The sequence below is a fragment of the Aegilops tauschii genome, chromosome 5, assembly GCF_002575655.3.
Source record: "Aegilops tauschii subsp. strangulata cultivar AL8/78 chromosome 5, Aet v6.0, whole genome shotgun sequence".
NCBI classification, from domain to species: Eukaryota; Viridiplantae; Streptophyta; class Magnoliopsida; order Poales; family Poaceae; genus Aegilops; species Aegilops tauschii.
Genome location: NC_053039.3, coordinates 300,121,173 through 300,193,261, shown reverse-complemented (window position 1 = coordinate 300,193,261; position 72,089 = coordinate 300,121,173). Strand labels below are relative to the sequence as shown.

General features: G+C 46.7%; 1 protein-coding gene and 1 pseudogene across 1 annotated transcript; one reads left to right on the top strand and one right to left on the bottom strand.

Moving 5' to 3' along the window:
* Positions 1-54,303: 54,303 nt before the first annotated feature.
* LOC109738135 (zinc finger CCCH domain-containing protein 54-like) lies at positions 54,304-57,993 on the top strand (annotated as a pseudogene).
* Positions 57,994-58,131: 138 nt separating this feature from the next.
* Positions 58,132-61,567, bottom strand: LOC141022787 (uncharacterized). Its single transcript, XM_073499049.1, has 5 exons — positions 61,091-61,567; positions 59,695-60,764; positions 59,023-59,373; positions 58,634-58,862; positions 58,132-58,546 (listed from the first exon to the last, which is right to left on the bottom strand). The coding sequence occupies exons 1-2, from the start codon at positions 61,565-61,567 to the stop codon at positions 59,937-59,939; spliced, it is 1,305 nt and encodes a 434-aa protein (XP_073355150.1). The 3' UTR covers positions 58,132-58,546; positions 58,634-58,862; positions 59,023-59,373; positions 59,695-59,936.
* Between the last annotated feature and the right edge of the window lie 10,522 nt (positions 61,568-72,089).

Here is a 72,089-nt window from a genome sequence, read left to right as displayed (position 1 = left end):
GAGCATCAAGCTCACCGTATATATGTGTCGTCTACTCATATATGTCTCTTCCTCGCCATTATATGCACCTTTATGACTTAAGTTTTTGCTAAGCTGGGTTGCCTGGCTCCTGTGCTTATGCCCTACGTTCTCGCTTGTTCAGCTAGGGCATAAAGGGAGCACCTCTGCGGTTGTTACAGCCGGGTTATCCGGACATGTACCTCAGACGGGTGAAGCCGAAAGCTAGCATTCTTAAGGGAATGATTGGTCGGTGAGCAAAATACGAACTGCCCTCGTTGCAATACAAAACCCCCAGACTATAACGCGTACTGTGATTTTTAGCATCACAACTTCGGTATGCACAAAAAAACCGCATACTGGCCCAGGGAGAGGAACCCTTAATGGAACTATTCTCTCTGGAAGATGTTTCTTACAATCAAATGTAATATAACATAACTCCCCGAATACAACTTGTCTGTTCAAGCAACTATGACTGGACTGCCAGGTTTCCGAACATACTTTGGTGTTTACCTACGGTATAGTATTCGGAAACACTCCAAACCTAGGGTTTTCGGAGGTCGAAGCAGAAAGTCTGCCATGACAATCATTTTACCAATTCGGCTGGAGACAAGTTTGTCGATAAAAGTACATTGCTACTTGGACTCAAAAACTTCTTCTTCCTCTAGACCCTCTAATAGGTTGTCTAGTTTACAATCTTGTCGGGAAAACTTGGCGGCCACCTTCACTTGGTCGTACACCAGGCTGACCGGAATTTCTTGTCCATCGGATCCTCAAGGTCCGACCCGCGCCATATGATTTGGATCAAGTCTGGTGTACCGTGTTTTTACCATGGCCCAGGCTTCTCGAGCACCTTCGAGGCATGCTGATATTTTCCACAGCCGAAAACGGCGCCGAGCTCCCTTGAATAAATTCACGAGTTCCTCCATACTTCCTGGAGGAGAATCGGCTGGCCATAAAGCCTTAGCGATGTTTCTCATTGCCTTCCGCGCCCGCTCATGCACCTTGGACAGCTCTTGTAGCAGGTCGCCTTGAAATCCGGACACCTCTTCTTCGGGCCGCCCAATCAACACACCTACAAATATAAACTTGTTAGGCGTCGCATCAGCGAACTATACGATAGCAAGTTAAAAGGCATACTAAATATGCTGCCTCTCAGATTTCTGTTCCCCTTCAAGGCGTCAGCTAGTTGGACTCGCACGTCTTTCAACTCTTCGCCTAGCTGGGTGTTGGCATCCTGCAGCTTGTTCTTCTCGTCCCAGGTCGGTGTCAGTACACGTTGACCAGCGGCCTCTTGCCTTTCGGCATGTTCTTTGTCCGCCTGCGCGGCCTTTAGTTTTTCCTCCAGCTGATCCGATGATCCTGCCATCGTAAATACAAGTTTATTTGCATAAATATTACGGGCACATGATTATATTTTCCGGACAGAAGGGGACATTACCAGTCGGTGCCTCCTTGGACTTCTTCAGTTTGGCGGTAGCAGCAGTCAGCTGGGTCCGACACTGTTCTAGCTCCCAAGATAGCATGTTGTTCTTCTCCGTGAGTACCTGATTATACATCGATCCTTAAAATCAGTTGCTTCAACTGTTTCAAGTCTCGGGGGCTACTGGTATATGACTATTAAATCTACACAAAATGATCTTACCCGCATATCCTTTGAAAGCTTGTAAGTGGCTCCAGCAAGCCCATCCCGAGCAGCTCGGATATATGCATCCGCCGAGCTGAAGGCATTGAATGCCTCTTCAACAAAGTTAGCATCACGCATAGCTGCCCTCCGGCGCCGATGGTTCATTGCACTCTCCACTTCGGAGTTGGTGACGGATAAATTATCCGAATTGTCAGAGAGAGGACAATCCGGCATTGCACCCGTATCAACTCTAGCCCTAGCGGCAGGGTCCGGGGTCGGATTGGTGGACATATGTCCGGCAAGGTCTCCAGATATAGTCCGGTGAATGCTCTTCCTAAAATATGGCACAGTAGAAAACGTCACAGTTCGGTATGTTTGCCGCAGGGCGTATTGAAAACCGTACATTTTTATGAAGGTAGGGGCTTGGAGGTATCGCCGTCCGCCTTTCTTTTTGAAGGCCCGCCTTGTTTCGGCGCCCCCTTCTTAAGGGACGATTGCGATGCAGCGTGGCGAGACGAGCGCCGCCCCTTTGAAACACGAGACAGTGTGGTGGGTGAGGCGCGATGGGAAAACTCTTTTGAAGGAGACACTCCATAGGCACTTACATAGGAAGAAGGAAGAAGGCCGGGCTAATGGGCTACAATGGCCACCTCTGTGTCATTGTAGCTCGCCTGATAGAAGACCCCCTCCTTGAGCTCCACGAATATATCCGGATCCTCCTCAAATCCGGGATCCAGGTCCCGAATATGGTCCTCCGGTTGCGGTGTGGGGCTATAGATCCCCGCGGTGGCTTTCCTCCATTCCTATTAAAAGTGGTCGGGTTAAGTTCAACTAGTTGCGACTCAGGAAGAGGATTGAGTGAGGTTCTGGATTGAAATCTTACCCAGCTAGGGGGGTTGTACATGGAAAAGCCCTCTCGGCACTTAAGGCGAGTGAATTCTTCTTTCTCCCCTTTATAAAGATCAGCCAACATGGCGGACAGGGCGGCGAAGTTGTCCGGACCCTTGCGCCCGTAGCGAGATGTGTCATCCTCCCCGTTGTAGTTCCACATGGGGAGTCCTCTGGATTGGAGTGGCTGAACACCTCGCGTTATGGAAATCGCCATGACCTCAATTATGGACAGTCTAGGTTGGGCGAGTATTTTTATCTTGTCCATTAACATCTTAACATCCGCACTATCTGCCTGCTCGAGGCTCCGGGAGCGCCGGCTGTGGCGCTTTTTTAACGGAGCATTGGAAAATTCAGGAAGGCCTCGTCGGATTGGGTCCGAGAGAACGACGTCTTTGATATAAAACCACTCCGAGGGCCACTATTCGGATGCCTTCTTCGGAGTGCCGAATAGGTATCCTATCTCGGCTATGCGCCATACTTCGGCACCGCCCACCTCGAATATGGATCCCTTTTGGGAACGAGGGATGAGGCAGAAAAGCTTCCTCCATAGCTCGAAATGGGCCTCGCGGCCTAGGAACAGCTCGCAAAGAGCGACGAAACCCACGATGTGCAGAATGGAGCCCGGCGTGAGATTGTGCAGTTGGAGGCCATAGTACTCCAGGAGACCTCGGAGGAAAGGATGGATTGGAAATCCAACGCCTCTTAAGAGAAAGGAAACGAAGCACACTCGCTCCCCTTATGAAGGATTCGAGAAATTTTCTGCCAGGGCTTCGCCAGTAGAAGAAGTTAATCCCGCCCGGACGGGGACTATATCCGCAGGGGGGAGATAGCCCTGCACCTGGAGCATGGTCAGCTAGCCATGGGATATAGAGCAGGTATCCCAATCGCCTTTCTGAGGGCCGTGGGAGCGGGAGGACGAACTAGGAGTGCTGGCCATGATTGTGCGGTTTCTTGAGGCAAGTTCGAAGGATTTTTGCCTGGTAAGGCATGGCATTTGAGATCTAATCTCCTTAAATAGACATCTTCCGTATGCTATCGAGGGGTTATCTGTAAAAGCGCTTGGACCCTTCATATTCGTTTGCCACGTGGAAGCTGAGGCGACGGAAGCACAGAAGCCGAAGGGTATGACATTTAATGTAAAACCGAGCTGTTCGAAGAATTCACCTTACCAAGACCGAGGATATAAGGGCCAAGTATGGCCATTTGGTTCAGATGTTTTGAAGTATCCGGTGGAGGAACCCACCTTGCAATGCCGAAGACAATTTGCGCGCCGGACACATCGTCATTGAAGACTAGTTCGGGGGCTACTGAGGGAGTCCTAGATTACGGGGTCCTCGGGCGTCCGGGCTATGTGATGTGGGCCGGACTGATGGGCCGTGAAGATACAAGACGGAACACTTTCCCCCGTGTCCGGATGGGACTCTCCTTGGCGTAGAAGGCAAGCTTGGCGTGTGGATATGAAGATTCCTTTCCCTGTAAACCGACTCTGTACAACCCTAGCCCCCTCCGGTGTCTATATAAACCGGAGGGTTTAGTCCATAGAGGCAATCATAATCAGACAAGCTAGACATCTATTGTTTAGCCATTACGATCTCGAGGTAGATCAACTCTTGTAACCCCTATACTCATCAAAGTCAATCAAGCAGGAAGTAGGGTATTACCTCCATCAAGAGGGCCCGAACATGGGTTTAGGGTTTAAGGATCTCAGATGCCATTGTACCAGGCGAAAATCCTTCCTCGAGAATGACGAGGGAGAAGCAGGGGCGGGGGCCTTCTGCCCGCGCCCCCCTGGTCCGGCCGCCAACGCCGAGCGCGCCAAAGGAGAGGCAGGAGCGAGGGCCTCCTGCTCGCACCCCCTCCCGGTCCAGCCGACGCCAAGCGCGCCAAAGGAGAGGCAGGAGCGGGGGCCTCCTGCCCACGCCCCCCACCCCGACCGGCCACCAAGGCCAAGTGCATCAAAGGAGAGGCAGGGGCGGAGGCCTCCTGCCCGCACCCCCCTCCCGGTCCGACCATACCGCCGGCCCGCGGCACGTCCACCTCCGCATCAGATCTCACCGGGCTCCTCGCCGGTGAAGGCTCCATCGAGGGTATCGCAGCAGCCTCATCATTCACAGATACCTCAGCAAAATCCAGGGGAGGCAGCGAGTGCTCTAGCAAATCATCACGCTCCACTCGATCGCTCCACAATCGAGGAGGAGCAGAGGCAGGCTCGAACGAACCAAAACGCAACGTGTTCATGGGTGCAGCCGTCGAGGGTGAAGTCTCCTTCCCGGATGCCGGCACATCAGAACCCGGGATGTTAGACGCCTCGTGCCCACGGTCATCCTCTCGCACCTCCTTATTACCCGAGCCATCATCCTTATCAAGCATGTCAACATCATTCGCAGCCAAAGCCTCAGAGAAGAGCTCGGTGTCCTCGAACTCGATCTCAAGGTTATAAATCAAGCCTCTATGAGTCCACTTAACCACATCTGGCACGTACTCAATATCGAGGATGCTGACAAGCAGTCTGGCCACTCTGTTAGCACGGGTAAAGGCCATATCTACGCTCTCGTTTTTCCCAACCAGCGTCGCCAAGCTAGCCGCCACTCGAACGTCATTCAGCGGCTCAGAAGGTGCCCCCGAGAAATGAAGCCAAACCTGAGTGAGCGGTTTACCCTTCGTCTCAAACTTCTTCCACTCATGAAACTCGAGGATACACTAAGTGCCGGGAACTCTGCACAACCACTATTGCAGAACCGGGCTTTAGAGCCGGTTCGTAAGGGCCTTTAGTGCCGGTTCTGCAACCGGCACTAAAGAGTGGAGACTAAAGCCCCCCCTTTTACTACCGGTTAGGCACGAACCGGCGCTAAAGTGCCACCATGTGGCATGAGCCAGGCCCAGGTGCTGGTAGACCATTAGTACCGGTTGGTAGCACAAACCGGTACTAAATGTTTGGGGGAGGTTGGGTTTTAATTTTTATTTTTCCATTAATTTTGTGTTTTCCATTTAATTCTTTTTTGTTTGCTGGTATTTTACGATACTACATATTGTACACGTTATGCATATATATATATATATAAATAGATTTTCTCGTAGAACCGATCATATATATATATAATCGAATGTCTCACAACCACCATTAATTATTCACACATACACATTTATATATATACAATTTCTCCTACATGTTGCCTTGGTGCCTTCGGAGCACGATGACAAGTGGTTCATGGGGGCGGTAGCGGGTAATAGTGTTCTCCTTTGGGATCTATGTAACACCCCGGATGTAACTTTCCATATTTGTAACTCCAACTCTTGCCATTTTTGGCTATGTGTTATGATATTCCCTCCGTGGTCGGGTTTTGTCTTTCGTTTTGCATTTTGTTCATGTCATGCATTTCATATCATGTCATCATGTGCATTGCATTTGCATACGTGTTCGTCTCTTGCATCCGAGCATTTTTCCCGTTGTCCGTTTTGCAATCCGGCGCTCCCATCTCCTCCGGTGCACCCCTCTTGTTTTCTTTCGTGAGCGGGTGTCAAACGTTCTCGGAATGGACCGAGGCTTGTCAAGTGGCCTTGGTATACCACCGGTCAAGTTTCGTTCCATTTGGAGGTCGTTTGGTACTCCAACGGTTAACCGGGCATCCGCAAAGTCCTTTTGTGTGTTGCAGCAAAACCCCCTCAAAAACCAGCCCAAAACCCACCAAACTCTCTTCTATGCTCTAGGTCGTTCGATCACGATCGTGTGGGCGAAAACCGCACCTCATTTGGACTCTCCTAGCTCCATCTACCTATAAATATGTGTCTCTCCCGAATTTTTCGCGCAGTCCAAACCCTAACCCACTCCTCTCCGCGGCCGGACGCGTCCAGCCGCCGCCGGACGAAGCCGCAGCGAACCAGCGCCCGCCACGTGGCAGCCGCGCCGCCGCCCGTACCCCGCGCCGCCGCGGCCCGACGCCGCCCGCGCCCCGCGAGCGCCCCGCTCCCGCGCCTCCTCCACTCGCCGCCGTCTTCGCCGCCCCGCCACTCGCCGGCGTCCGCCGCCTCCGCCGCCGCCTCGCCGCCCCACGACGCCGGTGCCGTCCGCCGCCGCGTGCCGAGCGCCTCTCCTCCACCGCGCCGACGTGCCCCCTCCGGCCCTCCTCGTCGTCCTCCCCGCCGGCCTCCTCTCCTTCCTCCGGGCCCCGACGCCTCCTCCTCCTCCGAGCCGAGCCACGGCGAGCTCCAACTCCGGCGAGATCTGATCGGGATCTCGATCCAGTCAAAGTTCGGGTTGACTTTCTCCCCTCTCTAAAAATCTCCAAGTCCCGTAACTTTCACATTATATACCCCTGTTCATCATGGCATAACTCTCTTCATATAGCTCCGTCTCGCGCGTGTAATATATCGATTTGTTCGTCTCGTGATGCTCTACATTTTGTTCAATTGCACCATGTTCATTAGAGTCCATCTTGATTCCCAAATCTCTGTTGCAAGAGTGCTAGTTGCTGTTGTCTGCTGTTACTTATCAGAACTTGGAGATTTGTTATTTTTATATCATTTAATCTGTGCATCTTATGGGCATGAGCTCTACATGTGTCTTGTTCTATGCCATGCCATCTTTCCAATGGTGTATTGCATGTATTTTTGTGATCTCTTTGGTGACTAGCACAAGCATGCAAACTAGGCCCCGTAATGTTTCTGATTTCAGGGACTTGGTGATTTCTCTAAGTCTTTGTCTGCTGTTATTTTGTTGCCATGTAAACTTGATGTTACAGAGAGATCCATGCATATTTTGGAGATGTTCAGTAAGGATATTTTGTAGATATTGTTGTAATTGATCCATTACTGCCCTTTTGTGAAATTATGGAGTGTCATAGCATGACTCAATATTGCTCTACTTTTGCTATAAAATATTTCTGGCAGATTGTTTACGTGTTATTCAATTTTGCCAAGCTTATTGTAGTTGTTTCATACATGCCATGCTTTTGTTCTTGCCATGGATAGCTTCATAAACATGCCGTATTGCTGTAGGTATGCTTGTTTTGTCATGCATTGCTTTGTGGTGAGTGCATCAAGCTCACCAAGATGCCTTCATATTATTGTTTCTGCCATGCTCTGTTTTCTGCCAAGTCTGAAACCTGTTAACGAAACTTGCTAGGTTTACATGCTTGCCATCATATCTTCTGGTTCTTTTTGTCTTATGGTCACTAAGGGACGTTTGTCATATGCATTTAGTAGAATACTGCCATGCCTTGTTTTGCTATGTTAAATTCCTGTAGCATGTTGATTTCGTGCTCTGAACATTGCTACCTGATGCTGTTTTCTGCCATGTCCAGTAATTTCACAAAGTCTGTGAACCTGATATGTTTTGCACTTTTGCCATGCTTGTTTGAGCTTGTTAAGTTGTGATCTAGCCGTAACTCAGTGTTCATCTTTTGTCAAGAATATCCTGTAGATTACTGCCATATGCTTTGTTGCTATGTTGGAGTGCTGTAGCATTGTTACTTGTTGCATTTTAAGTGCTATCATGCTGTTAATCGCAGATTCGTGTCATTCTTGTTTTGCTTGCCATTTGCAAACCGTGCATCCGTTTCCGGTGATCTTTATTTCTATTTCGACCGAAATCATCTCATCTTTCCAGTGGCATGCTTGGTTTGCCAAGTTACTGCCTTGTTCATCATTTTCCTTCCGGAGCACGCATATGCATCGCATATCATATCTCGCATATCATACATGTTTTGCATCATGTTGCTTGGGCATTTCTCGTGATTGATTGTGGTTCCATTGCTTGTGTTCTTGTCTTGGGTATCAAGCTTTCGACAACTCTGAGAACCTTGCAGGCAAGATGACCACCCCTCGAAATCACTTCTATCTTTGCTTTGCTAGTTGTTCGCTCTATTGCCATGCTGCGCTACCTACCACTTGCTATATCATGCCTCCCATATTGCCATGTCAGCCCCTAACCATCCTTTCCTAGCAAACCGTTGTTTGGCTAAGTTACCGCTTTTGCTCAGCCCTTCTTATAGCGTTGCTAGTTGCAGGTGAAGTTGAAGTTGGTTCCATGTTGGAACATGGATATGTTGGGATATCACAATATCTCTTATTTAATTAATGCATCTATATATTTGGTAAAGGGTGGAAGGCTCGGCCTTATGCCTGGTGTTTTGTTCCTCTCTTGCCGCCCTAGTTTCTGTCATACCGGTATTATGTTCCTTGAGTTTGCGTTCCTTACGCGGTTGGGTGATTTATGGGACCCCCTTGACAGTTCGCCTTGAATAAAACTCCTCCAGCAAGGCCCAACTTTGGTTTTACCATTTGCCACCTAAGCCTTTCCCCCGGGTTTTCGCGAGCCCGAGGGTCATCCTTATTTTAACCCCCGGACCAGTGCTCCTTCGAGTGCTGGCCCAAACCGAGCGATGTCCGGCGCCCCCTGGGCAACCAGGGTCTATGCCAACCCAACGTCTGGCTTATCCGTTGTGCCCTGAGAACGAGATATGTGCAGCTCCTATCGGGATTTGTCGGCACATTCGGGCGGCTTTGCTGGTCTTGTTTTACCATTGTCGAAATGTCTTGTAAACCGGGATTCTGAGACTGATCGGGTCTTTCCGGGAGAAGGTTTATCCTTCGTTGACCGTGAGAGCTTATGATGGGCTAAGTTGGGACACCCCTGCAGGGTATTATCTTTCGAAAGCCGTGCCCGCGGTTATGAGGCAGATGGGAATTTGTTAATGTCCGGTTGTAGAGAACTCGTCACTTGACCCAATTAAAATACATCAACTGTGTGTGTAGCCGTGATGGTCTCTTCTCGGCGGAGTCCGGGAAGTGAACACGGTTTGAGTTATGAATGACGTAAGTAGGAGTTCAGGATCACTTCTTGGTCATTGCTAGATGACGACCGTTCCGTTGCTTCTCTCCTCGCTCTCATTTGCGTTTGTTAGCCACCATATATGCTTATTGCCTGCTGCAGCTCCACCTCATTACACCATCCTTTCCTATAAGCTTAAATAGTCTTGATCTCGAGGGTGTGAGATTGCTGAGTCCTCGCGACTCATAGATTCTACCAATACAGTTGCAGGTGCCGACGATGCCAGTGCAGATGATGGGATCGACCTCAAGTGGGAGTTCGATGAGGAACGTGGTCGTTACTCTGTGTCTTTTCCTGATGATCAGTAGTGGAGCCCAGTTGGGACGATCGGGGATCTAGCATTTGGGGTTATCTTATTTTCATTTGGATTTTGACCGTAGCCGGTCTATGTGTGTATTTTGGATGATGTATGAATTATATTTATGTATTGTGTGAAGTGGCGATTGTAAGCCAACTCTTTATCCCATTCTTGTTCATTACATGGGATTGTGTGAAGATGACCCTTCTTGCGACAAAACCACAATGCGGTTATGCCTCTAAGTCGTGCCTCGACACGTGGGAGATATAGCCGCATCGTGGGCGTTACAATCTATGACCTGGTCGAGCAAAAATCCCGCTATTTCCTCTTGAAGTGCTCGTATGTGCTCTGTTGGTAGGAGCTGGTCCCGCACGTCTTTGAACTGTTAAGAAGGAGATCAATATGCATGTGTATTAGTTGTGTGACTAGATATCGACAATCATGTAAGATTTGTGAATAGTGTTCTGGCAAACGTACCCATTGCTGTCTATCAGATCTGCTCCTTTCGGATGCCATCATGCGAATGTTCTCGCAAACGTAGTATGCACACACTTCAGTCCCCGGCGCCTGCTTCAGGGCCTTTACGAGAATAGAATTTAATCAGATAATAATTAATCAAGCATGTTAATTAATTAATGGTATTGAAACAAGAATTAAAGAGATGGTAGCTAGCTAGCTAGTACTGAATTACTTACCTTGGGTCGATACCAAAATAGCTTTTGTCGCCATTTTCCTGGAGTCACCTTGATGTACTTTGCCCAAGCCCTGCCCGCCGGCAAAGAAAATTAATAAAGGGGTTATTAAAAGGGATAATTAGATTTATGCCCCTAGTTGTGTCCCACTTGTCTGTTTTACCCCTAATTCCCAAAAGTCACCGGTTCTGCCCAAGTCACTTTGCTCCTCTTATGCTTTTGCCCTTTGACCGTTTGACCGTCAGTTTGAAAACTTCATAACTAATTCATACTGAATCAGAAAAATGCAAATAAGATACCAAAATGTTCAGAAAAACATCACCTATATGTTAGTGTCATTTGCATTCATGAAAATAGTGTTGGAAAGTGCACATCCGAGTTTTAGCTCTTTTGATACCACCATGAATAGTGAACTCTAAAAAAATTCAAAAAAAATAAAAAAATATGGTGGCGAAGAACAACAAATGTTCTAAGTGCTTGCCAAGTTTCATTAGGGAACGACATTCGTGGAAGTTGTGGCAAAAAAATAATCTATTTTGGAGTGCTGATTGTTTTTTTTTGCCGCGGCACCCACGAATGTTATTCCCTGATGAAACTTGGCAGGCACTTAAAACATTTGACATTCTTTGCCACCAAATTTTTTTATTTTTTTTGAACTTTTTTTGATTTTACTATTCATGGTGGTAGCATAAGAGCTAAAACTCGGATAGGCACTTTCCAACACTTTTTCATGAATGCAAATGACACTGACATATAGGTGATGCTGAACATTTTGGTATCTTATTTGCATTTTTCTGATTTAGTATGAATTAGTTATGAAGTTTTCAAACTGATGGTCAAACGGTCAAAGGGCAAAAGCATAATAGGAGCAAAGTGACTTGGACAGAACTAGTGACTTTTGGGAATTAGGGGTAAAACAGACGAGTGGGACACAACTAGGGGCATAAATCTAATTATCCCTTATTAAAAATAGTTCATATCAGGAAATGACGAACTAAATAGGCCGAGATATAGTTAATAATGATTGAAATTACCTGTTGACTATCCCCTTCACGATGCTGTAGTCACTATCTTTTTTAAGTAGTGAGTCCAGTACTTCAACTTTTCCTTCGTCAACTTTAATGTCTAACAAGATCCAGTGGAACCTGCATGCGCATACGTTTGCATGTATAAATTAAGCGGGCATGTGCATAACACTAATCAACTATAACCCTAAACCCTATACACTTATTAACATCTAGCTAGTAAGCAAAAACAGAATTTGTAGTACAAGACAGTGTGACTCACTCGAAGTTGTAAGGAAGTAGTATATCTTCATTGCTATTGAGGCGCTTCAAGAACTCTAGCATGTTTTTCTCTACATCTTGTCTACACCATTCCAATTTCCATGTGTATTCATTAACGGTATTTGGGTCAATGAACCCAATGCCATAGCGTCCAGCTTTTTTCATTTCATACATCTTCATCCTGCATAATACCACAGAAAAGAATATATAGTGAGGATATATAATTACAGGTAATTAATGATCAATCAATGAGCACTAGAGCTAGCTTGAGACTTAAATTACAGAAAGAAATCACTTACAGGCAATAGCAACTGACGATAGATTTGTCGAGTGCATCTTGATTGAATAACTGAAATAGTTCTGAATACTCAACGGATAGAGCTTTCTTATTGAAGTAATGATCTTCCTCGACTTGCACCATGAGGGACTCTCGATTGGAAATCTTGGTAATTTTCATGTACCAATCATGCAATTCATACATTCTCGTTGGGAGGTTCTTGACCTCCTCGGGCTCGACCAAAGGTTGGCCCCGGACATATTTCCGTTTTATTTCCTCCTCTCTAAGCGGAGACATGGGCTCGATATCGAGGAGTTGTCCAACAGTGATCTTGAGCATTTCAGCCTACATTATATGCTCCTCGGTTATTACCACATCACGCAGCTCGGGAACGTAAACGGTTTGCCCACAATAAAATTGGGCGCGCGTACTCTCATGTGTTGTTGGCACAACAAGCGGGGGGATCGATTGCGCCGCCTGTTCTCCCAGCTGGGGAACGGTTTTCCCTCGTTTTTTGACAGCTGCTTGTTGGCTCGAGCTCGAGCTCGCTTCTTTATGTAGTCGTGCTCAATGTGCCTTCCTGATTTGGCGCTCATAGTCTGAGTCAACAGGCTTGAGAGCTGGTGGTCTAGCCATACGAATGAAGTGGTCAATCTTTTCCTCAGGCACTTTCTCCCTCGGCGGCGGTGCCGGTTTCGGTCCAAAATGGACGTCCACTTCGGCCTGCACTATGGCATTGTTTTGCTCCTCGGTCATGTCGTAAGGCCTCTGAGGAAGAGGAGCGAGGCTGCTTGGACCATATTTATATCGCTTGTCTCTGCCTGTACTTCCTGTACTACCTCGACTCGTACCGCTACGCACCATAGCTACGGCGTGTCTCTTCTGCGATTGCTTAGGCGGCGGAGACGGCTGACGTGGCTGAGTTGGAGCAGGAGGAGTGGCCTGACGCTGTGCCGGACTTGAAGCAGGAGGTGTGGCCTGACACAGTGTCGGGCTTGAAGCAGGAGGTGTGGCCTGACGCTGTGCCGCACTTGAAGCAGGAGGTGTGGCCTGACACGGCGTCGGACTTGAAATAGGAGGAGTGGCCTGACGTTGTGCCGGACTTGAAGCAGGAGTCTGCTCACGCGTTCGTGGACTTGGAGGAGCGGGAGTCTACTGACACGCTGGCGGACTTCGAGGAGGAGTCGGCAGACGCGGTGTCGGTGGACTTCGAAAGATGATGCAATCCTTTCTCCATAGGATGATACGATGTATGGCCTCTCCCAGTGTGTGCTCGTCGTCACCTCCAGGAATGTCAAGCTGTAGCCCCGAATATGGGTCCACCACCTCATCAACCAAGACACGAGCATAGCCCACTGGAATCGGGGCGCAATGGAAGGTTGCTTCGGGGGTAATTGTAAAAGCAACGGCGTCCGCCACCTTCATGGATATGTTCTTCATTTTGAAGTGTAGCTCACAGTTAGTGTTCTCTTTGATGTCATCCACAGGGTATGTATCCAGCAGTGCGTCGCCCGGGGCGAAACCAACGCTGCTTCTCGGCATGGATGGGACGGTGCTATCCAATGCTGGATGATCATCCGCTTGCTGCTGCCGCTGCTGAGACCCCCTTTCCTGGCTAAGTGAGTCGATCTCCTGCTGCTGCTGCTGGAATTTGAGTGCCAAGTCCGCGTGCCTTGCTTCTAGGCCTTGAAGGCGTTCCGCGTCCTGCTTCCTCTGCTCCTCCTTCAAGTTCCTCTTCTTCTCCTCCTCCATCTTCTTTCTTGCACGGGTCCTGTAGTCGTCGCTCCATTCCGAAAATCCCTCATACCAGGGAATAACGCCCTTGCCTCGTGTTCTTCCCGGGTGTTCAGGATTTCCCAGGGCGCACGTAAGCTCGTCGTTCTCTCTGTTGGGTGTGAACACCCCCTTTCGAGCATCTTCTATTGCGTCAAGTAACATTTGTTCTGCTCCTTTTAGACTTGCCTTCTTCGAAACCAGGCTTGTCTTCGGGTCCAACGCCCCCCCATGCACATAGAACCAAGTTCTGCACCTGGGGGGCCAGCTCCTAGTAACCGGAGTGACCCCTGCATCCTCCATCTCTTGCTCAGACTTATCCCACTTAGGCATTGCCACCGCGTAGCCACCTGGACCCGGCCTATGGAACTGCATCTTTTTTGCGGCATTGGCCTTGTTTTTTCTCGACCGTTCCTTAGATAATTCTGATTCCTTGAATTTCACGAAAGCGGGCCAGTGTTCTCTTTGCTTGTCCAGTGTTCCCTTGAATTCTAGAGTCTTCCTTTCTGCAGCGAGGTAGTTGGCCCATACAGTTTTCTTGTGGGTGTTGAATGCAATTGCCATCTTCTTAAGAGCAGCGTCCTTGACTTTCTGCACATCTGCATCAGTGAAATAATCTGGTAGGGTGAAATGTTCCATCAGAGATTGCCAAAGCTTTTGTTTTGCTCTGTCATCGACCCAAGTAACATCTGGGCGTTTAGTTTTTGGCTCTTTCCATTCTTGAATGGAGATCGGGAGTTGGTGAAGGAAATATGCCCTAGAGGCAATAATAAAGTTATTATTTATTTCCTTATATCATGATAAATGTTTATTATTCATGCTAGAATTGTATTAACCGGAAACATAATACATGTGTGAATACATAGACAAACAGAGTGTCACTAGTATGCCTCTACTTGACTAGCTCGTTAATCAAAGATGGTTATGTTTCCTAGCCATAGACATAAGTTGTCATTTGATTAACGAGATCACCTCATTAGGAGAATGACGTGATTGACTTGACCCATTCCGTTAGCTTAGCACCCGATCGTTTAGTATGTTGCTATTGCTTTCTTCATGACTTATACATGTTCCTCTGACTATGAGATTATGCAACTCCCGTTTACCGGAGGAACACTTTGTGTGCTACCAAACGTCACAATGTAAATGGGTGATTATAAAGGTGCTCTACAGGTGTCCCCAAAGGTACTTGTTGGGTTGGCGTATTTCGAGATTAGGATTTGTCACTCCGATTGTCGGAGAGGTATCTCTGGGCCCACTCGGTAATGCACATCACTATAAGCCATGCAAGCATTGTGACTAATAAGTTAGTTGCAGGATGATGTGTTACGGAACGAGTAAAGAGACTTGCCGGTAACGAGATTGAACTAGGTATCGAGATACCGACGATCGAATCTCGGGCAAGTAACATACTGATGACAAAGGGAACAACGTATGTTGTTATGCGGTCTGACCGATAAAGATCTTCGTAGAATATGTGGGAGCCAATATGGGCATCCAGGTCCCGCTATTGGTTATTTACTGGAGACGTGTCTCGGTCATGTCTACATAGTTCTCGAACCCGTAGGGTCCGCACGCTTAAAGTTACGATGACAGTTTTATTATGAGTTTATGTATGTTGATGTACCGAAGAAGTTCGGAGTCCCGGATGAGATCGGGGACATGACGAGGAGTCTCGAAATGGTCGAGACGTAAAGATCGTTATATTGGACGACTATATTCGGACTTCGGAAAGGTTCCGAGTGATTCGGGTATTTTTCGGAGTACCGGAGAGTTACGGGAATACGTATTGGGCCTTATTGGGCCATACGGGAAAGAAGAAAAATGGCCTCAAGGGTGGCCGCACCCCTCCCCTTGGTCTGGTCCGAATTGGACTAGGGAAGGGGGCGCCCCCTTCCTTCCTTCTCTTTTTCCCTTCCTCTTTTCCTATTCCATATGGGAGGTGGAATCCTACTAGGACTAGGGAGTCCTAGTAGGACTCCACACTTGGTGCGCCCCCTCCTAGGGCCGGCCTCCTCCTCCCTTGCTCCTTTATATACGGGGGCAGGGGGGCACCCCAGAGACACAACAATTGATCCTTGAGATCTTTTAGCCGTGTGCGGTGCCCCCCTCCACCAAATTACACCTCGATAATATCATTGCGGAGCTTAGGCGAAGCCCTGCGTCAGTAGAACATCATCATCGTCACCACGCCGTCGTGCTGACGAAACTCTCCCTCAACACTCGGCTGGATCGGAGTTCGAGGGACGTCATCGAGCTGAACGTGTGTAGAACTCGGAGGTGCCGTGCGTTCGGTACTTGATCGGTCGGATCGTGAAGACGTACAACTACATCAACCGCGTTGTGATAACGCTTTCGCTGTCGGTCTACGAGGGTACGTGGACAACACTCTCCCCTCTCGTTCCTATGCATCACCATGATCTTGCGTGTGCGTAGGAATTTTTTTGAAATTACTACGTTCCCCAACAGTGGCATCCGAGCCTGGTTTTATGCGTTGATGCTATGCACGAGTAGAACACAAGTGAGTTGTGGGCGATATAAGTCATACTGCTTACCAGCATGTCATACTTTGGTTCAGCGGTATTGTGAGATGAAGCGGCCCGGACCGACATTACGCGTACGCTTACGCGAGACTGGTTTCACCGTTCGGAGCACTCGTTGCTTAAAGGTGACTGGCGGGTGTCTGTCTCTCTCACTTTAGTTGAACCGAGTGTGGCTACGCCCGGTCCTTGCGAAGGTTAAAATAGCACCAACTTGACAAACTATCGTTGTGGTTTTGATGCGTAGGTAAGAACGGTTCTTGCTAAGCCCGTAGCAGCCACGTAAAACTTGCAACAACAAAGTAGAGGACGTCTAACTTGTTTTTGCAGGGCATGTTGTGATGTGATATGGTCAAGACATGATGTGATATAATGTGTTGTATGAGATGATCATGTTTTGTAACCGAGTTATCGGCAACTGGCTGGAGCCATATGGTTGTCGCTTTATTGTATGAGATGCAATCGCCATGTAATAGTTTTACTTTATCACTAAGCGGTAGCGATAGTCGTAAAAGCAATAAGTTGGCGAGACGGCAACGATGCTACGATGGATCAAGGTGTCGCGCCGGTGACGATGGTGATCATGACGGTGCTTCGGAGATGGAGATCACAAGCACGGTGCTTCGGAGATGGAGATCACAAGCACAAGATGATGATGGCCATATCATATCACTTATATTGATTGCATGTGATGTTAATCCTTTATGCATCTTATCTTGCTTTGATTGACGGTAGCATTATAAGATGATCTCTCACTAAAATTTCAAGATAAAAGTGTTCTCCCTGAGTATGCACCGTTGCAAAAGTTCTTCGTGCTGAGACACCACGTGTTAATCGGGTGTGATAGGCTCTACGTTCAAATACAACGGGTGCAAAACAGTTGCACACGCGGAATACTCAGGTTAAACTTGACGAGCCTAGCATATACAGATATGGCCTCGGAACACAGAGACCGAAAGGTCGAGCGTGAATCATATAGTAGATATGATCAACATAGTGATGTTCACCATTGAAACTACTCCATCTCACGTGTTAATCGGACATGGTTTAGTTGCTTTGGATCACGTAATCACTTAGATGATTAGAGAGATGTCTATCTAAGTGGGAGTTCTTAAGTAATATGATTAATTGAACTTAAATTTATCATGAACTTAGTCCTGATAGTATTTTGCAAATTATGTTGTAGATCAATAGCTCGCGTTGTTGCTTCCCTGTGTTTATTTTTTGTTCCTAGAGAAAAATTATGTTGAAAGATGTTAGTAGCAAAGATGCGGATTGGATCCGTGATCTGAGGATTATCCTCATTGCTGCACAGAAAAATTATGTCCTTGATGCACCGCTAGGTGACAGACCTATTGCAGGAGCAGATGCATACGTTATGAACGTTTGGCTAGCTCAATATGATGACTACTTTATAGTTTAGTGCACCATGCTTAATGGCTTAGAATCGGGACTTCAAAGACGTTTTGAACGTCATGGACCATATGAGATGTTCCAGGAGTTGTAGTTAATATTTCAAGCAAATACCCGAGTTGAGAGATATGAAATCTCCAACAAGTTCTATAACAAAAAGATGGAGGAGAATCGCTCAACTAGTGAGCATGTGCTCAGATTGTCTGGGTACTACAATCGCTTGAATCAAGTGGGAGTTTATCTTCCAGATAAAATAGTGATTGACAGAATTCTCTAGTCACCATCACCAAGTTAGTAGAACTTCGTGATGAACTATGGTATGCAAGGGATGACGAAAGTAATTCCCGAGCTCTTCGTGATGCTGAAATCGACGAAGGTAGAAATCAAGAAAAACATCAAGTGTTGATGGTTGACGAGACCACTTCAAGTGTTGATGGTTGACGAGACCGCTAGTTTCATGAAAAGGGCAAAAGGAAAAAGGGGAACTTTAAAAACAACGGCAAGCAAGTTGCTGCTCAAGTGAAGAAGCCTAAGTCTGGTCCTAAGCCTGAGACTAAGTGCTTCTACTGCAAAGGGACTGGTCACTGGAAGCGGAACTACCCTAACTATTTGGTGGATAAGAAGGATGGCAAAGTGAACAAAGGTATATTTGATATACAGATTATTGATGTGTACTTTACTAGTGTTTATAGCAATCCCTCGGTAATTGATACTGGTTCAGTTGCTAAGAGTAGTAACTCGAAACGGGAGTTGCAGAATAAACAGAGACTAGTAAAAGTGAACAAAGGTATATTTGATATACAGATTATTGATGTGTACTTTACTAGTGTTTATAGCAACCCCTCGGTAATTGATACTGGTTCAGTTGCTAAAGAGTAGTAACTCGAAAACGGGAGTTGCAGAAAAAACAGAGACTAGTAAAAGGCGAGGTGACGATGTGTGTTGGAAGTAGTTCCAAGATTGATATGATCATCATCGCACACTCCCTGTACTTTCGGGATTAGTGTTGAAACTAAATAAGTGTTATTTGGTGTTTGCGTTGAGCATGAATATGATCTGATCATGTTTATTGCAATACGGTTATTCATTTAAGTTAGAGAACAATTGTTGTTCTGTTTACATGAATAAACCTTTATGGTCATACACACCAACGAAAATGGTTTGTTGGATCTCGATCGTAGTGATACACATATTCATAATATTGAAGCCAAAAGATCCAAAGTTAATAATGATAGTGCAACTTATTTGTGGTACTGCCGTTTAGGTAATATTGGTGTAAAGCGCATGAAGAAACTCCATACTGATGGGATTTTGGAATCACTTGATTATGAATCACTTGATGCTTGCGAACCGTGCCTCATGGGCAAGATGACTAAAACGCCGTTCTCCGGAACTATGGAGAGAGCAACAGATTTGTTGGAAATCATACATACAGATGTATGTGGTCCGATGAATATTGAGGCTCGTAGCAGGTATCATTATTTTCTGACCTTCACAGATGATTTGAGCAGATATGGGTATATCTACTTGATGAAACACAAAGTCTGAAACATTTGAAAAGTTCAAAGAATTTCAGAGTGAAGTGGAGAATCATCGTAACAAGAAAATAAAAGTTTCTACGATATGATCGCAGAGGTAAAATATTGAGTTACGAGTTTGGCCTTCAGTTAAAACAATGTGAAATAGTTTCACTACTCACGCCACCTGGAACACCAAAGTGTAATGGTGTGTCTGAACGTCATAACCGTAGTTTATTGGATATAGTGCAATCTATGATGTCTCTTACCAATTTACCACTATCGTTTTGGGTTATGCATTAGAGACAGCTACATTCACGTTAAATAGGGCACCATCAAAATCCGTTGAGACGACGCCTTATGAACTGTGGTTTGGCAAGAAACCAAAGTTGTCGTTTCTTAAAATTTTGGGGTTGCGATGCTTATGTGAAAAAATTTCATCCTGATAAGCTCAAACCCAAATCGGAGAAATGTGTCTTCATAGGATACCCAAAGGAGACAGTTGGGTACACCTTCTATCACAGATCCGAAGGCAAGACATTCGTTGCTAAGTATGGATCCTTTCTAGAGAAGGAGTTTCTCTCGAAAGATGTGAGTGGGAGGAAAGTAGAACTTGATGAGGTAACTGTACCTGCTCCCTTATTGGATCACAGAAATCTGTTCCTGTGACTTCTACACCAATTAGTGTGGAAGTTAATGATGATGATCATGTAACTTTAGATCAAGTTACTACCAAACCTCGTAGGTAAACCAGAGTAAGATCCGCACCAGAGTGGTACGGTAATCCTGTTCTGGAGGTTATGTTACTAGACCATGACGAACCTACGAACTATGAAGAAGCGATGGTGAGCCCAGATTCCGCAAAATGGCTTGAGGCCATGAAATCTGAGATGAGATCCATGTATGAGAACAAAGTGTGGACTTTGGTTGACTTGCCCGATGATCGGCAAGCAATTGAGAATAAATGGATTGTCAAGAGGAAGACGGACGGTGATAGTAGTATCACTATCTACAAAGCTAGAATTGTCGCAAAAAGGTTTTCGACAAGTTCAAGATGTTGACTACGATGAGAGTTTCTCACTCGTATCTATGCTTAAGTCTGTCTGAATCATGTTAGCAATTGCCGCATTTTATGAAATCTGGCAAAGGGATAAACAAAACTGCATTCCTTGATGGATTTATTAAAGAAGAGTTGTATATGATACAACCAGAAGATTTTGTCAATCCTAAAGGTGCTAACAAAATATGCAAGCTCCAGCGATCCATCAATGGACTGGTGCAAGCATCTCGGAGTTGGAATATACGCTTTGATAAGTTGATCAAAGTATATAGTTGTATACAGACTTGCGGTGAAGCCTGTATTTACAAGACAGTGAGTGGGAGCACTACAGCATTTCTGATAAGTATATGTGAATGACATATTGTTGATCGGAAATAATGTAGAATTATTCTGCAAAGCATAAAGGAGTGTTTGAAAGGAGTTTTTCAAAGATAGACCTCGGTGAAGCTGCTTACATATTGAGCATCAAGATCTATAGAGATAGATGAAGACGCTTGATAAGTTTTTCAATGAGTACATACCTTAACAAGATTTTGAAGTAGTTCAAAATAGAACAGTCAAAGAAAAGAGTTCTTGCCTGTGTTACAAGGTGTGAAATTGAGTAAAGACTCAAAGCCCGACCACGGCAAAAGATAGAAAGAGAATGAAAGTCATTCCCTATGCCTTGGCCATAGGTTCTATAAAGTATGCCATGCTGTGTACCAGATCTATTGTATACCCTACACTGATTTTGGCAAGGGAGTACAATAGTGATCTAGGAGTAGATCACTGGACAGCGGTCAAAATTATCCTTACTGGAATAAGGATATGTTTCTCGATTATGGAAGTGACAAAAGGCTCGTCGTAAAAGGTTACGTCGATGCAAGTTTTGACACTAATCTAGATGACTCTAAGTCTCGGTCTAGATACATATTGAAAGTGGGAGCAATTAGCTAGAGTAGCTCCATGCAGAGCATTGTAAACATAGAAATTTGCAAAATACTTACGGATCTGAATGTGACAGACCCGTTGACTAAAATTATCTCACAAGCAAAACATGATCACACCTTAGTAATCTTTGGGTGTTAATCACATAGCGATGTGAACTAGATTACTGACTCTAGTAAACCCTTTGGGTGATGGTCACATGACGATGTGAACCATGGGTGTTAATCACATGGTGATGTGAACTATTCATGTTAAATCACATGGCGATGTGAACTAGATTATTGACTCTAGTGCAAGTGGGAGACTGAAGAAAATATGCCCTAGAGGCAATAATAAAGTTATTATTTATTTCCTTATATCATGATAAATGTTTATTATTCATGCTAGAATTGTATTAACCGGAAACATAATACATGTGTGAATAAATAGACAAACAGAGTGTCACTAGTATGCCTCTACTTGACTAGCTCGTTAATCAAAGATGGTTATGTTTCCTAGCCATAGACATAAGTTGTCATTTGATTAACGAGATCACCTTATTAGGAGAATGACGTGATTGACTTGACCCATTCCGTTAGCTTAGCACCCGATCGTTTAGTATGTTGCTATTGCTTTCTTCATGACTTATACATCTTCCTCTGACTATGAGATTATGGAACTCCCGTTTACCGAAGGAACACTTTGTGTGCTACCAAACGTCACAACGTAAATGGGTGATTATAAAGGTGCTCTACAGGTGTCTCCAAAGGTACTTGTTGGGTTGGCGTATTTCGAGATTAGGATTTGTCACTCCGATTGTCGGAGAGGTATCTCTGGGCCCACTCGGTAATGCACATCACTATAAGCCTTGCAAGCATTGTGAGTAATAAGTTAGTTGCAGGATGATGTGTTACGGAACGAGTAAAGAGACTTGCCGGTAACGAGATTGAACTAGGTATCGAGATACCGACGATCGAATCTCGGGCAAGTAACATACTGATGACAGAGGGAACAACGTATGTTGTTATGCGGTCTGACCGATAAAGATCTTCGTATAATATGTGGGAGCCAATATGGGCATCCAGGTACCGCTATTGGTTATTGACCGAAGACGTGTCTCGGTCATGTCTACATAGTTTTCGAACCCGTAGGGTCCGCACGCTTAAAGTTACGATGACAGTTTTATTATGAGTTTATGTATGTTGATGTACCGAAGGAGTTCGGAGTCCCGGATGAGATCGGGGACATGACGAGGAGTCTCGAAATGGTCGAGACGTAAAGATCGATATATTGGACGACTATATTCGGACTTCGTAAAGGTTCCGAGTGATTCGGGTATTTTTCGGAGTACCGGAGAGTTACGGGAATACGTATTGGGCCTTATTGGGCCATACGGGAAAGAAGAAAAAGGGCCTCAAGGGTGGCCGCACCCCTCCCCTTGGTCTGGTCCGAATTGGACTAGGGAAGGGGGGCGCCCCCTTCCTTCCTTCTCTTTTTCCCTTCCTCTTTTCCTATTCCATATGGGAAGTGGAATCCTACTAGGACTAGGGAGTCCTAGTAGGACTCCACACTTGGTGCGCCCCCTCCTAGGGCCGGCCTCCTCCTCCCTTGCTCCTTTATATACGGGGGCAGGGGGCACCCCAGAGACACAACAATTGATCCTTGAGATCTTTTAGCCGTGTGCGGTGCCCCTTCCACCAAATTACACCTCGATAATATCATTGCGGAGCTTAGGCGAAGCCCTGCGTCGGTAGAACATCATCATCGTCACCACGCCGTCGTGCTGACGAAACTCTCCCTCAACACTCGGCTGGATCGGAGTTCGAGGGACGTCATCGAGCTGAACGTGTGTAGAACTCGGAGGTGCCGTGCGTTCGGTACTTGATCGGTCGGATCGTGAAGACGTACAACTACATCAACCGCGTTGTGATAACGCTTCCGCTGTCGGTCTACGAGGGTACGTGGACAACACTCTCCCCTCTCGTTGCTATGCATCACCATGATCTTGCGTGTGCGTAGGATTTTTTTTGAAATTACTACGTTCCCCAACAGTTGGTCCTTCACAAGAACTCCGCACTGACGAACGAACTTGTTCACAATGTTCTTAGGCGTGAGGGGTTCGCCACTAGCTTTGGTGGAATCGATGTTGTACTTTACACCCTCCTTCAACTTTTTGCCCAGGCCGCGCTTTGTCCTGCTGTCTGTAGAAGCAGATTTGCTCGATCCGGAGGGCTAAAAGAAGAAAGATCGATTCGTTAATATATCTTCAAATAAAAAACATGTGATGATCACTAGATGCCTGCTTATATAAATATACCTCGCCGGTAGTCTTTGTTATTTCAAGATCAACATTGTATTCGTCATCATAATCATTGTCTGCGTCATCATAATCATAATCATAGTTCATGACTTCATCAGCTCGGTCGTCGAGATCGAATATCTTATCATCACCCTCCCCGGTATTGTTCAGATATTGGGAGCCGTCATCTGCTTCATTCAGATCATCTGGCCTGTTAGGGCTGCGTATGATCTCGAACAGGGCCTCTTCTCCCCTCTGCCAGTATTGTCCGCCATAGCTTTTATTTAACTAATACATAATAAATATAAAACAATTTAGTATTCAAATTACAATGCATGGATGCAATCAATAAGGAAAAACTGAATCATATAGTACATAATATGCATCGTCTCGAATAATATATAATCTCGAATACATAGTCTCGAATAATATATAATCTCGAATACATCACTGGCTAGGTAGCTAATAAAGATCAAATACTATAGAAGAATCTAGGCCACTAGCGGTTCCTGGGGTGCGGGCGGTGGACACCCAAAGACAAGGAACCATCACATGATCATATCTCCGGCCATCTGCCCAAAGAACCTGCCAGGTATTGGAGAACGTGACGTCCATAGCAGCCATGTAGCGATGGACGTGCTCGTCCTCCTCCCTGACACGACGACGCACCACCTCCGGCGGGGCCGGCCCCCTCTGCACCGAATGTGGCCCACGCGAACGCCACCAAAGGAGATCAGGGTCGACAACGGGACCCGAGGCCGGGTTCCTCACCAAGCGGCGCGCCCCTCCAGGTAGCACCTCCCAGTGCCAGCCCGGCGGAGCCCAGTCCTGGACATGGGTCAGCCGGATGTCGTGGCGAACGGGTCGACGGCGAGGATGCGGGCCGGGCATCGTCGAGAACAAATACTATATGCCCGCAAAAAGTAACATTTTTTAAATGATTGGATTGTGATAACTAAAATTCTATATACAAATTCTAACAATTTGACATTAATCTAATTCATCTAGCTAAAACTAACTCTAAAATTTCTAACATTTCTATATATATAACTAAAAAACAGAAAAATTGCTAACATTTCTATAAATATTTCTATAACTAAAAAACAGAAAAATTTATAAAATTTCTATATAACTAACATTTCTAATATTTCTATAACTAAAAAACAGAAAAATTGCTAACATTTCTATAACAATGTGTGTGTGTGTGTGTGGACATGGCGGCCGGGGCAGGAGCTCATCGGCGAGGCACGGTGACGGGGGGCGGCGACGGGGATGGAGACGGGCGGTGACGACGGGGATGGGGACGGGGCGGCGACGACGGGGACGGGGACGGACCGGGCGGGGACGACGGGAGGACGGGGCGGGGCGCGGCGACGGGGACGACGGGGACGGGACGGGGATGGGGACGGCGACGGCGACGGACGGCGACGGGGGCGGCGACGAGGGGCGGCGGCGAGGGGTGGCGGCGACGGGGCAGAGGAGAAAGAAGCAGAGGGAGAGATGAGAAACTGATTTTTTTTTTTGAAGTGTTTTCTTATATAGAACAACCTTCAGTACCAGTTGAAGCCACCAACCGGTACTAAAGGTCTGTTTTGGCCAGGCCAAACGGCGGGAAGCGCACACCCTTTAGTACCGGTTTGAGCCACCACCCGGTACTAAAGGGGGTGCGCTGGCGCAGGTGCGGTGCGTCATGTTTAGTCCCACCTCGCTAGCCGAGGGGCGTCCGCACTGGTTTATAAGCCCCATTGCGGTAGCTCTCTCGGACTCCTCTCCAAAGCAGGCCTACTGGGCCTAAATGTTCTGTGCTGCCCTGTGGGCCTACTGGGCCTTTGCGGGCCTGCATCCTGGCCCAACAATAGGTTGGGTTTCTAGTCGTATGCAGGCCGCTGTGGCGCAGTAGGCGGGCTTTTTTTCTTATTTTTTTGCTTTATTTTTTTGTTTTATTTATTTTTGAGTTGTTTTTTGCTGTATTTAGAGTTTCTTTGTGAATATTTTTGCTTTAGGTACATTAGTGCCGGTAGTTTACAAATTTGAATAGTTTACATTTTGAATTATTTGAAATTTGTGTGAATCACTAGTTTGTGAATAACTTAACTTTGAAAATAGATTTTTCAGTGATTCTTTTTTCTTATGTTTAATATTAGTGTGTTTTATCATTATATTCAATTTTTTAATGCTTAGGTTATTTAAAAAATGAAATGCCTTTTGTAACGGATGAGTTTTCATTCGAAACCCTGATACTTCGAAAGAGATTGTCCATTTTTTACACGAAGTGCATCCAGTTTTTGCGGTAACCCTCTCTAGTTTTTTGCACATGCTATCTGGGTGAAATTATGATACCATGCCAACTTTCAACCTTTTCTGAGTTCATTTGAAATGCTTTTCAATTTCAGGGTCATTTAGCTGAAAAAATCAGTAAATGCATGAAAGAATTTATTTGCACACAAAATTTCTTCGCGTTTTAAATGTCAAAACACATAACTACCCTAACTATTACAGAGATTCCCTCCTGGGTGTGAAACACAGAAGAAAGTGATGATAGTGAAGCCGATCACATCCCAGATCTTTGGGTGTGAAACTTTTTCTTCGCGTGTGTCCCTTTGTGCCGTAGCCATGGAAAATCTTCATCATTTAACTGGATGCTCGGGTCAATATTCACTCTGAATGGAGCAATTTCATCAAACTTTTCATAATCTTCTGACATGTCTGTCTTGTCATCCACTCCCACGATGTTTCTCTTCCTAGAAAGAACTATGTGGCGCTTTGGCTCATCGTATCATGCATTCGCTTCCTTATCTTTTCTTTTTCTCGGCTTGGTAGACATATCCTTCACATAGAAAACCTGTGCCACATCATTAGCTAGGACGAATGGTTCGTCTGCATACGCAAGATTGTTGAGATCCGTTGTTCTCATTACATACTGCGGGTCTTCCGTTACCCCGCCTCGTGTCATATTGACCCATTTGCACCGAAACAAAGGGACCTTCAAACCACGTCCATAGTCAAGTTCCCATATCTCCTCTATGTAACCATAATATGTTTCCTTTCCCGTCTTGGTTGTTGCATCAAAGCGGACACCACTGTTTCGGTTGGTGCTCTTCTTATCTTGGGCGATCGTGTAAAATGTATTACCATTTATCTCGTACCCATTGAAAGTCATTATATTCGAAGATGGTAACTGGAACAGCGAGTACAGGTCATCTTCAATAGAGGCGTCATGCATGGTACGTGTCTGCAACCAGCCAGCGAAACTCCTGGTTTGTTCACGTGTAATCCAGTCATCAGACCGCTTCGGGTGTTTGGAGCGTAGAAAATTCTTGTGTTCGTCCATATACGGAGCCACCAAGGCGGAATTCTGTAGAACTGTGTAGTGTGCTTCAGTGAGAGAATGTCCGTCCATACATATTTTTTGATTCCCTCCTAGCGTGCCTTTTCCATCCAGTCTGCCCTTATTCCGCGATTCAGGAACACCAATCGGCTTAAGGTCAGGAATAAAGTCAATACAAAACTCAATGACCTCCTCATTTTCATGGCCCTTGGAGATGCTTCCTTCTGGCCTAGCACGGTTATGAACATATTTCTTTAAGACTCCCATGAACCTCTCAAAGGGGAACATATTGTGTAGAAATACAGGACCCAAAACGTTAATCTCTTCGCATAGGTGAACTAGGACGTGCGTCATGATTTTGAAGAAGGATGGTGGGAACACCAACTCGAAACTGACAAGACATTGCACCAAATCATTCTCTAACCTTGGTATGATTTCTGGATCGATTACCTTCTGCGAGATTGCATTGAGGAATGCACATAGCTTCACAATGGCTAATCGAACGTTATCCGGTAGAAGCCCCCTCAATGCAACCGGAAGCAGTTGCGTCATAATCACGTGGCAGTCATGAGACTTTAGGTTCTGGAACTTTTTCTCTGCCATGTTTATTATTCCCTTTATATTCGACGAGAAGCCAGACGGTACCTTAATACTGAGCAGGCATTCAAAGAAGATTTCCTTCTCTTCTTTGGTAAGAGCATAGCTGGCATGACCCTGATGTATGCCGTCTTTTCCATGCATACGTTGCTGGTCTCCTGTGCCTCAGGTGTATCTTTTGTCTTCCCATACACGCCCAAGAAGCCAAGCAGGGTCACGCAAAGATTCTTCGTCACGTGCATCACGTCGATTGCAGAGCGGACCTCTAGGTCTTTCCAATAGGGCAGGTCCCAAAATATAGATTTCTTCTTCCACATGGGTGCGCGTCCGTCAGCGTCAATCGGAACAGGTTGTCCGCCAGGACCCTTTCCAAAGACTGCCTTCAAATCCTTGACCATATCATGTACATCAGCACCAGTACGGTGGCGAGGCTTCGTCCGGTGATCCGCCTCACCTTTGAAATGCTTGCCTTTCTTTCTTACGGGATGCCTGCTCGGAAGAAATCGACGAAGTCCCAGGTACACATTCTTCCTACAATTGTCCAAATATATACTGTCGGTATCATCCAAACAGTGCGTGCATGCGCAGTATCCCTTGTTTGTCTGTCCTGAAAGGTTACTGAGAGCAGGCCAATCATTGATGGTCACGAACAGCAAGGCCTTTAGGTCAAATTCTTCCCCCATGTGCTCATCCCACGCACGTACAACTGTTCCATTCCACAGCTGTAAGAGTTCTTCAACTAATGGCCTTAGGTACACATCAATGTCGTTGCCGGGTTGCTTAGGGCCTTGGATGAGCACTGGCATCATAATGAACTTCCGCTTCATGCACAACCAAGGAGGAAGGTTATACAAACATAGAGTCACAGACCAGGTGCTATGGTTGCTGCTCTGGTCCCCAAAAGGATTAATGCCATCTGCGCTTAGTCCAAACCATACGTTCCTTGTGTCATCTGCAAACTCCTTCCCGTACTTTCTCTCGATTTTTCTCCACTTCGACCCATCAGTGGGTACTCTCAACTCAACGTCTTTCTTAAGGTCTTCTCTGTGCCATCGCATCGCCTTGGCATGCTCTTTGTTTTGGAACAAACGTTTCAACCGTGGTATTATAGGAGCATACCACATCACCTTGGCAGGAATCTTCTTCCTGGGGCGCTCGCCCTCGACATCACCAGGGTCATCGCGCCTGATCTTATAGCGCAATGCACCGCATACCGGGCAAGCGTTCAAATCCTCATACTCACCGCGGTAGAGGATGCAGTCATTAGGGCATGCATGTATCTTCTGCACCTCTAACCCTAGAGGACAGACCACCTTCTTTGCTTCGTACGTACTCCCGGGCAATTCGTTGTCCTTTGGAAGCATATTCTTTATCATTACCAGCAACTTTCCAAACCCCTTGTCAGATACACCATTCTCTGCCTTCCATTGCAGCAATTCCAGTGTGGTGCCCAACTTTTTCTTGTCAGCTTCGCAATTCGGGTACAACAATTTCTTGTGATCCTCTAACATGCGCTGCAACTTCTTCTTCTCCAAATCACTTGCGCAGTTTCTCTTTGCATCGGCAATGGCCCGACCTAGATCATCAGTGGGCTCATCTGATGCCTCTTCTTCAGCTTCTTCCCGCATTGCCGGCTCAACTTCTTCCCCCATTGTTGTATCATCGTATTCAGGGAACCCATGGCCAGGATAGCTGTCGTCGTCCTCTTCTTCTTCATTGTCTTCCATCATAACCCCTCTTTCTCCGTGCTTGGTCCAAACATTATAGTGGGGCATGAAATCGGACTTAAACAGGTGGACGTGAATGGTTCATGACGTAGAGTAATTGTGATCATTCTTACATACTAAACATGGACAAGGCATAAAACCATCCGCCCGTGTGTTTGCCTCAGCCGCAAGCAGAAAAGTTTGCACGCCATTAATGAACTCGGGAGAGCATCGGTCATCGTACATCCATTGTCGGCTCATCTTCATTACACAACACCGAAAAGACCAAATTAATACAAGTTCATACATAAAAGTTCATACAAGACTTAAATGCAACAAACAAATAACTCTCTAACTAAAGCATTTAAATGCAACAACAAATGCGATCAAGACCGCAACTAAGGTAACAATTGATCCAACAGCATAATGATACCAAGCCTCACTATCAATGGCATATTTTCTAATCTTTCTAATCTTCAAGCGCATTTTCTCCATCTTGATCTTGTGATCATCGACGACATCGGCAACATGCAACTCTAATTCCATCTTCTCCCCCTCAATTCTTTTCAATTTTTCTTTCAAATACCCGTTTTCTCTTTTAACTAAATTTAACCTCTCGACAATAGGGTCGGTTGAAATTTCCGGTTCACAAACCTCCTAGACAAAAATATCTATGTCAACTTGATGGGCATAATTTGTCATAAACACAAAATGCAACAACAAGTTTTAAAAGAGAATATACCACATCCGAATCATAACAAGGACGAGGGCCGACGGGGACGGATATCAAAACCATGGCACTATGTATAACAAACAACGTACGGGTAAGATAATTATACGAGTAACTATATATCCAAATCACACAAACATCAATTTGGTAATGTAAAACATTCATGAACAAGAGGCTCACCACAAGGTGGTGCCGGCGACGGAACGTTGCGGGCGATCGACTGTGGTTACGACGGAGATTTAGAAGGCACTAAGTAAACCACACCTACATATGCAAACTAAGTGTTATTTTTGACCTCAAATTGCATGTAAATCAAATACTAGCACATATATTTCCTCCCAAATTACTAAACTCATAAATTAATCACTATACAAAGCATTGCAAGAGCTAATCTAGCAATGAGAGATGAAAGGACAAAGTTGCTAACCTTTGTGACCATTTGAATGGATGGGGGCCTTCAAATCTTGACAAATTTTGGGTAAAATGTGTGATAAGCTCGAGAGGAAGAGGGGAAGAACAGAGAGGAGAGGGGAAAGGGGAAGAACAGAGAGAGCTCGGGTGGACGAAGGGTTTATGTAGGACGACCTTTAGCACCGGTTCGTGCCACGAACCGGTACTAAAGGTGCTGGAGGGGCCCCGGACTGACAACATCCTGCCACCACTCACTTTAGTACCGGTCCGTGGCACGAACCGGTGCTAAAGGTCGGCCACGAACCGGTACTAATGAAAGCGGCCGGCTAGCCGTTGAAACCGGCACTAATGCACACATTAGTGCCGGTCAAAAGCAAACCGGCACTAATGTGCTTGACATTTGACCCTTTTTCTACTAGTGAACCCAAAACTCAGAAACCGCTCCAGGTCCTCAGTCGAGGGAAAGTCAACCTTGTACATATTATCCTCAAGCCTAATGAGTTCCCACTGATGGTTACCTGGAGCTAGCTCATTCAGCCTATGCATGATCTGTGCATCCAACAAGTCACCCTTAGTCACTTTCACTACCCCGTGGTCTCATTCTGAGGCACATCAGGGATCTCCATAGCACTGGGTGATTCGAAAAACATCAACTCAGCGTAGCACACACCATAAATGGTCACACCCGGGCAAGTTGACCATCGTCTCGCAACTGGGGGTGCGTGTGTGTGTGTTTTGTCATGGCCCCCTGTTGCAAGCCGCCCATCGACTCACAACTAAGGATGTGTGTGTGTGTGCGCGCGCTCAGTTGCATGTCGATAACCGCCTCGCAACTAGGGGAGGTGTGTGTGTTTCTTTTTGTCAAGCGTCCCCAGGTGTGTGTCTTTTTATAAAATTCACCTTGTTTGAAATTGTTCACCACGTTATGAAAAAAATGTTCTCCGTATTTTTGAAAAATGTTCACGTATATAAAAAGTTCACCATGTAATTAAAAATATTCATCATATTTTATAAAAATGTTCAGCTGGTTCTGAATGCCAAACATGACCATATGTCAATCAGTCAACATGAAGCTACAATCTGACCAGCCCAATGTGTATTGATACTCTGAAAACAAGACGCGGCAACCCTGCAACACCGTGCAATGGACCTACCTACAAATCCATGCATTATGCTACCTACTTAATTAATTTGGAAGCACGTACGTATGCCGACCTTGCTAGTATACACTGCCGCTTGAGCATGCGCCTGACAGTGGTACTAAACTAAATGCAACTTTATTAGGTTTGTGGGTGACTGGGACGAGCAGACGATGCAGCATACGTGCGCGAACCCTGTGCTTGTCTACCCACGTGGCCACTGGTCGATCGAGACGGACAACCTCAAAAAACGAAACAAACAAACAAACAAGAAAACAAGTATTTGAACCACAAAACAGGTGATGAAGTCAACTTAGCTGTGACATAGTTATGTCATATCTAGATGTGTCTTAGACACACCCATTAATTTAATCATGATCTATTAGCACTCATCCGTAAGAAATTAAACCATGACATTAGTTATTAAGTTAAACATGGTCTAATTAGAGATGTAAACGGAGATCAATTCATGATACCACTAATATTGATTAGGGCTAACACCATTGTTATGGTTAACATTGGTAGTATCATTTCTCATGAGTAAATAGGAAGTTTTTCGATTAAATTAATCCATGAATAAATCATGAGCATGACATGGACAGCATTGATAACACACTGATTATGATCTAACAGAGCATGTACTACGCACATAGTAGAAACATCTACGCATATTGCTAATACTGCTACAACAGAAAGAAACACGAGAGGGATAAACGATGTATACCCTTCAATCGGCCACGCGGCGGCGGTGGCGGTGGCAGCAGCCGCGGCATCCTCAGCGGCCTTCTTGTCGGCCTCGGCCTTCTCAGCGGCGGCACGGTCGGCGTCGGTCGACATGGTGATGACGAAGGTGATGCGGACGTAGATGAACAGAAGCGAGCAATCGCGTAATCGCTACCCAAAAACCTAATCACCCCTCTCCCGTACAGGATCCGGAGAGGCGGGGTTTCGGAGGCCTGCTCTCCCGTCAACCATGTACGCGGTGAACGGGACGGAGTCGCCGGCGGCAGCAGCAGCAGAGTAACAACGTGGGCGTGGAGGCGGAGATGGAGATGCGTTCTGTTTTCGCGGCGGCTAGGGTTGGCAGCGCCCCACATTTATATGTGCGGCCGCGCGTGGAGAGACGTGGGTTGAACCCACGTCCAAGATAGGCCATGATCCGACGTCTCAGATCGTGGCCCTACCTGTCAAAGACTCTCCGTTCCTGACCAGCAAAAAGAAGCGCATAGGAGTGAGCTCGGCTCGGCTCAATCCCGCAACCCGCGGCGCGGCGCGGCGCGGCGTGACGAGGCGTGGCGAGCGGAGGAGGAGGAGTGCGCGAGGGCTTCTTTTCTTCTCAAGCTCCAATAGCATGAGGGAGAGAATCCCTTATAAACCACTCCAACTCTCCTTCCACTTCCGGGGTGGGACTAAACTTCCCACCACCTTGTCATGCCACCTACATGGGCCCTTAGAGATTAAATCTGAAATTGTCATATGGGCTCTAGGCCCATCTCATATTTCAACAATCCCCCACCAGATCTCAGGGGCCCACTTGTCCTTTGTTCCAAACGCTGTTTTGATATACCAGCATCTCAGTGGAGACCGATTAAGGTTGAGCTCCACCTAGACCAAGTAGTTACACTCCTTCACAACTGAACAATGGACTATGCCTTGAATTGTCAGTTTGGCGTCAAGAAGTTTCACCACAAGTCTCACTGATACGAGGCTGCCGAAGGCCGACCCCTCGGGTGGAGCATATTAGTCACACTCCTGGCCTGTTCATGAGCTTGCTAGAGATCACCCCAATCTCATAGACTGTGACCAGCAGTCGGGCTCATATAGGTGTGTTCCTCCAAAGATCGCTCTTTAGGATAGCATCTTGCTTATACATATAAGCCTTGGAACACATTAAGACAGTAGTCATCCTTCCATACAGTTTCCGAGAGTATTGCATCTCCAACGGAGTGGGTTAGTAAAGTTACTCTCCTCAGTTCACCGCTGGCTTGTTTTCCCAGGTCCTACTTCACGAGATCTCCGATCACATAGGTTGGGTTACTACCATGGCAACTCATGTGGGTCTCATACCCATCTCCCTTGATGCGCTATCTATCACAACACGTGATAACCCTTTAGTGAAGGGATCTGCCAGATTCTTAGCTGTTTGGATATAATCCAACGCTATCACTCCGGAGTTTCTCAATTTTCTGACAGCTTTCAATCTCATTCTTATGTGTTTGTTGGACTTCATGTTGTCCTTTGAACTCTTCACTTTGACAATAACTGTTTGATTGTCGTAGTTCATAAGGATGGCCGGAACCGGCTTCTCAACCACTGGCAAGTCCATCAACAGATCTCGAAGCCATTCTGCTTCGCCACCCGATGTGTCTAATGCTGTTAATTCTGCTTCCATTGTCGATCTTGTTAAGATCGTTTGCTTGCAAGACTTCCAGGAAACAGCACCACCTCCAAGAGTAAACATATACCCAGTTGTGGCCTTCATCTCATCAGCATCAGAGATCCAATTCGCATAACTATACCCTTCAAGTACCAATGGGTATCCGGTATAGTGAAGTCCATAGTTCATAGTACCTTTCAGATAGCGCATAACTCTCTCAAGAGCACGCCAATGTACATCACCCGGTTTGGAAAAAAATCGGCTCAGTTTGCTAATAGCAAATGCGATGTCAGGCCTCGTTGCGCTCGCTAGATACTGGAGTGAACCAACAATCTGAGAATATCTCAATTGATCTATAGCTGTGCCTTTAGACTATCGAATCAGCACACTAGAATCATATGGTGTTTGAGATGGTTTGCAGTCCGAATATCCAAAGCGACTTAACACCTTCTCGACATAATGGGATTGCAGAAGTGTAATCCCACCCTCATCATCTCTCAATAGCTTGATGTTCAAGATAACATCAGCCACTCCAAGGTCCTTCATCTCAAAGTTCTGAGATAGGAAAGTCTTAACCTCCTCGATCAACTTGAGATTAGTCCCAAATATCAGTATGTCATCAACATACAAACACAGTATAACTCCTTCGCCCCCACCATAGCGATAGTATAAACATTTTTCGGCCTCATTAACAACAAAGCCAACAGATGTCAATGTTTCATTAAACTTGTCATGCCATTGCTTAGGCGCTTGTCTCAGGCCATACAAAGATTTCACCAACTTACACACCTTTCATTCCTGACCATTTATCACAAAGCCATCAGGCTGTTGCATATAGATCTCCTCCTTTAGCTCTCCGTTCAGGAAAGCCGTCTTAACATCCATCTGATGAATGAGAAGACCATGTGAGGCCGCCAACGAGAGTAATACTCGAATGGTGGTCAGTCTGGCCACAGGTGAATAAGTGTCAAAGAAATCTTCTTCTTCTTTCTGGGCGTAGCCCTTGGCCACAGGCCTAGCCTTGTACTTTTCTATTGTATCGTCGGGCCTAAGCTTCTTCTTGAACACCCACTTGCATCCCAATGGTTTGCAACCATAAGGACGTTCAGTAAGCTCCCAAGTCCCATTAGCCATGATGGAATCCATCTCGCTACGGACCGCATCCTTCCAGTAGTCGGCTTCTGGAGATGCATACGCTTCTGAAATAGAAGTGGGATTATCCTCCATGAGGTATATGAAGAAATCATCACCAAAGGTCTTTACAGTCCTTTGTCTCTTGCCCCTACCAAGGGTTTCCTCATTATCCTCCTCAGGATTTTCATCATGTGTTTGTTTATAATATTCCATCGAAATGGCAGGTTCAGGAGTCTCCTCAGATTCCTGTCTAGAAGTGCTTTGTACATCTCTCATGGGGAAAATGTCCTCAAAGAATGTAGCATCCTTAGACTCCATAATTGTACCGACCATCATGTCAGGTACCTCAGATTTCACTACTAGAAATCTATAGCCAACACTATTCATAGCGTAGCCCAAATTAACACAGTCCACGGTCTTTGGTCCAAGCTTACGCTTTTGGGGATCGGCACATTAACTTTCGCCAAGCAGCCCCAAGTACGTAAGTACGAGAGTGTTGTCCTTCTCTTGGTCCACTTCTCATAAGGAGTGATCTCGTTATCCTTTGTCGGAACTTTATTCAGGACATGACATGATGTCATTATAGCCTCCCCCACCATGCCTTGGATAAACCCGATGTATCTAACATGGCGTTAACCAAATCAGTTAGAGTACGGATTTTCCAGTCGGCAACCCCGTTTGACTAGGGTGAGTAGGGAGGCGTCCTCTCGTGAATAATGTCGTGTTCCGCTCAAAAGGTATCAAACTCTTTCGAGAAGTACTCTCCACCAAGATCTGACCGGACTCATTTAATTTTCTTTTCAAGTTGATTCTCAACTTCTGCCTTATAGATTTTGAAGTAGTGTAGAGCCTCATCTTTAGTATTTAACAGATACACATAGAAATATCTAGTGGAATCATCTATCAAAGTCATGAAATATTTCTTTCCACCTTTAGTCAACACACCATTCATCTCACAAAGATCAGAATGTATGAGTTCCAATGGCGCCAAGTGTCTCTCCTATGCTGCCTTGTGAGGCTTGCGAGGTTGCTTAGATTGCACACACGAATGGCACTTAGAACCTTTGGCTAAAGTGAAACTCGGGATTAAATTCGATTTTGCTAGCCGTGTCATAACGCCGAAACTAATGTGACAAAGACGTGAATGCCAGACTTCAGATTCATTAACACTCAAATGAATATTGTTCACGACTTTATTACATAGATCTGCAAGAGAAAGGCGGAACATGCCTCCGCATTCATAACCCTTTCCAACAAATAGTCCATATTTCGTAACAACTAATTTATTAGACTCGAATACCAACTTAAACCCTTCTCTACATAGAAGGGAGCCACTAACGAGGTTCTTCTTGATGGCGGGGACATGCTGCACGTTCTTCAGCTGCACGATCCTTCCCAAAGTAAACTTCAGATCGACCGTGCCAACACCAAGAACAGAAGCACTCGCGCCATTCCCCATCAGTACGGACCCGTGACCTGTGGCCTAGTAAGAAGAAAACAATGAAATGTCAGCACACACATGAACACCTGCACCTGTTTCGACCCACCAATCGGTGGATGGCCAAAATGAAAATACAGCAAATAAATTACCGTACCCAGATGCAGCACTCTCATTATTGCTCAGAAGCATATTGACAGACTTGGAGTCCTGCCCTGACTTCTTGTACTTGTTTGGGCACTTGTTGGCCCAATGTTCAACTGAACCACAAGTAAAGCAGCCCTCATATTTCTTGTTCTTCTTGAAGGTCTTCTTACCCTTCTTCTTAAAGTCGGCACTCTGTTGTACACCGTTCTTTCCCTTGGGCTTGTGGGAATTGGAGTTCTTCTGATGCACCATATTGGCCACAGAAGTTCCTTCGACCCCTTTTCGGTGCGAGTCCTTTGCCCTTGAATTCTGCTCAACACTCAGATGGCCAATGATATCCTCCACAGAGAATTCATGCCTCTGATGTTTCAAAGTGGTGGCAATGTTCCTCCAGGAATTGGGGAGCTTAGCGATTATGCAGCCCGCGACAAACTTGCCCGGTAACTCGCACTTAAGAAGCTCAAGCTCCTTAACAATGCATATTATCTCATGAGCCTGCTCCAACACAGGACGGTTTTCAACAATCTTGTAATCGTGGAACTGCTCTATAATACACATCTCGCTCCCTGCATCGGCCGCCCCGAACTTAGATTCGAGCGCCTCCCACAAGTGTTAGGCAGACCGCACATGCAAATATGCGTCAACCAACTTATCTCCAATCACGCTCAGAACTGCCCCGGGAACACGACAGTGGCCTCCTTGAACGCCTTCTCCTGTTCAGGAGCGATCGTTCCTGTGGGAGTTACACCGGCGACCCAGAACACGTTCATGGCCGTGAGCCATAAGGTGGTTTTAGTCTGCCAACGCTTAAAGTACGTCCCCGTAAACGGGGACGGTTTCAGTGCAGCAGCAAAACAAAATTCGAAAAACTCCTACACATATTAGGTTTTTGGATTGATGAGTAAATAGGCAGTTTTTCGATTAAATTAATCCATGAATAAATCATGAGCATGACATGGACAGCATTGATAACACACTGATTACGATCTAACAGAGCATGTACTACGCACATAGTAGAAACATCTACGCATATTGCTAGTACTGCTACAACAGAAAGAAACACGAGAGGGATAAACAATGTATACCCTCCAATCGGTCACGCGGCGGCGGTGGCGGTGGCAGCAGCCGCGGCATCCTCAGCGGCCTTCTTGTCGGCCTTGGCCTTCTCAGCGGCGGCACGGTCGGCGTCGGCCGACATGGTGATGACGAAGGTGATACAGACGTAGATGAACAGAAGCGAGCAGTCGCGTAGTCGCTACCCAAAAACCTAATCGCCCCTTCTTGTCGGCCTCGGCCTTCTCAGCGGCGGCTCGGTCGGCGTTGGTCGACTTGGTGATGACGAAGGTGATGCGGACGTAGATGAACAGAAGCGAGAAGTCGCGTAATCGCTACCCAAAAACCTAATCGCCCCTATCCCGTACAGGATCCCGAGAGGCGGGGTTTCGGAGGCCTGCTCTCCCGTCAACCGTGTACGCGGTGAACGGGACGGAGTCGCCGGCGGCAGCAGCAGGAGAGGAAAAACGTGGGCGTGGAGGCGGAGATGGAGATGCGTTCTGTTTTCGCGGCAGCTAGGGTTGGCAGCGCCCAACATATATATGTGTGGCCGCGCGTGGAGAAACGTGGGCTGAACCCACGTCCAAGTCGATAGCCCATTATCCGACGTCTCAAATGGTGGCCCTACCTATCAAAGACTCTCCGTTCCTGACCGGCAAAAACAAGCGCATAGGAGTGAGCTCGGCTCGGCTCAATCCCGCAACCCGCGGCGCGGCGCGGCGCATCGTGACGAGGCGTGGCGTGGCGAGGCGAGCGGAGGAGGAGGAGTGCGCGAGGGCTTCTTTTCTTCTCAAGCTCCAATAGCATGAGGGAGAGAATCCCTTATAAACCACTCCAACTCTCCTTCCACTTCCAGGGTGGGACTAAACTTCCCACCACCTTGTCATGCCACCTACATGGGCCCTTAAAGATTAGATCTGAAATTGTCATATGGGCTCTAGGCCCATCTCATATTTCAACAATCCCCCACCAGATCTCAGGGGGCCACTTGTCCTTTGTTCCAAACGCTGTTTTGATATACCAGCATCTCAGTGGAGACCGATTAAGGTTGAGCTCCAGCTAGACCAAGTAGTTACACTCCTTCACAACTAAACAATGGACTATGCCTTGAATTGTCAGTTTGGCGTCAAGAAGTTTCACCACAAGTCTCACTGATACGAGGCTGCCGAAGGCCGACCCCTCGAGTGGAGCATATTAGTCACACTCCTGGCCTGTTCATGAGCTTGCTAGAGATCACCCCAATCTCATAGACTGTGACCAGCAGTCGGGCTCATATAGGTGTGTTCCTTCAAAGATCGCTCTGTAGGATAGCATCTTGCTTATACATATAAGCCTTGGAACACATTAAGACAGTAGTCATCCTTCCATACAGTTTCCGAGAGTATTGCATCTCCAACGGAGTGGGTTAGTAAAGTTACTCTCCTCAGTTCGTCGCTGGCTTGTTTTCCCAGGTCCTACTTCACAGGATCTCCGATCACATAGGTTGGGTTACTACCATGGCAACTCATGTGGGTCTCATACCCATCTCCCTTGTTGCGCTATCTATCACAACACGTGATAACCCTTTAGTGAAGGGATCTGCCAGATTCTTAGCTGTTTGGATATAATCCAACGCTATCACTCCGGAGTTTCTCAATTTTCTGACAGCTTTCAATCTCATTCTTATGTGTTTGTTGGACTTCATGTTGTCCTTTGAACTCTTCACTTTGATAATAACTGTTTGATTGTCGCAGTTCATAAGGATGGCCGGAACCGGCTTCTCAACCACTGGCAAGTCCATCAACAGATCTCGAAGCCATTCTGCTTCGCCACCCGATGTGTCTAATGCTGTTAATTCTGCTTCCATTGTCGATCTTGTTAAGATCGTTTGCTTGCAAGTCTTCCAGGAAACAGCACCACCTCCAAGAGTAAACATATACCCAGTTGTGGCCTTCATCTCATCAGCATCAGAGATCCAATTCACATCACTATACCCTTCAAGTACCAACAGGTATCCGGTATAGTGAAGTCCATAGTTCATAGTACCTTTCAGATAGCGCATAACTCTCTCAAGAGCACGCCAATGTACATCACCCGGTTTGGAAACAAATCGGCTCGGTTTGCTAATAGCAAATGCGATATTAGGCCTCGTTGCACTCGCTAGATACTGGAGTGAACCAACAATCTGAGAGTATCACAATTGATCTATAGCTGTGCCTTTAGACTTTCGAATCAGCACACTAGAATCATATGGTGTTTGAGATGGTTTGCAGTCCGAATATCCAAAGCGACTTAACACCTTCTCGACATAATGGGATTGCAGAAGTGTAATCCCACCCTCATCATCTCTCAATAGCTTGATGTTCAAGATAACATCAGCCACTCCAAGGTCCTTCATCTCAAAGTTCTGAGATAGGAAAGTCTTAACCTCCTCGATCAACTTGAGATTAGTCCCAAATATCAGTATGTCAACAACATACAAACACAGTATAACTCCTTCGCCCCCACCATAGCGATAGTATACACATTTGTCGGCCTCATTAACAACAAAGCCAATAGATGTCAATGTTTCATTAAACTTGTCATGCCATTGCTTAGGCGCTTGTCTCAGGCCATACAAAGATTTCACCAACTTACACACCTTTCCTTCCTGACCATTTATCACAAAGCCATCAGGCTGTTGCATATAGATCTCCTCCTTTAGCTCTCTTCAGGAAAGCCGTCTTAACATCCATCTGATGAATGAGAAGACCATGTGAGGCCGCCAACGAGAGTAATACTCGAATGGTGGTCAGTCTGGCCACAGGTGAATAAGTGCCAAAGAAATCTTCTTCTTCTTTCTGGGCGTAGCCCTTGGCCACAGGCCTAGCCTAGTACTTTTCTATTGTATCGTCGGGCCTAAGCTTCTTCTTGAACACCCACTTGCATCCCAATGGTTTGCAACCATAAGGACGTTCAGTAAGCTCCCAAGTCCCGTTAGCCATGATGGTATCCATCTCGCTACGGACCGCATCCTTCCAGTAGTCGGCTTCTGGAGATGCATACGCTTCTGAAATAGAAGTGGGATTATCCTCCATGAGGTATATGAAGAAATCATCACCAAAGGTCTTTACAGTCCTTTGTCTCTTGCCCCTACCAAGGGTTTCCTCATTATCCTCCTCGGGATTTTCATCATGTGTTTGTTTATAATATTCCATCGAAATGGCAGGTTCAGGAGTCTCCTCAGATTCCTGTCTAGAAGTGCTTTGTACATCTCTCATGGGGAAAATGTCCTCAAAGAATGTAGCATCCTTAGACTCCATAATTGTACCGACCTTCATGTCAGGTACCTCAGATTTCACTACTAGAAATCTATAGCCAACACTATTCATAGCGTAGCCCAAATTAACACAGTCCACGGTCTTTGGTCCAAGCTTACGCTTTTTGGGGATCGGCACATTAACTTTCGCCAAGCAGCCCCAAGTACGTAAGTACGAGAGTGTTGTCCTTCTCTTGGTCCACTTCTCATAAGGAGTGATCTCGTTATCCTTTGTCGGAACTTTATTCAGGACATGACATGATGTCATTATAGCCTCCCCCACCATGCCTTGGATAAACCCGATGTATCTAACATGGCGTTAACCAAATCAGTTAGAGTACGGTTTTTCCGCTCGGCATCCCCGTTTGACTGGGGAGAGTAGGGAGGCGTCCTCTCGTGAATAATGCTGTGTTCCGCACAAAAGGCATCAAACTCTTTCGAGAAGTACTCTCCACCACGATCTGACCGGACTCGTTTAATTTTCTTTTCAAGTTGATTCTCAACTTCTGCCTTATAGATTTTGAAGCAGTGTAGAGCCTCATCTTTAGTATTTAACAGATACACATAGCAATATCTAGTGGAATCATCTATCAAAGTCATGAAATATTTCTTTCCACCTTTAGTCAACACACCATTCATCTCACAAAGATCAGAATGTATGAGTTCCAATGGCGCCAAGTGTCTCTGCTCTGCTGCCTTGTGAGCCTTGTGAGGTTGCTTAGATTGCACACACGAATGGCACTTAGAACCTTTGGCTAAAGTGAAACTCGGGATTAAATTCGATTTTGCTAGCCGCGTCATAACGCCGAAACTAATGTGACAAAGACGTGAATGCCAGACTTCAGATTCATTAACACTCAGATGAATATTGTTCACGACTTTATTACATAGATCTGCAAGAGAAAGGCGGAACATGCCTCCGCATTCATAACCCTTTCCAACAAATAATCCATATTTCGTAAAAACTAATTTATTAGACTCGAACACCAACTTAAACCCTTCTCTACATAGAAGGGAGCCACTAACGAGGTTCTTCTTGATGGCGGGGACATGCTGCACGTTCTTCAGCTGCACGATCCTTCCCGAAGTAAACTTCAGATCGACCGTGCCAACACCAAGAACAGAAGCACTCGCGCCATTCCCCATCAGTACGGACCCATGACCTGTGGCCTGGTAAGAAGAAATCAATGAAATGTCAGCACACACATGAACACCTGCACCTGTGTCGACCGACCAATCGGTGGACGGCCAAACTGAAAATACAGTAAATAAATTACCGTACCCAGATGCACCACTCTCATTGTTGCTCACAAGCATATTGAGAGACTTGGAGTCCTGCCCTGACTTCTTGTACTTGTTTGGGCACTTGTTGGCCCAATGTTCAACCGAACCACAAGTAAAGCAGCCCTCATCCTTCTTGTTCTTCTTGAAGGTCTTCTTACCCTTCTTCTTAAAGTCGGCACTCTGTTGTACACCGTTCTTTCCCTTGGGCTTGTAGGAATTGGAGTTCTTCTGATGCACCATATTGGCCACAGAAGTTCCTTCGACCCCTTTTCGGTGCGAGTCCTTCGCCCTTGAATTCTGCTCAACACTCAGATGGCCAATGACATCCTCCACAGAGAATTCACGCCTCTGATGTTTCAGAGTGGTGGCAAAGTTCCTCCAGGAATTGGGGAGCTTAGTGATTACGTAGCCCGCGACAAACTTTCCCGGTAACTCGCACTTAAGAAGCTCAAGCTCCTTAACAATGCATATTATCTCATGAGCCTGCTCAAACACAGGACGGTTTTCAACCATCTTGTAATCGTGGAACTGCTCTATAATATACATCTCGCTCCCTGCATCGACCGCCCCGAACATAGATTCGAGCGCCTCCCACAAGTCTTTGGCAGACCGCACATGCAAATATGCGTCAACCAACTTATCTCCAATCACGCTCAGAACTGCCCCGAGGAACACGATAGTGGCCTCCTTGAACGCCTTCTCCTATTCAGGAGCGATCGTTCCTGTGGGAGTCACACCGGCGACCCAGAACACGTTCATGGCCGTGAGCCATAAGGTGGTTTTAGTCTGCCAACACTTAAAGTACGTCCCCATAAACGGGGACGGTTTCAGTGCAGCAGCAAAACAAAATTCGAAAAACTCCTACACATATTAGGTTTTTCGATTGATGAGTAAATAGGCAGTTTTTCGATTAAATTAATCCGTGAATAAATCATGAGCATGACATGGACAGCATTGATAACACACTAATTACGATCTAACAGAGCATGTACTACGCACATAGTAGAAACATCTACGCATATTGCTAGTACTGCTACAACAGAAAGAAACACGAGAGGGATAAACAATGTATACCCTCCAATCGGTCACGCGGCCGCGGTGGCGGTGGCAGCAGCCGCGGCATCCTCAGCGGCCTTCTTGTCGGCCTCGGCCTTCTCAGCGGCGGCACGGTCGGCGTCGGTCGACATGGTGATGACGAAGGTGATGCGGACGTAGATGAACAGAAGCGAGCAGTCGCGTAGTCGCTACCCAAAAACCTAATCGCCCTTCTTGTCGGCCTCGGCCTTCTCAGCGGCGGCACGGTCGGCGTCGGTCGACTTGGTGATGACGAAGGTGATGCGGACGTAGATGAACAGAAGCGAGCAGTCGCGTAGTCGCTACCCAGAAACCTAATCGCCCCTCTCCCGTACAGGATCCGGAGAGGCGGGGTTTCGGAGGCCGGCTCTCGCGTCAACCGTGTACGCGGTGAATGGGACGGAGTCGCCGGCGGCAGCAGCAGCAGAGGAACAACATGGGCGTGGAGTCGGGGATGGAGATGCGTTCTGTTTTCGCGGTGGCTAGGGTTGGCAGCGCCCCACATATATATGTGCAGCCGCGCGTGGAGAGACGTGGGCTGAACCCACGTCCAAGTCGATAGCCCATGATCCGACGTCTCAAATCGTGGCCCTACCTGTCAAAGACTCTCCGTTCCTGACCGGCAAAACAAAGTGCTTAGGAGTGAGCTCGGCTCAATCCCGCAACCCGCGGCGCATCGTGACGAGGCGTGGCGTGGCGAGGCGAGCGGAGGAGGAGTGCGCGAGGGCTTCTTTTCTTCTCAAGCTCCAATAGCATGAGGGAGAGAATCCCTTATAAACCACTCCAACTCTCCTTCCACTTCCGGGGTGGGACTAAACTTCCCACCACCTTGTCATGCCACCTACATGGGCCCTTAGAGATTAAATCTGAAATTGTCATATGGGCTCTAGGCCCATCTCATATTTCAACAACCCCCCACCAGATCTCAGGGGCCCACTTGTCCTTTGTTCCAAACGCTGTTTTGATATACCAGCATCTCAGTGGAGACCGATTAAGGTTGAGCTCCACCTAGACCAAGTAGTTACACTCCTTCACAACTGAACAATGGACTATGCCTTGAATTGTCAGTTTGGCATCAAGAAGTTTCACCACAAGTCTCACTGATACGAGGCTGCCGAAGGCCGACCCCTCGGGTGGAGCATATTAGTCACACTCCTGGCCTGTTCATGAGCTTGCTAGAGATCACCCCAATCTCATAGACTGTGACCAGCAGTCGGGCTCATATAGGTGTGTTCCTCCAAAGATCGCTTTGTAGGATAGCATCTTGCTTATACATATAAGCCTTGGAACACATTAAGACAGTAGTCATCCTTTCATACAGTTTCCGAGAGTATTGCATCTCCAACGGAGTGGGTTAGTAAAGTTACTCTCCTCAGTTCACCGCTGGCTTTGTTTTCCCAGGTCCTACTTCACGGGATCTCCGATCACATAGGTTTGGTTACTACCATGGCAACTCATGTGGGTCTCATACCCATCTCCCTTGATGCGCTATCTATCACAACACGTGATAACCCTTTAGTGAAGGGATCTGCTAGATTCTTAGCTGTTTGGATATAATCCAACGCTATCACTCCGGAGTTTCTCAATTTTCCGACAGGTTTCAATCTCATTCTTATGTGTTTGTTGGACTTCATGTTGTCCTTTGAACTCTTCACTTTGACAATAACTGTTTGATTGTCGCAGTTCATAAGGATGGCCGGAACCGGCTTCTCAACCATTGGCAAGTCCATCAACAGATTTCGAAGCCATTCTGCTTCGCCACCCGATGTGTCTAATGTTGTTAATTCTGCTTCCATTGTCGATCTTGTTAAGATCGTTTGCTTGCAAGACTTCCAGGAAACAGCACCACCTCCAAGAGTAAACATATACCCAGTTGTGGCCTTTATCTCATCAGCATCAGAGATCCAATTCGCATCACTATACCCTTCAAGTACCAACGGGTATCTGGTATAGTGAAGTCCATAGTTCATAGTACCTTTCAGATAGCGCATAACTCTCTCAAGAGCACGCCAATGTACATCACCCGGTTTGGAAACAAATCGGCTCAGTTTGCTAATAGGAAATGCGATGTCAGGCCTCGTTGCGCTTGGTAGATGCTGGAGTGAACCAACAATCTGAGAGTATCTCAATTGATCTATAGTTGTGCCTTTAGACTTTCGAATCAGCACACTAGAATCATATGGTGTTTGAGATGGTTTGCAGTCCGAATATCCAAAGCGACTTAACACCTTCTCGACATAATGGGATTGCAGAAGTGTAATCCCACCCTCATCATCTCTCAATAGCTTGATGTTCAAGATAACATCAGCCACTCCAAGGTCCTTCATCTCAAAGTTCTGAGATAGGAAAGTCTTAACCTCCTCGATCAACTTGAGATTAGTCCCAAATATCAGTATGTCATCAACATACAAACACAGTATAACTCCTTCGCCCCCACCATAGCGATAGTATACACATTTGTCGGCCTCATTATCAACAAAGCCAATAGATGTCAACGTTTCATTAAACTTGTCATGCCATTGCTTAGGCGCTTGTCTCAGGCCATACAAAGATTTCACCAACTTACACACCTTTCATTCCTGACCATCTATCACAAAGCCATCAGGCTGTTGCATATAGATTTCCTCCTTTAGCTCTCCGTTCAGGAAAGCCGTCTTAACATCCATCTTATGAATGAGAAGACCATGCGAGGCCGCCAACGAGAGTAATACACGAATGGTGGTCAGTGTAGCCACAGGTGAATAAGTGTCGAAGAAATCTTCTTCTTCTTTCTGGGTGTAGCCCTTGGCCACAGGCCTAGCCTTGTACTTTTCTATCGTACCGTCGGGCCTAAGCTTCTTCTTGAACACCCACTTGCATCCCAATGGTTTGCAACCATAAGGATGTTCAGTAAGCTCCCAAGTCCCGTTAGCCATGATGGAATCCATCTCTCTACGGACCGCATCCTTCCAGTAGTCAACTTCTGGAGATGCATACGCTTCTAAAATAGAAGTGGGATTATCCTCCATGAGGTATATGAAGAAATCATCACCAAAGGTCTTTACAGTCCTTTGTCTCTTGCCCCTACCAAGGGTTTCCTCATTATCCTCCTCAGGATTTTCATCATGTGTTTGTTTATAATATTCCATCGGAATGGCAGGTTCAGGAGTCTCCTCAGATTCCTGTCTAGAAGTGCTTTGTACATCTCTCATGGGGCAAATGTCCTCAAAGAATATAGCATCCTTAGACTCCATAATTGTACCGACCTTCATGTCAGGTACCTCAGATTTCACTACTAGAAATCTATAGCCAACACTATTCATAGCGTAGCCCAAATTAACACAGTCCACGGTCTTTGGTCCAAGCTTACGCTTTTTGGGGATCGGCACATTAACTTTCGCCAAGCAGCCCCAAGTACGTAAATACGAGAGTGTTGTCCTTCTCTTGGTCCACTTCTCATAAGGAGTGATCTCGTTATCCTTTGTCGGAACTTTATTCAGGACATGATGTCATTATAGCCTCGCCCCACCATGCCTTGGATAAACCCGATGTATCTAACATGGCGTTAACCAAATCAGTTAGAGTACGTTTTTCCGCTCGGCAACCCCGTTTGACCGGGGTGAGTAGGGAAGCGTCCTCTCATGAATTATGTCGCGTTCCGCACAAAAAGGCATCAAACTCTTTCGAGAAGTACTCTCCACCAGGATCTGACCGGACTCGTTTAATTTTCTTTTCAAGTTGATTCTCAACTTCTGCCTTATAGATTTTGAAGTAGTGTAGAGCCTCATCTTTAGTATTTAACAGATACACATAGCAATATCTAGTGGAATCATCTATCAAAGTGATGAAATATTTCTTTCCACCTTTAGTCAACACACCATTCATCTCACAAAGATCCGAATGTATGAGTTCCAGTGGCGCCAAGTGTCTCTCCTCTGCTGCCTTGTGAGGCTTGCGAGGTTGCTTAGATTGCACACACGAATGGCACTTAGAACCTGCCATGACTTCTTGTACTTGTTTGGGCACTTGTTGGCCCAATGTTCAACCGAACCACAAGTAAAGCAGCCCTCATCCTTCTTGTTCTTCTTGAATGTCTTCTTACCCTTCTTCTTAAAGTCGGCACTCTGTTGGACACCGTTCTTTCCCTTGGGCTTGTGGGAATTGGAGTTCTTCTGATGCACCATATTGGCCACAGAAGTTCCTTCGACCCCTTTTCGGTGCGAGTCCTTTGCCCTTGAATTCTGCTCAACACTCAGATGGCCAGTGACATCCTCCACACAGAATTCACGCCTCTGATGTTTCAGAGTGGTGGCAAAGTTCCTCCAGGAATTGGGGAGCTTAGCGATTATGTAGCCCGCGACAAACTTGCCCGGTAACTCGCACTTAAGAAGCTCAAGCTCCTTAACAATGCATATTATCTCATGAGCCTGCTCCAACACAGGACGGTTTTCAACCATCTTGTAATCGTGGATCTGCTCTATAATATACATCTCGCTCCCTGCATCGGCCGCCCCGAACATAGATTCGAGCACCTCCCACAAGTGTTTGGCAAACCGCACATGCAAATATGCGTCAACCAACTTATCTCCAATCATGCTTAGAACTGCCCCGAGGAACACGACAGTGGCCTCCTTGAACGCCTTCTCCTATTCAGGAGCGATCGTTCCTGTGGGAGTCACACTGGCGACCCAGAACACGTTCATGGCCGTGAGCCATAAGGTGGTTTTAGTCTGCCAACGCTTAAAGTACGTCCCCGTAAACAGGGACGGTTTCAGTGCAGCAGCAAAACCAGAATTCGAAAAACTCCTACACATATTAGGTTTTTCGATTGATGAGTAAATAGGCAGTTTTTCGATTAAATTAATCCATGAATAAATCATGAGCATTACATGGACAGCATTGATAACACACTGATTACGATCTAACAGAGCATGTACTACGCACATAGTAGAAACATCTAAGCATATTGCTAGTACTGCTACAACAGAAAGAAACACGAGAGGGATAAATGATGTATACCCTCCATTCGGCCATGCGGTGGCGGTGGCAGCAGCCGCGGCATCCTCAGCGGCCTTCTTGTTAGCCTCGGCCTTCTCAGCGGCGGCACGGTCGGCGTCGGTCGACATGGTGATGACGAAGGTGATGCGGACGTAGATGAACAGAAGCGAGCAGTCGCGTAGTTGCTACCCAAAAACCTAATCGCCCCTCTCCCGTACAGGATCCGGAGAGGCGGGGTTTCGGAGGCCTGCTCTCACGTCAACCGTGTACGCGGTGAACGGGACGGAGTCGCCGGCGGCAGCAGCAGAAGAGGAACAACGTGGGCGTGGAGGCGGAGATGGAGATGCGTTCTGTTTTCGCGGCGGCTAGGGTTGGCAGCGCCCCACATATATATGTGCGGCCGCGCGTGGAGAGACGTGGGCTGAACCCACGTCCAAGTCGATAGCCCATGATCCGACGTCTCAGATCATGGCCCTACCTGTCAAAGACTCTCCGTTCCTGACTGGCAAAAAGAAGCGCATAGGAGTGAGCTCGGCTCGGCTCAATCCCGCAACCCGCGGCGCGTCGTGACGAGGCGTGGCGTGGCGTAGCGAGGCGAGGCGAGGCGAGCGGAGGAGGAGTGCGCGAGGGCTTCTTTTCTTCTCAAGCTCCAATAGCATGAGGGAGAGAATCCCTTATAAACCACTCCAACTCTCCTTCCACTTCCGAGGTGGGACTAAACTTCCCACCACCTTGTCATGCCACCTACATGGTCCCTTAGAGATTAAATCTGAAATTGTCATATGGGCTCTAGGCCAATCTAATATTTCAATAATCCCCCACCAGATCTCAGGGGCCCACTTGTCCTTTGTTCCAAATGCTGTTTTGATATACCAGCATCTCAGTGGAGACCGATTAAGGTTGAGCTCCACCTAGACCAAGTAGTTATATTACACTCCTTCACAACTGAACAATGGACTATGCCTTGAATTGTCAGTTTGGCGTCAAGAAGTTTCACCACAAGTCTCACTGATACGAGGCTGCCGAAGGCCGACCCCTCGGGTGGAGCATATTAGTCACACTCCTGGCCTGTTCATGAGCTTGCTAGAGATCACCCCAATCTCATAGACTGTGACCAGCAGTCGGGCTCATATAGGTGTGTTCCTCCAAAGATCGCTCTGTAGGATAGCATCTTGCTTATACATATATGCCTTGGAACACATTAAGACAGTAGTCATCCTTCCATACAGTTTCCGAGAGTATTGCATCTCCAACGGAGTGGGTTAGTAAAGTTACTCTCCTCAGTTCACCGCTGGCTTGTTTTCCCAGGTCCTACTTCACGGGATCTCCGATCACATAGGTTGGGTTACTACCATGGCAACTCATGTGGGTCTCATACCCATCTCCCTTGATGCGCTATCTATCACAACACGTGATAACCCTTTAGTGAAGTGATCTGCCAGATTCTTAGCTGTTTGGATACAATCCAATGCTATCACTCCGGAGTTTCTCAATTTTCTGACAGCTTTCAATCTCATTCTTATGTGTTTGTTGGACTTCATGTTGTCCTTTGAACTCTTCACTTTGACAATAACTGTTTGATTGTCGCAGTTCATAAGGATGGCCGGAACCGGCTTCTCAACCACTGGCAAGTCCAGCAACAGATCTCGAAGCCATTCTGCTTCGCCACCCGATGTGTCTAATGCTGTTAATTCTGCTTCCATTGTCGATCTTGTTAAGATCGTTTGCTTGCAAGACTTCCAGGAAACAACACCACCTCCAAGAGTAAACATATACCCAGTTGTGGCCTTTATCTCATCAGCATCAGAGATCCAATTCGCATCACTATACCCTTCAAGTACCAACGGGTATCCGGTATAGTGAAGTCCATAGTTCATAGTACCTTTCAGATAGCGCATAACTCTCTCAAGAGCATGCCAATGTACATCACCCGGTTTGGAAAAAAATCGGCTAAGTTTGCTAATAGCAAATGCGATGTCAAGCCTCGTTGCGCTCGCTAGATGCTGGAGTGAACCAACAATCTGACAGTATCTCAATTGATCTATAGCTGTGCCTTTAGACTTTCGAATCAGCACACTAGAATCATATGGTGTTTGAGATGGTTTGCAGTCCGAATATCCAAAGCGACTTAACACCTTCTCGACATAATGGGATTGCAGAAGTGTAATCCCACCCTCATCATCTCTCAATAGCTTGATGTTCAAGATAACATCAGCCACTCCAAGGTCCTTCATCTCAAAGTTCTGAGATAGGAAAGTCTTAACCACCTCGATCAACTTGAGATTAGTCCCAAATATCAGTATGTCATCAACATACAAACACAGTATAACTCCTTCGCCCCCACCATAGCGATAGTATACACATTTGTCGGCCTCATTAACAACAAAGCCAACAGATGTCAACGTTTCATTAAACTTGTCATGCCATTGCTTAGGCGTTTGTCTCAGGCCATACAAAGATTTCACCAACTTACACACCTTTCCTTCCTGACCATCTATCACAAAGCCATCAGGCTGTTGCATATAGATTTCCTCCTTTAGCTCTCCGTTCAGGAAAGCCGTCTTAACATCCATCTGATGAATGAGAAGACCATGTGAGGCCGCCAACTAGAGTAATACTCGAATGGTGGTCAGTCTGGCCACAGGTGAATAAGTGTCGAAGAAATCTTCTTCTTTCTGGGCGTAGCCCTTGGCCACAAGCCTAGCCTTGTACTTTTCTATCGTACCGTCGGGCCTAAGCTTCTTCTTGAACACCCACTTGCATCCCAATGGTTTGCAACCATAAGGACGTTCAGTAAGCTCCCAAGTCTCGTTAGCCATGATGGAATCGATCTGGCTACGGACCGCATCTTCCAGTAGTCAGCTTTTGGAGATGCATACGCTTCTGAAATAGAAGTGGGATTATCCTCCACGAGGTATATGAAGAAATCATCACCAAAGGTCTTTACAGTCCTTTGTCTCTTGCCCCTACCAAGGGTTTTCGCATTATCCTCCTCAGGATTTTCATCATGTGTTTGTTTATAATATTCCATCAGAATGGCAGGTTCAGGAGTCTCCTCAGATTCCTGTCTAGAAGTGCTTTGTACATCTCTCATGGGGAAAATGTCCTCAAAGAATGTAGCATCCTTAGACTCCATAATTGTACCGACCATCATGTCAGGTACCTCAGATTTCACTGCTATAAATCTATAGCCAACACTATTTATAGCGTAGCCAAAATTAACATAGTCCATGGTCTTTGGTCCAAGCTTACGCTTTTGGGGGATCGGCACATTAACTTTCGCCAAGCAGCCCCAAGTACGTAAGTACGAGAGTGTTTTCCTTCTCTTGGTCCACTTCTCATAAGGAGTGATCTCGTTATCCTTTGTCGGAACTTTATTCAGGACATGACATGATGTCATTATAGCCTCCCCCCACCATGCCTTGGATAAACCCGATGTATCTAACATGGCATTAACCAAATCAGTTAGAGTACGGTTTTTCCGCTCGGCAACCCCGTTTGACTGGGGTGAGTAGGGAGGCGTCCTCTCGTGAATAATGCCGTGTTCCGCACAAAAGGCATCAAACTCTTTCGAGAAGTACTCTCCACCACGATCTGACCGCACTCGTTTAATTTTCTTTTCAAGTTGATTCTCAACTTCTGCCTTATAGATTTTGAAGTAGTGTAGAGCCTCATCTTTAGTATTTAACAGATACACATATCAATATCTAGTGGAATCATCTATCAAAGTCATGAAATATTTCTTTCCACCTTTAGTCAACACACCATTCATCTCACAAAGATCAGAATGTATGAGTTCCAGTGGCGCCAAGTGTCTCTCCTCTGCTGCCATGTGAGGCTTGCGAGGTTGCTTAGATTGCACACACGAATGGCACTTAGAACCTTTGGTAAAGTGAAACTCGGGATTAAATTCGATTTTGCTAGCCGCGTCATAACGCCGAACTAATGTGATAAAGACATGAATGCCAGACTTCAGATTCATTAACACTCAAATGAATATTGTTCACGACTTTATTACATAGATCTGCAAGAGAAAGGCGGAACATGACTCCGCATTCATAACCCTTTCCAACAAATAGTCCATATTTCGTAACAACTAATTTATTAGACTCGAATACCAACTTAAACCCTTCTCTACATAGAAGGAAGCCACTAACGAGGTTCTTCTTGATGGCGGGGACATGCTGCACGTTCTTCAGCTGCACGATCCTTCCCGAAGTAAACTTCAGATCGACCGTGCCAACACCAAGAACAGAAGCACTCGCGCCATTCCCCATCAGTACGGACCCGTGACCTGTGGCCTAGTAAGAAGAAAACAATGAAATGTTAGCACACACATGAACACCTACACCTGTGTCGACCCACCAATCGGTGGACGGCCAAACTGAAAATACAGCAAATAAATTACCGTACCCAGATGCACCACTCTCATTGTTGCTCACAAGCATATTGAGAGACTTGGAGTCCTGCCCTGACTTCTTGTACTTGTTTGGGCACTTGTTGGCCCAATGTTCAACCGAACCACAAGTAAAGCAGCCCTCATCCTTCTTGTTCTTCTTGAAGGTCTTCTTACCCTTCTTCTTAAAGTCGGCACTCTGTTGGAAACCGTTCTTTCCCTTGGGCTTGTGGGAATTGGAGTTCTTCTGATGCACCATATTGGCCACAGAAGTTCCTTCGACCCCTTTTCGGTGCGAGTCCTTTGCCCTTGAATTCTGCTCAACACTCAGATGGCCAATGACATCCTCCACAGAGAATTCACGCCCTGATGTTTCAGAGTGGTGGCAAAGTTCCTCCAGGAATTGGGGAGCTTAGCGATTATGCAGCCCGCGACAAACTTGCCCGGTAACTCGCACTTAAGAAGCTCAAGCTCCTTAACAATGCATATTATCTCATGAGCCTGCTCCAACACAGGACGGTTTTCAACCATCTTGTAATCGTGGAACTGCTCTATAATATACATCTCGCTCCCTGCATCGGCCGCCCCGAACATAGATTCGAGCGCCTCCCACAAGTCTTTGGCAGACTGCACATGCAAATATGCGTCAACCAACTTATCTCCAATCACGCTCAGAACTGCCCCGAGGAACACGACAGTGGCCTCCTTGAACGCCTTCTCCTGTTCAGGAGCGATCGTTCCTGTGGGAGTCATACCGGCGACCCAGAACACGTTCATGGCCGTGAGCCATAAGGTGGTTTTAGTCTGCCAACGCTTAAAGTACGTCCCCGTAAACGGGGACGGTTTCAGTGCAGCAGCAAAACCAGAATTCGAAAAACTCCTACACATATTAGGTTTTTGGATTGATGAGTAAATAGGCAGTTTTTTTATTAAATTAATTCATGAATAAATCATGAGCATGACATGGACAGCATTGATAACACACTGATTATGATCTAACAGAGCATGTACTACGCACATAGTAGAAACATCTACGCATATTGCTAGTACTGCTACAACAGAAAGAAACACGAGAGGGATAAACGATGTATACCCTCCAATCGGCCACGCGGCAGCGGTGGCGGTGGCAGCAGCCGCGGCATCCTCAGTGGCCTTCTTGTCGGCTTCGGCCTTCTCAGCGGTCGCTACCCTAAAACCTAATCGCCCCTCTGCCGTACAGGATCCGGAGAGGCGGGGTTTCGGAGGCCTGCTCTCCCGTCAACCGTGTACGCGGTGAACGGGACGGAGTCGCCGGCGGCAGCAGCAGCAGAGGAACAACGTGGGCGTGGAGGCGGAGATGGAGATGCGTTCTGTTTTCGCGGCGGCTAGGGTTGGCAGCGCCCCACATATATATGTGCGGCCGCGCGTGACATCTCAGGTCGTGGCCCTACTTGTCAAAGACTCTCCGTTCCTGACCGGCAAAAAGAAGCGCATAGGAGTGAGCTCGGCTCGGCTCAATCGCGGCGCGGCGTGCCGAGGCGAGCGGAGGAGGAGGAGTGCGCGAGGGCTTCTTTTCTTCTGAAGTTCCAATAGCACGAGGGAGAGAATCCCTTATAAACCACTCCAACTCTCCTTCCACTTCTGGGGTGGGACTAAACTTTTCACCACCTTGTCATCCCACCTATATGGGTCCTTAGAGATTAAATCTGAAATTGTCATATGGGCTCTAGGCCCATCTCATATTTCAACAATTTCCCCTTCCCCAAAGATCCTCCCCGGCCGCGGGCACCGGTTGGAGTGACCATACGCACGCGTGGGTGCGCTGGTTGTGCAAGCTAGGGAAGGTCGATCATGGTCGCTCACGTCACGGCCAAGTTTGCGGCCACCTGCTCGTCCTTGTGCCGTCCTCAACCGCGAGAAGAAGTTCCATGTCCTACATCAACGCGTACGTACACGCCACACGGCAGAGCTTCCGTCCGTGCCTCGCCGCCGCCGGTCGCGCCCTATCGCCCTATCGCCACCAGATGAGAGAGCAGAAGGGGAAACGAAGTCTCCAAGATCATCGTCGTCGATCTCTAAACCCCGCCGCCGCCAGAGTCCAGGAGCGAGAAGGAGCGTTGTGTTTGGGTTGGGTGGGGGAAAAAAACGTTTCGCGGGTGGCAGGCCACGGGGTGGTTGCGTTGCCCTCATCCAGCATATTTCACACGGCCGGAATGAATATTTCTGCGTGGATTTATCGGGCCGTTTATTCCGGTTGGACCCGGCACCCATGCATGGTTGATATAGCAGGAATCAGATCTGCCGCACTCTAGCTCCATCCCCAGTCAAAACCCAACCATTTCACACCGATTTTCCCTCTCCGCCATCCTCTCCTCAGCGAACGCGCGCGCCGCGGCTATAAACTCTCTCCGATCCAATCGCACGCCACCCTTCCTTGTACCCTAGAGCTGCTCCAGCAGCACCAGTCCTCCCGCCGACGCCGGCCTCCTCCTTCTCCTCCTCACGCCCTTAACCACCCCGGCCTTCCTTCCCTGGAGTCGATCGGTGCGCAATCAATCTCTTGCACGTTTTGATCGGTCGGTATCGGAGGTACGAGGGTTCAGCCATTGTCGAGTGATCCGTGGTGATTACTTGTTGGTTTTTTCTAGGGGCTCATGGTTGGTTACGTAGGGCGCTCCGATCCGATCCATGTCCAGGCGGCGGCAATGGAGCCCGCGGAGCTAGCCAAGATCATCTTCTCCCGGGTGCAGGAGGTGGAGCCGGACAACGTGAGCAAGATCGTCGGCTGCATCCTGCTGCGGGAGCCCGACGAGGATGAGCTGGTGCACCTCGCCTACGCCACCGACGCCGCGCTGCGCAACACCATCTACGAGGCCAAGGGCACGCTCGCCGCCATCTACGCCCGCTTCTCCGCCTCCCCCGTCCACCACTACCACCAGCCCAACGGCGTCGGCTACCAGCAGGTCTGCTCCCACCCCGCTGGCCTCCGCCATTTCTCCCCCGCCGTCCAGTACTGGCCGCCGGACTCCCCGCCGCCGGCGGAGAAGGAGTACTCGTTCGTCGACGCCGCTGCGGCCGAGCCCCACTACGGGCTGCGCGGTGGCCGGCACGGCGCGCTCGGCGACGGCGCCCTGGGCGGCGGCGGCGGGTACTACGCCGCCGCGGGCTTTCCTCCAGCGAACGGCCGGCGGTCGAACGGGGTGTCCTCGAGACGGCCCTGCCACTACTTCTTCAAGGGCATCTGCAAGAACGGCCAGAACTGCCACTACTCGCACCACCAGGTGTACACGGACGGGTTCGCCGTCGACCACCACATCCACGGGGGCGCCACGCCGGGGTCGTTGGAGAGCCTGGAGATAGAGATCACGGAGCTGCTCCACTCGCGGCGCGGGCAGCCGGTGTCCATCGCGTCGCTGCCCACGCTCTACGGCGAGAAGTACGGCAAGGGGCTCCAGGCCGACGGGTACCTGACCGAGAGCCAGCGGCACGGCAAGGCCGGCTTCAGCCTCACCAAGCTGCTCTCCCGCCTCAACAAGATCAGGGTCATCGAAAGGTGAGTGGACTCTGGACGTAGACGTACGTACGTACGCGCATGATCATTATTCATTATGTTGTTGGAACTTGGAAATGTTGCACGTAGGCCGCACGGGCAGCACTCGGTGGTTCTCGCCGAGGACGCCGCCAAGTACTCGGATTGCCGGAGCGACAGAGGAGGGGAGATCCCGGCGAGCTCGCATCAGATATACCTCACGTTTCCTTCCGACAGTAACTTCACCGAGGACGACGTTGCCAATTATTTCGGGTAATCGTTCCTTCGTTCTCCTATCGATCGATATGCTAGGAAAAATGCTTATGCGTTAAGTTTGTTTGTTGATATGTGCGGCGGGCAGGCAGTACGGGCCGGTGCGTGACGTTCGGATCCCATGCCAAGACCAGCGAATGTTCGGGTTCGTGAGCTTCCAGAACCCGGAGACTGTGACGGCCCTTCTCATGCGGCGCAACCCGCATTTCATCTGCGGATCACGAGTCCTCGCCAAAGCCTACAGAGAGAAAACTAAATGCATCAATGAGAGGTAACATACCTACAATCCTACATACTCTTCATCCTGTCTATCTTTTTTTTTACACATCAAATGAAACATTCATGCATATATAAGTAGTACTACAACTTAGTAACTCATCTCTGTGCGGTGTGGACAGGACCAACAACAAGTCGACGACGCATTGCTATCCTCCACGCTGGATCGAGACCGATCCAGAGTTCTATCCAGGTACTACTAATAGTACTACAAACAACAATGCAGTTTTAACACCGGCCGGATCAAAATTTGTTAGCTAACAGTACCAGATGAACTAATCTGTGGGAGCAGACCAGTATGATTCTCCAAGGCTGGAGAGGAGGCAACTGGCGCGCGACAGGCAGCAGCTGCTCGAACTCGAGAGGAGGCACCTGGCCGGGCTCCGAGTAGTTGAGCCGCAGTGCGCCGCCTACTTCGATTGCAGCATCGGGGACGTCGCGCCCTTCAACTCCCACTCCCAGTCCCAATCCCAATCCGCAGGTCGGTGGCTGCTGCCAACTCCCAAGTCTTCTCTCTCTGTTTCTTATCTTTCTGATCATGTTTCGTCTTCAGGTTCCAAGGAAGTGGGACGGACCATGGATCCCCTCTCCACGGCTGATCAACTTGATGATATCGTCTCAACCAGCCAGAGCCAGGCCCCTCCCATACAGGCAAACAACAACTACGATGACCAAGAGAGGTACGTACTACTACTCACTAGTTTCTCAAGTGTGTGTACATGTGAGTATACTTATTTGCATTGCCATTACCCTGGTGTTTATCGAGCCAGTTCGTCCTTGTTCATCCTATGACTCCGTTTTATTATCGCAGTAACCAGATCGAACTCCTCCCGGAGAGCCCTTTCGCATCGTCGGCGCCTACTGGAAACGCCATATGAAGAGGCAGGCAAAGAAAAGAAACACGAACTACCACTCTGGACTTTGGGTTGGTATCTATGTTCAGGTCCCGGCGATGGATGACAGACAGACAGCATTGTAGTACACACAGGAATCAGCAAAGCAACCGTTTGTTTTTCTGTAGATAGAGGCGGACAGAGTGCAAAGGAGACACAGGACACAGTTTCGAAAGAACGAACAAAAAAAAAGGTGACACGTGAAAGAGTGAGATCTTTTCATACTTTACTAGCACATTCAAAATGGTGAGGACAGTTACAGGATAGACACAGATACAAATGTGTAGTCTGACCACAATGAATAGTCATATGCCAAATAGCTGTCCTGAAATAAGACAGGAGATGATGATACAGGTTATCTTTTAGTGTTTTTGCCATCATTTTGAAAGGGCATGAAAAATAAACAGGAACATTAGCTAGCTAGCATGTGGTGTTACTTCTGTAATAAATACAAACACAGGTGATCTGTTCAGCTTTATATGTTACAGTACTATTGATACTTACAACACTCCTTTTTTGTATCATGCTTTGGTTATATATAAGTTGTTTTTTCAAAAGAAAGAAAGAAAGTTATTTTGTTTAGAATGCACAACCATCTACAGCTGTTCAGTATCACAAATGACATATGACTGCAGTCTGTGTATAATGTATAGGCAGCTAGAAATGTGCATATAACTGGACCTCAAATTAATTAAAATAGCAAACATAGAACAAACCAGAACCTTCCTTTCGCTTCAATCATCTCGTGCAGTATTCAACCGGTACTGAACAAACCAACCGAGTCAGTCATTGGATCTCCTCTGACCTTTACAAGGCAATCAGGCATTCTCCAACTAGGTTACTCGAAACACCATCTTGTATATTACTTACATCATGTCAACCAATGCAACCAAGCTAGTCCTTGAATAGTTTTCCCCTATTCTGATAAGAAAACTGACATTCTCCAACTAGAGAAGAAGCCTACATCATGTCAATCAGTCATTTTGGACTGAACAAGAGCAACCAAGTTAGTCCTTGCACACTTCTTCTTAGGTTCTTGCCGATTCTTACGAAACAGAAAGACATTCCTCACCCATGTTGTTCAAAACACCACCGCATAACCATCATGTCGGTCGAATTTGGACTGAACAGAAGCAACTGAGTTAGTTATTTGAATATTTCTTGCCAACCCATGCAGGAAAACCAAACATTGCCAACTAAGAAGCCTTACATCATGTCAGTGTAATTGGGATGGACAGAAGCAATCGAGTCGGTCCGTATTTTTGAACGAGCACCTGTAGCTATATTGTCGACTGTCTTGGCACTCACAAGGACTCAACAGCATGAGCCCTGGATCCACGGTTGCTGCAGCAGGTGCATGAGGGTTTGCACCGCGGGCACATGCACAGGTCCTCGTCGCTCAATCTGACGGTGCTATCATCATCATGCCGGAAGCAGCTCTGCAGTTATTAATAGCAGCACACGTTAGCTTGTCAGGTTGTAGCTAAGCATACATATGAATGCATTCCTCAAAAAAAAAAAACTATGAATGCAAGCTTAACGAAGTATATCTGTATATACAAATATAAATTGGACTGGTTGAAAAATAAGGCAACGTACTAGAAGCCGCAGGGCAGCATGAAGTGCAGTAGCCAGTCCCACAAGTGTCCAGAATAGGCCCAGGAGGTGAGGGAAGAACCATGCGTACATGGATAAACAGAAGAGGAGCGCTAAACCCATCATTCCAAGACGACTCAAGTGTTGAGCTGCTCGCTGCTCAAAGATGCTTTGGCCATACAAATTCATCATGGATCCCCCATTAACACACAACCAAGCAATTGTGCTGCCTCCTCCTACCCAAGCTGCGACTTCGGCGGACATGACACTCTCCACCTTCATGGTGGTGAACAGTGCAATAGTGGTGCTCAACGTTAAACCAAAGATAAATGTCCTCTGATCAACTATCTTCGCCTGAAAGAAAATGGTGAAAGTTACTTCTTCAGACAAAAGGCAACACATGCCAACAGGTCATACAGCAAGGGTTCAACGGCGCAAGGAGCAAGAACATAAATAAGTTCAGGCAATACAAATATGCTGCACCAAACAGACACAGGCATGAAAGATCAGCCAAACACACACACAAAAAAACAACGCCGAACTGATCTGGAAGAGGCCACATCCCTGTAGCCCTATGGAGCATGAAAGTTATTCACATTGCATTGCAAGATTCAGAGTACTCCAAGATTCAACATGGTTCAATATAGAATGGGGATGCATCTTCCACAATCATACCTGACGTTTAACCTGATGTCGATGCAGAGGGAGAACTGGCACTGCAGTGGGAGCTGTTGTTGCTTTTTGAGATAGCTTACGAGGCTTGACGCCTGGTGTAGTGGGAGTTTTTGAGAAGCAAGCTTGAAGGCAACGGAGGCAAGAGACGAGATCGACCCTCTTGGCCGTGGAGGATGGTCGGCTTGGTGGTGCGTCATCCACTTCCAGCAGCAGGATACTGGACTCTCCCACGATCGCAATGGCTATCTCCGCGACTCCGCCAGCTTCTTCTCAGTATCTGGTGCCATCCTTGCCATGTGTTCCAACATTCGGCCCATCCTGCACAATTCTGTATCTGCTACTTTCACCGAACGAAACTTGCCTGCGGCAAACGCATCAACGGCTCGGGCGAACAGCCTTGCACCATCCTCCATTGACGATCCTTGCGCTGCGGTCACGAACTCATGGGTGGTGCGGACGAGGCACTCAGTTTCGGTCTCTTCTGGAATCACAACCAAACAGCTTGTGCACACCAGAAGATCCATCGACTGAACCGCGAACGGTGTGCCCGTCGCGGCTTTCGACAAGGCATCCGCGGCTCGCACAAGATCGTCGGCGCTGCCGCGCGTGCCCGCGGCGAACGGGACAGCTGCTGCTGCGAGATCCTTTGCCTCGGCGTCCACCTCGGTGCCTGCCACTTCGCCCGCGAATTGGGCAGCGGCCGCGGCGAAGGTGTGGGCGTTGAGCGGGTTCAGCGTCCGCGACGGTGTGCGCGCCGCGGCCAATGCCGGCGTCGGAATCGTTGCTGGCCGCGGGATATTCATGAGCCTCAACCAGCGGGGGGCAAGGTGGGCGAACCTGCTGGCGAGACGCGGCTCCGCCTCCGCCACCTCTTCTTTTGTGTGGTGGTCGGCGGCGGCGGCGAGGGCATCTGCGTCGCCGGCACTGGAGGCGGCGGAGGACGAGGTGGGGGTAGTGGTCTTCTCCGCGCTGGGCCTGCTCGACCGCGGCGTCTTCGGGGCGCTCCGCTCCGACTCCGACTCCGACCTACCGTTAACGGCAACGCATGAAACGGAACAGTGTAACAGTAACTAACATCTAACGGTGGACAGTCCACTAGAGCTCAGGACTCATCCTAGCCGTTCGTTCTCTGAAGCGGTATTTGTCTGAAACGCTACAGGTGAAGTTACTGAATGACTGGGTCTGACATTGCCCCCTCGTAAGGTTCGACGTGTCCTCACGGCGCTTGAGCTGCTTCGCGCCATGCTTGAGTCGTCTTCTTGAAGAATTCTGGGAATGAGTACTTGATGAAGTCGGCATCCTCCCAAGTAGCTTCTGTCTCTAACAAATTTTCCCACTGTATCAGCCATTGGACGACTGGCAAGTTGTGTCTAGGCACTTGCCGAACTTGCAGTACCTCAGCTGGACCAGTCTTGATTGTGCCATCTTGATTGACCATCGATAGGTTTGGGCTGGGTATGGAATTGGGACCAATATGCTTCTTGAGCTGACTCACATGGAAAACTGGGTGTATTTGCACATGCGCTGGAAATTGCAGTTTGTAAGCCGAATTGCCTATCTTCTGCACAATTAGAAATGGACCATAGTACTTGTTTTGTAGTTTCAAAGCACCTCTGAATCCAAATGCTGCTAGTCTATAAGGTGCCATCTTAAGGTAGACCATATCAACCACTTCAAATACCCTTTCCACTCGTTTGAGATCAGCATATCTTTTGATTCTGTTCTGGGCCTGGAGCAAATTGGATTTTAAGTGCTCCAGTATCTGTTGTTTAGCAGCTAGGAAATTCTGTGCCTCCTCCTCCTCAGGGACAGGTATAGCAAGTTCAGAAATCATGGGTGGTGGGAAACCATACAAAGCTTGGAAGGGGGACATCTTGATAGCAGTGTGGTATGTAGTATTATACCAAAACTCAGCTAATGGTAGCCATGAGCACCATCTCTTGGGTTCTGTGCTTGTCATGCATCTGAGATAAGTTTCCAAACACTGATTTACTCTTTTCGTTTGGCCATCAGTCTGGGGATGGTATGCAGTGCTATATCTCAGTTCACTCTTCCAAGATGAAAATATGTCTCTCCATAGCTTGCTGGTAAAGATCCTGTCTCTGTCAGATATGATTAACTTGGGTGGGCCATGCAACTTTAAGACATTGTCTACAAATGCTTGTGCTACAGTGAGAACTGAGTATGGATGTGACAGGGGCATAAAATGAGCATACTTAAACCACTACCAGGATTACCTCCTTGCCCTGTGAATTGGGAAGGCCTTCTATAAAATCCATAGAAATGTGTTGCCATGCCATGTCAGCTATAGGTATTGGATCAAGTAGTCCAGGTTGCAGGCAGTTTTCATGTTTTGCTCTCTGGCAAATGGGACATGCAGCAATGAATTTCTCTACTGATGATTTAAGTCCTTGCCAGTAGAAAATTGATTTCACTCTGTGGTAAGTTGCCCTTGTTCCTGAATGTCCTCCTACAGGGGAACTATGCAAAGCTTCTAGCAACCTTGTTCTGAATGCAGGAATATTGCCCACAACAATTCTTCCTTTGTACCTGATGACTCCTGCAATCAGTTGATGATCTTCCAAAGTATGATCAGGAGTGAGTAATAGTTTCTCCAGTAATGCTTTGGTTTCAGGATCCTGTTGATAACTCTGAACTAACTCCTCTGCCCAAACAGGTGTGACAGTGGATATTGCCATGCAACTAGGTAGAACTCTTGAAAGAGCATCAGCTACCTTGTTGAAAACTCCTTTCTTGTATTGAATTTGGAAATTGAATTCCAACAACTTCATCATTAGTTTGTGTTGCACACCTTCAATTATTTTCTGATCAGTGATGAACTTGAGTGATTGTTGGTCAGTCTTGATTATCAGTTCTCTGCCTAAGAGATAGTGTCTCCATCTTTTCAATGCTTCTAGTATAGCCAAAGCTTCTTTTTCATAAGTTGACAATGCAGCATTTCTGGGGCAAAGTGCGGAGCTATAATATGCTATTGGCCTGCCCTGTTGCATTAAAACTGCTCCAATGCCCTTGCCAGAAGCATCAGTTTCTAAAACAAAAGGCTGAGAGAAATTTGGGAGTGCTAAAACTGGGCAGTAATTAAGGCCTGTTGAAGCTGTGCAAATGTTGTGTCATGAACAGTTGTCCATGAGAACTGCCCTTTTTTAAGAAGATCATGTAGTGGTCTGCAAATAACTCCATACCCTTTTATGAATCTTCTATAGTAACCTGCCAAACCCAGAAAGCTTCTTAGTTTTGTCACATTATCTGGTGTGGGCCACTCAGCAATAGCCTTAATTTTCTTATGGTCAGTTGCTACTCCCTCTGCTGAAATCACATGACCCAGCTATTCCACCTCTTGGACAGCAAACACACATTTAGATTGTTTAGCACACAGCTTGTTCTCTCTCAACACTTGCAACACTGTCTGTATGTGCTCCCTATGCTCTTCAAGTGTTTTGATGTAGATTAATATATCATCAAAGAAAACTAGGACAAATCTTCTGAGATATGGTCCAAAGATCTTATTCATTACTGCTTGAAATGTTCCTAGAGCATTTGACAGTCCAAAAGGCATGACCAGGTACTCAAAATGCCCTAGAAAAGTTCTGAAAGCTGTTTTATGCACATCATCAGGGTGCATCCTAATTTGATGGTAACCAGCTCTCAAATCAATTTTGGAAAAGTACTTTGCTCCATGTAACTCATCCAATAGATCTTCAATCACTGGTATTGGAAATTTGTTCTTGATAGTAGCAGCATTTAACTTCCTGAAGTCAGTGCACAATCTCATAGATCCATCCTTTTTCTTTACCAGAATTACAGGAGCTGCATATGGACTCTGGCTGTGCCTTATAAAGTGTGCTACTAATAATTTCTTGATTTGTTCTTCCATTTCCTGTTTCTGATGTTGAGGGACTCTGTATGGTCTAGTATGACGTGGGTCTGTTCCAGGCTTTAAAGGAATGGTATGGTCACTCTCTCTATGAGGAGGTAAGTTGGAAGGTTCTTCAAACAAATCAGCATACTCCAGCAGAAGCTTCTGCACTTGTGGTGGTGTTTTAAATCCCTCAGGAGCTGCCAGCACAATGTTGTGCATTTGGAGGAGAAATCCTTCTACCCCCTTTTCCAATAGCTTTGTTGTTGTTTTAGCTGGAACTTCTTCTGCAGTTTCAGTGTGATTGAATATAGCTGTAGTGACAGTTTGCTTGCCCTGGATAGTGAAACTGAATTTGTTCTTTGGCACATCAAATGCTACAGGACTAACCAGAGAAAACCAATCATATCCCAAGATAATATCATGACTGGGTAATGGTAAAACTCTGAAGTTGTGAGTTAACTTGAGTTTTGCAAGTTGAAACTCACAAGCAGGTGCTACAGTTGAAGATATAAGCTTGCCTCCTCCAGCTACATCAATAGTTCTTGGTTTAACAGGTAGCACTTGGCAGCCACATTTGACAGCAAAATCTTGGCTCATGAAAGAAGTTGTACTTCCTGAGTCTAAGAGGGCTACAGCTCTTTTACCATTAACATGAACTATAACTGTGGGAGTTGGAACAGCTAGCTGTTGTCCCAATGCATGAGCAGAAATGAACATAACTTGCTCTTCTTCCTCCATCATTTCCTCTTGTTTAGGTGTTGTCTGTTCCTCATTATTGTCATGTTGTTCCATTGTTTCCTGTTGCATCATGTGCACATTTGGAATTAATTTGCATTTGTGTCCAGGGACCCATTTGTCCCCACATCTCCAACACTCTCCAGGTTTCTTGAATTTCTGATTACTGACAGTTGCTGTTTCAGGTTGTTTGGCTACAGTAACCGGTTGTTGTGAAGAAGTTGAACTTGGTTTACTAGGCACACTATACTGTTGTTTCTGATAGTAGTTGGAATAAGAAATGTTCTATTTCTTGGCTACAGGCAGCACTGGAGGATGACAAGGTTCTACATCTCTTGCTAAGCAGTAAGCATTAGTCAGTGTCTGTGGTTTGTGTGGTCTAATTTGGAATTTAATCCCTTCTCTGAGTCCATTTACATAGCACCTCACAAACCATAGTTCACTCAATTCTGGATTTTCCTCTTGCACTTCTGCCATCAAATCCTCAAATGTTTTAGTGTACACAGAAACTGTGCTACTGCCTTGTTTTAGTGTGTTGAACTTATCAGTTAGATCATGATCCTTGCTGTGAGAACCTTTTTACTACTTCTGCCCCAAACTCCTTCCAGGACAATTTCTTTTTGAGTAGCCCAGATCTTCTTAGCCATGTGTCTGCTTCATCTTGTATATACATCTGTGCTAAGGATACTTTATATTCTTCTGGTGCTCCAGACATCTGAAAGTATTTGTTACACTGCCGTATCCAACCCACTGGGTCCTCACCACTGAACTTAGGAAAATCCAGCTTTGGTCCTTTAGTGATGGATTTCATAAACTGTGCCTGCATGTCCTGCTCATATGTCTTGTAATAGCCTTGCCAGAGCTGCCTCTCTCTGTTTTGCTGGTGAAATTTGTTGAAAGCTGGGGTATGGCCTTCTTGCCTTGCAGTTACAGGTGTTCCCAAAGCACTAGCAGTTTCTTGTCTTCCTTGATTTGCAAACCCTGGTGGGACTGTAGGTCTGGATGTTCTAATTGGTGGTAAGTTCTGAAGGTGCAACTCTTCCATTTGCCTTGATTTCTCTTTTTCAGGAGCTAATTGTTTCCTCAGTTGCTCAAGTCTGTCACTTGTGTCTGCAGGTTGTTTTTGATCTAAAGTAGGTGATTTAACCACTTGACTGGAACTGGGAAGTTGTGCCTCTGCTTGTTGGGGAGCATTTGGTAGCACCATGTTCTTCAAAACTGTGCTGATAGCCGATAGTTGTTTGCTCAGATCAATGACAGCTTGCTCCACGTTGCCAACTTGCAGAGCTATATCCCCTTGTTTCTTGCTCATGGACTGAACATCGGTCTGGAGTTTCACCACTTCTGAGTGCATCAGAGAACTGTCTTTCTGCAGAACACCGAAATCATCACGCAGAGAGAGAACCTCTTGCAGATCTGCGTCATCGATCGTCTTGGTGTGCCCCATCGCCTTGATCTGAGGTAGAGAGGAGGAATTTTACAGCCAAAATAATTCGGTAACCCGACTCTTAGCTCAGATCCTGCCACCTTCTCGATCCTCTCCTCCTGAGCTGCACGAACCAGCGATAGACAAGGAATTTTACCATAGGAGAATTGTTCTCCAGCAACCTTTCCGCGCTACTGGTTTGCAGCCGAACAAATCGCCGCCGCCTGCACCGCCCTGGTACAGATCGCCGCCGCCAACGCCACCCTGGTACAGATCGCGACCACCTGCGCTGTCGCGGTGCAAATTGGTCCCGATCTACTTAAGGGGAGGGAATTGGGTGGGATTACGCTTTCTCTGGACGAAATTTTTGTGGCCGAGGAACAACCTTGCTCTGAATACCAATTTGTCAGACCCGGGAAGGATCTAAAGATCGACCATAGTAATTTGGGCGAGAATTTCAGATCAAGGGGGTATGAGCTGTAAGAGGAACTGTATTATGTTTAGGGTTCTAGCCCAATGAAAGCAATTGGAGATTCAACATAGTGCCTTCCCAGCCACAGCCCGGCTGGTTATAAGCGATAGCTTACCGTTAACGGCAACGCATGAAACGGAACAGTGTAACAGTAACTAACATCTAACGGTGGACATTCCACTAGAGCTCAGGACTCATCCTAGCCGTTCGTTATCTGAAGCGGTATTTGTCTGAAACGCTACAGGTGAAGTTACTGAATAACTGGGTCTGGCATGGGGGTAGTGGTCTTCTCTGCGCTGGGCCTACTCGACCGTGGCGTCTTCGGGGTGCTCCACTCCAACTCCGACTCCGACTTGACGATCAGAGGAGACTCCATTCTCGCCCAAAGAAGGAGAGGAGACGGCCGGTGTGTCAGATTCTGTTTTGGGAGATGGGGTGTGAGACGTTTGGAAACAAATGAGAACTACTCTATTTTTTAGATGGAAATTGAGAAGTAATTTTCTTTTGAAAAAGTTTCCAATCTATTTATCTTCAATCATGATAGTACAATGAACACTAGAAAATAGAAATAATAAAAATTACAATAAGTTTGGCAGGGAGGTACCAAAGTAATCCAGGAGTGGATCACTAGACAGCACGGTCAAAAACATCCTGAAGTACCTGAAAAGGACCAACGAATGTTTCTCGTTTATGGAGGTGACGAAGAGCTCGTCGTAAATAGTTGCATCGATGCTACCTTCGACACTGATCCGGATGACTCCAAGTCACAAACCGGATACATGTTTGTATTGAATGGTAGAGCTGTTAGTTGGTGCAATTCCAACCAGAACGTCATGACGGCATCTACGTGTGAAGCGGAGTACCTTCGGAAGCAGCGAATGAGGAATCTGGATGAAGGAGTTCATATCCGATCTGGGTGTAATACCCAGTGCATCGGGTCCAATAAAATTTTTCTGTGACAACACTGGAGCAATTGCCTTAGCGAAGGAATCTAGGTTTCACAAGAGAACCAAACACATCAAGATACGCTTCAACTCTATTCGTGAAAAGGTCAAGGATGGGGACATTGAAATTTGCAAAATACATACAGATCTGAATGTAGCAAACCCGTTGACTAAGCCTCTTCCGCGAGCAAAACATGATCAGCACCAAGACTCCATGGATGTTAGATTCATTACAATGTAATCTAGATTATTGACTCTAATGCAAGTGAGAGACTGATGGAAATATGCCCTAGAGGTAATAATAAAGTTATTATTATTATATTTCCTTATTCATGATAAAGGTTTATTATTCATGCTAGAATTGTATTGATCGAAAACTTAAATACATGTGTGGATACATAAACAAAATACCGTGTCCCTAGTAAGCCTCTACTAGACTAGCTCGTTGTTCAAAGATGGTTAAGGTTTCTTAAGCATAGACATGTGTTGTCACTTGATAACGGGATCACATCATTAGGAGAATGGTGTGATGGAGAAGACCCATTTGTTAGCTTAGAATATGATCGTTCAGTTTATTGCTATTTCTTTCTTAATGTCAAATACATATTTCTTCGACTATGAGATCATGCAATTCCCGGATACCGGAGGAATATCTTGTGTGCTATCAAACGTCACAACGCAACTGAGTGATTATAAAGATGCTCTACAAGTATCTCCGAAGGTGTTTGTTGAGTTGGCATGGATCAAGATTAGGATTTGTCACTCCGTGTATCGGAGAGGTATCTCTGGGCCCACTCGGTAATGCACATCACAAGAAGCTTGCAAGCAAAGTAACTAAGGAGTTAGTTACGAGATGATGTATTACGGAACGAGTAAAGAGAATTGCTGGTAACGAGATTGAACAGGTATGAAGATACCGACGATCGAATCTCGGGCAAGTAACATACCGATAGACAAAGGAAATTACGTATCTTGTCATAAGGTTCGACCGATAAAGATTTTCGTACAATATGTAGGAACCAATATGGGCATCCAGGTTCTGCTATTGGTTATTGACCGGAGAGGTGTCTTGGTCATGTCTACATAGTTTTCAAACCCGTAGGGTCCGCACGCTTAAACGTTCGTTGACGATATAGTGTTATGTGAGTTATGTGATTTGGTGACCGAATGTTGTTCGGAGTCCCGGATGAGATCACAAACATGACGAGGAGCTCCGAAATGGTCTGAAGGTAAAGATTGGCATATAGGGCGATGCTATTTGGACACCGGAAAGGTTTCGGGTTGTACTGGGTAACCATCGGATCACCGGAAGGTGTTCCGGGAGGCTCCGGGAGGCTTGTGGGCCTAATGGGCCAAGGGGAGGCACACACCAGCGCACAAGGGGGCTGGCGCGCCCTCTACCTGGCTGCCGGCCCTAGGGGAAGGAAAGGGGGAGGGTTGGCCCCTCCTGCCTTTCCCACCTCATGGGAGAAAGGAAAGGGGGATGCCACCTCCCCCTGCCTTCCTCCCGTGCTCCAACAAGGAAGGGGGGCGGCCAGGGTAGGAGCCCAAGGGGGATTCGGCCACCCTTGGGGTGCCTCTTGGCTGCCTCCCCTCTCCCACCATCTATATATATGAGGGAGGGGGCGCCACACAAACCCACAACAATCTCTTAGCCGTGTGCGGCGTCCCTCTCCACAGTTTCGTCCCTTGGTCATATTTTCGGAGTGCTTAGGCGAAGCCCTGCGGAGATAGCATCACCACCACCGTCACCATGCCATCGTGCTGCCGGAACTCATCTACTACTTCGCCCTTCTTGCTGGATCAAGAAGGCGAGGACGTCACCGAGCTGAACGTGTGCTGAACGCGGAGGTGTCGTACGTTCGGTACTTGATCGGTTGGATCGCGAAGAAGTTCGACTACATCAACCGCGTTAACAAACGTTTCCGCTTACGGTCTACGAGGGTACGTAGACACACACTCCCCTACGTTGCTATGCATCTTCATGGATAGATATTGCGTGTGCGTAGAATTTTTTTTATTTTCATGCAACGTTCCCCGACAGTGGCATCCGAGCTAGGTCTATGCGCAGATGATATGTACGAGTAGAACACAAAGGAGTTGTGGGAGTGAACAGATAGTTTGGTTAGCATGCACTGTTTAGTGTACATACTTGATTGAGGCCCTGAAATGCACGTAAGGACAGGTTCTTACATACACAAAAATTTATGGAATGATATTGATCAACTCAAACTAAGAACTTGAGGTGGCGTGAACAAAACAACATCCGATATGATCTCTTTGCATTTTCTTTGTTCAATGGGATTGCGGGAGAGGATGTGCTTAGATTTCAATGGGCGAATTTTTTCTTTGCATTTCCTTTTTCACTGGTTTCCTATTGTGGTTCATGCAGGGATAAAATAAATGATGGATGAGGAGAGATGGGACAAGAGGGGGCATGTATGTGATGGGGAGTGTCGTGGAATCATCACGGCAGATGTCCTAGTGAAAGGACTTAGTCGTGAGGCCAACACATCTATGTAGTAGCTTGAGAGGGGTTGAGTGGAATCGAGAGACGCAACACAAGACAAGGATTTCGACAGCTTCGGGCCCCGGGAAACATCATCCGGTAACAACCCTACATGCTGTTTGAGGCTAGGTCTCATTATGATCATGAGGGAGTCGCCGGTCAACCGGCTCTTTGTGTCTAGCCCTAGAGATTGTTTCTTCTTTCCTGTCCCTCTTTGGGGAGCCCTGCCCCTCCTTATATATGTTGAAGGGGCGGTTTACATGACTAGTCCTAGTTGGATTAGGATTATTCTATTACAAGTGGAGTCCTAGTCTTGCTTCCTTTTGTAGGAGAATATTCCTTGTGCTTTCCTCATAAATCGGCCCACCATTAACATGAACCGGCCTTCTGGGCCTTGGGCCTTGTCATCCGTCTGACCCGCCCGCCGGGGCACCAGTGAATCATAATGACCAGGCGGGTTACTTGTAAACCGCCAGGTCAGGGCGGGTCGCCAGTGAATCGCCAAGTGTCAGCGGGGTCTCAATAAACCGCCAAATCCGGCCGGGTTATACTTCCGGCCGGTTTACGCCGCGGGGTATATCCCCGACAATAGCCCCCAGTTTAATTTGGGTTTATCCATGTTAAACTGATCCTGTAAAACAAACACAAGAACAAATTTGACAGATTATGCTCCGGGTTAAGAATTCTTGTAAACCGGCACCTGATCATCCTTAATTCCTTGTCATTTCCTTCTTCTAGAAAATCCAGGTCAATAAGCCAGCTTCATACTCAATTTGCTGATATTGGTTTCTCACAGAGAAATATTGTGAAGAATAATCCACTTGAGTCGGCTTCCAAAGCGCCGGCTTAAGAAATATGGGTCTTGAAATACTCATCTGATATTCAGCCGGTTTGAAGATGTAAAACTTACCAGTTTAATATTACCAAAATTGCCGGTTTGTAAATATGGATGGCACCGAGTCATAACTGTTACCGACGCCAGGTCATAATTGTTGCAGACACCGGGTCAATCTGGTTTGCTCAGAACTGAGAATTTGAAGATGTTCCTCCTTTATATGCATATTACCTGTAGCCCCCAAGTCTTAAGAGGAGAACATAGTGATAGCTTAAGACTTGTTTCAATATAAATGTTGCAACCTTGAAGAAATCCGGATTGTTCATCTCAGTCACTAGTCACAACTGAATATTCCATATTATGTAGCCCCCAAGTGCCGAGTTGTTATGCTTGCAGCAACCTGGGACTTGTAATTGCCTGATGCTCAAAAAACTTCAACGAGTGTAGCCCCCAAGGGCCGGGTCATTATGCAATAATGAGCAGGGAATTTATAAATATCATCATGCTTCATTGAAAATAACATCATATGATGTAACTCCACCATGGGGCTTGAACCCACGTCCACAAGGTTAAGAGCTTTGTGCTTTACCAACTGAGCAGTGGGCCCTTGAATATAATGAATTAAGACTTATGTACCTTGAATCATTCATAGGAGCAATTGGTAGCCCCCAAGGGCCGGCTCATTAAGATACGATGAGTCGGGTCTTCAATAAGGCCCATAAAAATGACTCTGCATTAGCCCCCAAGTGTCATGGTGCATGCTTGCAGCGACATGAGACTTGTATATTTGATATAATCTCAACTTGAATAATGTAGCCCCCAAGTGCCGGTCATAAGCCTGCAGCGACTCGGGACTATTCCTTCAATTGTAGAATAAATTATATCCATTGATAATATAATAGCCATTGCGCTAAAGCGACTTTGAAAACCTTAATCATAATACTGGTTGCTGATAACCATAATAAAATCCAGCCATGTTGGCTATTTGAAGATTTGAATAATATAATCCAATGATTTATGAGCGCATGATTCCAATGGCGCAATCCAAATATATACTGGCGACTTATAATCCCAAGCTAGTCCGGGTTAATAAACACTGGATAATTTATCATCATACTGGCGACTTATAGTCGAAAACCAGGTCGGGTTAATAAACGCCGGTGATTTATAATCATGCTTTATTCAACCTCTTTCTGCATACAACAAGTTTAAAGTGTTCTGGCGGTTTACCGCCGGATGGGTCATAATGCCCAACATATAACCCGGGTTACAAGGCTGCACTTAATAATAATAATCAAATATGAAATATATCATACCTGTGACATTGAATCACATCGTTGGTTTACCAACTTTTTGTAGTAAGGGTGATAACCCTAATCATGAGTACTGATAACTCCTTCCATATTGTGTCGGTCTATGATAAAACCGTACCAGATTGTGATAAACACCGGATTAACCATATATAATACTGGTGACTTATAGTCGAAACCAGACCGGGTTAATAATCGCCGGATTATAACTAATCATGTACTGACAACTTGTAGTTGAAAGCCGAGCCGGGTTAATGAATGCCGGTTTATCAAAAACATTATAA

Coding starts and splice junctions, on each gene's coding strand:
- LOC141022787 (XM_073499049.1), bottom strand. CDS start 61,567: ATGTCCCCCTTCCAAGCTTTGTATGGTTTCCCACCACCCATGATTTCT. Junction 60,765..61,090: donor TCAAGACTGGTCCAGCTGAG/GTACTGCAAGTT, acceptor GTTAGATGTTAG/TTACTGTTACACTGTTCCGT.